Source organism: Chiloscyllium plagiosum, unplaced genomic scaffold (assembly GCF_037043375.1).
Source record: "Chiloscyllium plagiosum isolate Xiang-an unplaced genomic scaffold, Cpla_swu_hap1 HiC_scaffold_29, whole genome shotgun sequence".
Taxonomy (NCBI): domain Eukaryota; kingdom Metazoa; phylum Chordata; class Chondrichthyes; order Orectolobiformes; family Hemiscylliidae; genus Chiloscyllium; species Chiloscyllium plagiosum.
Genome location: NW_028270167.1, coordinates 7,917,824 through 7,987,598, shown reverse-complemented (window position 1 = coordinate 7,987,598; position 69,775 = coordinate 7,917,824). Strand labels below are relative to the sequence as shown.

Here is a 69,775-nt window from a genome sequence, read left to right as displayed (position 1 = left end):
ACGTTTGGTCTTGTTCCTTTTGGCTTGCAACAAAGCTGCCTGAGGGATGGCTTTGTTTGAACAGGAGAGTACATCTGCACGTGTGCTGGTATCTGGCCACTGGGCAGCCAGAACAATCTCCATTAAGCTTTACAACAAAATATTCAATCAAAAAGAAGGTAGTATGTTCTGAAATGTAATAATTATCATTAAGCAACAAACACAACAGCCATTTTGAGTGCAATAAGTTTCCACAAAGCATGATCTTTAATGAGTGATTGAAAGTGCTGGTAGACAGGCTGTGAATCTTGTTAATTAATTCATGTGGGTATCATTGGTTGGGTCAGCATTTGTTGCCTGTCCCTATTTAGAGTGTAACAAAGTCATAATGGTGTACAAGACGGAAACAGACCCTTCGGTCCAACTCGTTCATGCCAACCAGACACCCTAATTTAATCTAGCATTTGTCAGCATTTGGCCCATATCCCTCTTAACCCTTCCTATTCATATACCCATCCAGTTGCCTTTTAAATGTTGTAATTGTACCAGCCTCCACCACTTCCTCTGGCAGGCGAAAGTGAGTACTGCAAATGCTGGAGATTAGAGTCAAGAGTGTGGTGCTGGAAAAGCACAGCAGGTCAGGCAGCATCCAAGGAGCAGGAAAATCGACGTTTCAGGCAAAAGCCCTTCATCCTGATGAAGGGCTTTTGCCCAAAAAGTCAATTTTCCTACTCCTTCGATGCTGCCTGACCTGCTGTGCTTTTCCAGCACTGCACTCCTGACCCATTTCCTCTGGCAGTTTATTCCATGCACACACTACCCTCTGCATAAAAAAGTTGCCCCTTAGGTCCCTTTTAAATCTTTTCCCTTTCACCTTAAACCTATGCCGTCTAATATTGGATTTCCCTACCAGAGGGAAAATACCTGACTATACACCCTATCCATGCCCCTCATGATGTTATAAACCTCCATAAGGTCATCCCCTGCCTCCAACACTCCAGGGAAAATAACCTCAGCCTGTTCAGCCTCTCCCTATAGCTCAAACCCTCCAACCTGGCAACATCCTTTTCTGAACCCTTTCAAGTTTAACAAATTTGACATATCCTCAGGAAGTTGGTGGTCAGCTGTCTGCTTGAACCATTACAGTACATATGCTGTAAGTAAACCCATAATGTCAACAAGGAGGGAGTTCCAGGATATTGATGCAATAATAGTGAAGGAACGGTGATATATTTCCAAGTCAGAATGGTGGTGTTCCCATGTATCTGATGTCTTTGTCCTTTTAGATAGAAATGGTCATGAGTTTGGAAAGTGCTGTCTAAAGAGCCTTGGTGATTTTATTTTGCAGTGCATTTTGTAGTTGGAGACACTGCTGCGACTGAGCATCACACTATCACTTTAAGATTATCATTGGTCTTATACATAACAGTCATTTCATATTTTAATATAGTCAGTTCACTTGATTACTGGACAATAGCAACATGATTTATTTCTCGTAAACTAACGTTGCAAGTGCTTCAATCCTTCTCTATGTCAGTTGGCAAGTTTTATAAACAAACTCACTGTAATCCCTTGTGATCCCTTGTTTATGTTAAAAGAATGCAAAAATAAAAGCTGGGTATGTCGTGAATGCAGCATACTCCCACAAAAACAAGTGGCCTTGGGTTACAAGAAATTGAGATATGGTTCTCAAAGATCTCCATAATTGGGCTTCCTGTCCATGTCCATTGTAGATTAATTGATTAAGATTGATTGCTTAATTTGTCGATCCATTATTATTGCATCATGTGCTTGTCAAGCTGTTTGAAGAAATATTAAATATGCGCTTGATGAGAGACTCCTGTGGCATAGTGGTAGCATCCATACCTATGGACCAGGAGTCCTGGGTAAGTCCTAGTTGCTCCGGCAGTGTGAAATAACATCTCTGACCAGTTGATTAGAGATATCTAGACCCTGGATGGATTTTGATCCAGGAATTCCTTTAAACTATTGGTCACAGTGTACCTTATGCGTGGTGGATGAACATTTCTTACTGACCAATGAATGCCCAGACAGGAAAACCAGCAGCAAGGCAGTGTGTCTTTGTGAAAAGCGTAATAACAAACGAGCCCATGTTTTCTTGCTTTCTGGCTAACACTGCCCTTACTGATGTTGCACAGGTGGCAATAACAGTTGAAGGAAATTCAGTAAAGTCTCTGCCAGTTGAGTCTGTGGCAAAAGGTGATCAGCGATGATTCTTAATTCACAGTCATTTTACAATCATTCATTCATGGGATGTGAAAGGTAAGGGAAAGGACAACTTTGCATATTTTTGAGAGCTTACTTGGACATTTCTGAGGGAAGTTGTATTTGACCTTACATTCTTGAAGTACCTGGATAATTTACCAAACTGAATCCAAGTCAGTGAGTGAGACCAAAATGAAAATAGAGTTTATTAACTACTCAGTCTTACAACTCCTTACACACATCAGCCCCATCTCTTTCCCTCTGTTTTTTAAAATCAGTATGTTTGGCCATTGTATGCTCATGATCATCACATCCTGAGTTGGAACCTGAACCCAGATTGCTGGTCCAGAGGTAGGAATATTGTCAGTACACAACAAGACTCCTAAAAAGACATGTTGTTTTTGATTTATGTTTTTTAACCAGATCATCCAATTAACAAATAACAAATCACATAATGGGAAAAACAAGAGAGGAGGCTAAATAAAAATGGAGTAAGTGGGGTGGGGGAATAATTCACCCTGTGGTACCTACTGCCCTTAAAACCCCATCAAGGATCTGTTTCCCCTTTGTTTTCCCAAATCAATCTGTTCAGAAATGTTGTTACACACATCCAAAGCAGATGGGAATTGAATATATGCCTCCTGCCTCAGAGAGAGCACCACTACCACTGCATCACAAGAGCCACTCTAATCTCTATTTAATTTTGTATCCAGAAGTGGCCTTACAAACAACTGCAACCCATCACCGAACCACCCATGGTATTTTTTCCATCCATTAACCACCACCGGTAAAGTTTTCCAATTGAATAATTTACTCACAAAGGCCGCTAAGGACAATGCAGACCATCAAAGGTGAGGAAGAGATAGGGAAAGAGGGGACAACTATTCCTGTTTACATATGCGGAGTCATTTAATCAATTAACATCAACCATCTACCCTTGACCATTTGTTATAATGACTCAGTTCACCAGAAAACTGAATTCTCTGCTCCAAATCCAGATAAAAAGTGCAAGAGCGTGAGTCATGTGAGGAGCAAATAATGTCAGATACAGCCAGTTGTGAGAATGCATTAAATGTGTTTACATTTGCATGCTGTAGGTATTATAAACCCCAGGAGATTCATTCCCATTAAACCATTATCTTGTTAGCATCTCTCAGTCACAATAAAATGAAATTGCAATCTGTAGTCAGAAAACTGGGATCCAAGTTACAATCTTTTCAAGAAATCTCTCCTCGCTTTGGCTTCTTGCATCAAGGTACTGTCACGAATCATATTCTCACAGAAAGTAAGAGACAAATAATATTAACATTAAAACTTGGGATTAATTAACCAGGCTGCTATTTAAACCTCATGAAAGTTAGTCTGCCAGGATTGCTAAGTAATTTTCATCTGGTTTCAGTCTAGATAAAGCAACACTGATTTGGACCGAACTCTGACAGTGTGGAAATGGTCTCGCATCTTTTCCTCCTCTACCTGCTTTCAGGTAAGTTCTAATCACAATTACTTTTTGTCTATCTCTGAAGCTTATGCATTAAGTTGTGTACATGAAATAGATGCATTTAAAAATAATTTTTATAAAAATCTGCAACCAATTTACTTCCTTTAGTTGAACAGTCACACCACTGAAGAGTACAAAATGCTTCTGTTATAGCAATAAAGTGTTGTTTTTAATCTATAAGGTTATTGGTATTTTTTTGAGAAAAATGTACAAATGAAAAGATTTTGGCCCAAATATATTTGACACTATTAGCCCAAAATTCTTACATAAACCTCCTGATTATTAATGCTTTGAAATTAATAGGTGATTGCAATATTTGCATTGAAGACTTTGGTAAAACTTTCTGTCTGTGATTTTATTTCCAATTCTACATTAGAGAAATTTGAATTAAAACAGATGATGGCAAAGTCTTTAGACTTTCAGGTCTTCTTTGTGTTCTTGAGACTATGCAAAATTCAGACAAAGACCACATTTTAAAGGCAACAACTTTTATGTTTCTATCTAAATTGGTTCAATACCTGCAAATATTACAGGTATTTGAAAATATGAAAGTACTTCTCTGTCATTCTGTTCAATGAACTGAAATCTTCATTTCAAATTGTTCAAAATGTTGTTTGTATGATCATTATTATATTTCCAGTCATCACTTCTTTCTACAATCTCAAGGCATGTGAAACCCACACTTGGCCGCTTCACCAATTTTTGAATTCTCTTATCATCTTTCATATTCTTTTGAGACTTCGCCTTTCCCCAAGTTTCTCAGAAACAAGGATAATGAACTGTTTTAATAATGTGTTGATATTGTTTGGTTAACTTGTAATCTCCACATATTTGCAATGCTGTTGGATTTAAATATAATCGAGCTTAATTATAATAAAAAAAGAGAGTGTTGGAGGAACTCAGCAGGTCTATGAATCTTCTAATTGGACTTGAAATGTTACTTCTGTTTGTCTCTTCACAGAAGCTGCCAGACCTAATGAGTTTTTCCAAAATGGATTTCATTAGCACAGAGTTTCACTCTCAGGTTTTTCATGTTTTTCATTTTGTTTATGCCCAAAGAGAATTTAAGGTCATAAATTCTTTCTTGCCTGATAGACACTATAGAATATTTAAAACAGACAGAATATCACACAGACCATCCTTCCCCAGTTTAATAAAAAGTAATTCAAAGGTTAACACTACAAGGCAGAAAGAGACTTGCATTTAAGAAGATCTTGGCCTTCATGTTCTTTCTCCATTGGAAAATGTTACACAGTCCTGCAACCTCATGATCGAAGCATTAATTACCAAGTAGAAAATCTCTACAGTGATCATTTACACAGTAAGTGCCCTTTTTACAAACAGCCCTTCAGAGACATAATTACTTTGGAAATCAGGCCCTTAATACACAGCCATTAAGAAGCCATTGTGGTACGGGAATAAGGGCTGAGAATTGATTTTTGAAAGAGATAGGCCTTAAATGAGAATCTAAAACAAGGATAATGTCATAACCATCAACTGATATCATTAATATCATCGTAAATGAGGCCAGTATGATCACCTGAAGACTTGAAAGCAAAAATCAGTCTAGCAATTAAAAAAAGATCAGTCTCACCGCTCCCCACTATCTTCCATTGGTGGGCGGGTGTAAGAAAGGCTCTCTTGGTTAATTTATTACAGTTTGAGATAGGAAAAGCTATAAACCAGCACAGGTACCAGTTTATGATTTGAACAAAGAGAATTTTGTCTGAAACAGCTATTAAAATAATTCCCCTCTACTCTTCACTGCAAAATTTGTTTGCATATTCCATTGTGTTTTTGAAAGGTGCTGGAGAATGAGCTTGCAAACTAAAACTCTGGAGTCGTAAGCTTTGAAGCAGCAATGGGTGTCAGGGAAGTTTGAAGAGTTTTAATTCCTGCACTAGCAAGGCCCCTGCTCTAGCGTGAGGCTCACAATCATTTTCAAGCCTCAAAGTAAGTTGACGGTGTGAAAACGTTTGGGAAGCAATGTATTCTGACATCTGCTTCATTCTCGCTTTCAGGTGGTGCATCCCAGATCATAGCAACATGTGATTTTTTATTTGGTTAAAAAAAAACTCTCCATAATGTATGAGCATAAGTAGACCATTCAGCCCATCAAATCTACTCTGCCATTTAATAAGATCATGGCTGATCTGATAATCCTCAACTCCACTTTCCTGCCTTTTCCCCATAACCCTTGATTCCCACTGATTAAAAATCTGTCCACCTCTTGAATGTACTTCACAACCCAACCTCAACTGTCCTCTGTGGTAAAGAATTCTACAGATTCACTGCCCTCTGAGTGAAGACGTTCTTCTGCACCTTTATTGTAAATGTGCGACCCATTACTCTAGTTATGCCCTCTGGTCCTAGAATGTCCCATACGCAAATGACTTTTCTGTATCTACCCTGTCAATTCCCCTCAGAATCCTATTTGTTTCACTCAGGTTGCCTTCCAAACCCCAACCATTTCAATTTCAAAGGACAAAATATTTCCTTCAGTTATTAGTTCCATGGTAACTAATACTGATGGGCTTTAAAAGCATTTAAATCCCACCATATTTGCTGATAAAACTAAAGATTTTTTTTAACAGCCTTATCTATTTTCCCTGACAACTTCATAGTTCACTTTGTTCCTTCACTCTCTTGAAGACCAACTGTTTAGTTTGTATTGTCTCTCCTTACTTTTCCTTTGAAAACTGCATGACCATACTTCCCTGTATTAAGTTCTGCCTGTCATGTGTCTGTTCATTTCTTCAGTTTGGTTATCTCCACCTTAAGGTTACAACAGTCCTCCTCCTCATATATCTGAGGTTTGTGTCACCTGCAAACTTCACAATTATGCACTTTATAGCCAAGGCAAACTGATAAACACGTAACGAACAGAAAACAGTATACCTAGAACCAGTCCTGAGGAAAATCATTGAATACCCTCTTCCAATCTGAAAAAACAATCATTCCTCAATGATTTTCTGCCTCTTGTCCATCCCCCAGTTATTTTATTAATTCATGGGACATGGCAATGCTGGCTTGACCACCATTAGTTGCTGATCCATGCCTAGATGCTCTTGAAAAGGTGCCTTCTTGAGTTTATCCAGTCCATGTGTCATAAGTAGACCCACAATGCCATTAAAGACAGAATTCCAGGATTTTGACCCAGTAACAGTGAAGGAATGGTGATATATGTCCAAGTCAGGATAATGAGTGGCTTGGAAGGGAACAAGTGATTGTTTTCCTACCACTTGCCACCCTCGTCCTTTGAAATTGAAACGTTGGGATTTAGAAGATGCTGTTGAAGGAGTCTTGGTGAATTTCTGCAGTGTATCTTGTAGTGTGTACACACTGCTGATTCTGAGCAATGGTAGTGGAACGAATGGATGTTTAGAATCATAGAATCCCTACAGTATGGAATCAGACCTTTCAGCCCATCGAGTCCAAACTGACCCTCCAAAGAGCATCCCATGCAGGCCCATGTTCCATTCCCTTGTATTTCCCATGGTTAATTTATCTAACCAACATATCCCTTGACATAATGGGGCAATTTAGCATGACTAATCCACCTAATCTGCACATCTTTGGACTGTGGGAGGAAATCTGAGCACCCAGGGGGAACTCACACAGGCGCAGGGAGAATGTGCAAACCCACACAGACAGTTGCCCAAGGGTGGAATCAAACCAGGATCCCTGGCGCTGTGAGGCAGCAGTGCTAACCACTGAGCTACCATGCAATCGAGTTGGCTCCTTGGATGGTATCAAGTTTCTTAAGTGTAATTGGAGTTACACAGATCCAGGCAAGGGGTGTGTGTGTGTGTGGTATTCCATCACACTTCTGACTTGTTACTTGTAGATGGTGGACAGGTTCTGGGGAGTCAGAAGATGCGTTGCACAACTCCTAGCCTCTGACGTTCACTTGTAAGATCAGTATTAATCCAGTACAGTTTCTGGTCACAGCTTTTATTCCAATGGTCTTTAATTGGATCATAAAGATTTATTGGTATTTGGAACTGAAAGAAATTCCTTTCCATCCCTATGACTAGTGCTCCATTCATAAGTATCAATTAATGGTTAGGAAAGGGAGTACTCTATTGATCATTATCTGTTGGTTATTGGGACAGGAGCAACTCAATTAGTCAATGTATGTAGTGGTTATGTCACTCTGTTGGGGCAGTATTTGTGGTTGAAACAGAAGGAATTTTAAAGGTACATCAGATCATGCAGGAGGGGCACTACTGTGTAGGTGTTTAGTAAAGTGTTCACCTTTAAAGGTAACTGCACCTCAAGATGCATTCTTAGGTAAACTATATGTAAGGTAAGGTGTGGTATCACATTTTGTCAGTATTCAGCTCTATTCAAATTAAGCTGTTGGTAACGCTGCAGAAGAAATTCTGAGTCCATATCCTAATTGTAAAAGTTAATCAAATTCCACAAATTATTTGTGCCATAATTCAATATTTTCTCATGTCATTTGGGATCATAGATCTGTTACAATCACTACAGGGAGACTCTAAACCTAAATAGCCAATTTTACCAGCTTAGTCACAGTGAAGATATTATCAAGATTTCACTTAACTTTTAGTTTAGTATGAATTTGAATTCATGGTTATATATGATGATTAACAGAAAAATGATTCAAAGGTAGATTTCATTTTAAATAGTTGGTCCAACAAAGAGAGAACTTTTACAATTGCAAGCACTCCCCTTCATGTATGGCATCACATTCTATAAAGTGATGTTTTTCATTCTTACAGGGTAAGTCAGGGATCCTGTCCAACTGTAACCGTTTAGTCTTGCAGAACTTGGATATTTCACAGGGCAATGCCTTAATTAGAGTCAACTTGCATGGTTTAAATTTAAACAAAATTGGCAGCTAATTGTCATTCATTACCTAACTGGTCAATTCACCATGATAATGACTCTGTCAGTCATTGTCCACTTGCCACCCACTCAGCATTCTCTTCCATACACTATAAAATGCTTTTGCCCACTCGGGTGTTTCCTTTCTTCCTGGTGGTGGAAATTTGAATAAAGATTCATGCACCTTGTGTCTCTCACTGTGTCTCACACCTGCACACACACACCATGGGTGCTGGGGAAAATATAAGCACTACCACAATTAGGCGGTAGTGTGGGAGAAAGAAAAAAAGAAGAAAAGGAAAAAAAAATGCTCTTGCTGTTTACATCTGTATTCTTGCAAATACTCGAATAAGTGTAAGACAAAACCTTTGACAAAATGGGTCTTTTTTTTCAGCAATACTCAATAGCTTTAAGCTTCATGTTTCACAGGTCTGAATATCATCAGCAGGGCACATGGTCTGTCCTTCAGGTCACAATTATCATGATGGTATAGCTTTCTAACATTCTTTTTCAAGTCATGAACCAATAACACTCTGGTTCATGGTTTAGCCATTTCTAGGAAAACAGACAACTCTTTACCTCTGACCTAATCACACAGTTTTCCAGGTTTAAGACCATTTTAACCGGCTGGTCCATAGCCTCCAAGTAAAGCCATATGCTTTCTGGGAGTGATTTGTGTCTGATCCACACAAAGACTCTCTGTGTTGCACCTTCTGTCTCTGTCTGCTTTCTCATCATGTTAGTAGCTGTAGCTCCACCCTTCAACTCTCCTCCTGCTGTCTCTGAAAAGTTTGTCTGCTGCACTCCTTTGTCCCTGCTCAACACCGCCTCCTTTTATATTGGCATTGCTTCCAGGCCAATGATCATCAAATCATATGGTCCAGTATTTCTTAATATCCAAGAAAATCACAATTGATCAGTGGACAATTGATACATTGTCTTAAAAGGCAGGCACTTCAAAACAGCTACAAATGTTCCTTATTGTACTGCTTCTAAATCAGGGTCATCACAAATTGTGAAATAAATAGTGTATAAATTCAGCATATCATGCTGCTGTCAGCTCTTTGAAAGAGTTAAATAATTAGTCCCCCTACCACCTTTCTTCCCAAAAGCCAAAAGTATTTTTAGCTTTTCAAATATTAACTTATTCTCCTTTGAACCTTAGTATTGTACCTGCTGCCTCTACACTTTTCACTTTGTGTATTCAGGATCCTAATGACTCTCTGCATAAAACATATTTTCCTCATTTGTCCTGTCATTCTTTTGCCAATCACTTTATCATGTTGCATATTTTCAGGAGGGTTTGCTTATACTGCATCCCTTCAAAACTCAACACTACTACGGCTGATGGAGAAACTACTGACAAACTATAACAAGGGAGTCCGACCAGTCAAAAACTGGACACAACCTACAACCATATACATTGACTTCATCCTTCATGCTGTGCTGGAAGTGGTAAGTGTTCATCTTTAAAAATAACTATACTCAAGATGTGAGTTTTGTTAAGATTTGTAGCTCAGGTTGAGGTTTGCTCACTGAGCTGGAAGGTTCACTTCCAGACGTTTCGTCACCATACTAGGTAACATCTTCGGGTGAGATGCATTCTTATATATGTGAGGTAAGGTGTAGTTATTTTGCTTACAAAGAACATCTCCATTTTCTTGAAGTCCTCACATCAAAGCCTTGAGATGTCCCAAAATGTTTTACAGCCAATAAAATAGTGTAGAAGTGTATTTAATGGGTATAACAAATGACACAAGGCAGCTAATTTGATCTTCATGAGCAGCCAAGTGATAATTACCAGATGATTTGTTTTTGTAATGTTGACCGAGGTGTTTGTCCTGGCCTGGACACCAGGCAGAACACCTTCTTTGAAATAATCTCATGGGAATATTTTGAAGGGGCAGATAGGGCTCTCAGGTTAATGGCCTGTGTGCACAGGTCTCTGGAAATAGGCTTGAACCCAGATTCTTCTGGCGCAAAGGCAAGACCCATTGAACCTTGGCTGGCATTAAAGAGTCCATGATGAAGACACTACTATAATCCAATCACATCAAACTCTGTCAATGCCAGGTTAGATTAGGTTAGATTACTTACAGTGTGGAAACAGGCCCTTCAGCCCAACAAGTCCACACTGACCCTCCAAAGAGCAACCCACCCAGACCCATTCCCCTACACCTAACACTACGGACAATTTAGCATGGCCAATTCACCTAACCTGCACATTTTTTTGGACTGTTATTGGATTTTGACTGGTAAGGTTAAAAAAAAATTGATTGATTTTCTCACAGAATCTCATTAAACATATGCAGAAATATTGATCTGAATAAATTTCTCTGCTCTTAACAAAAACCTGTTTATTTGCTATTTCAAATAGGATGGCCAGAACCAAAAGCTGAGGACAAATATCTGGTACCAGCAGGTATGTACAGCATCAGGCATTCAATATGAATCGAGAGATCTCTATCAGACCCATAAAATACATAATGTAATAAGCTAAATGTTCCTGCAGTGCTCCTCATGCTTGAAGCTTTATATTCCTGGAGCAGCAGAGGGCTGAGAATGACAGATGCCAGCATTAATGATAGGATTACTTTCTCTCAGTAAAGCTCCTGATATTTCCAATTTCATCTTTAAGAAACAAAAGGTCCTGCAAAGAAATGGATGTGAGCTGACAAGCAAATTCTTAGGGCTGACTGTTCAAAGGAGAGGGCTTCTCAGCGGACAGATGCTAATTATAAAACTGAGTACCCACTCCTCTCTCCTTGTGCACTGGAATCCATTGCTAATGAACAGTGGGTGTCAGTAGCACTGTTCAGCTATCCTATGTTGCAATTATGTGTTTCTGCCTCATTTTCATTTAGGTTACATCTTTAATAAACAGTCCTAAACTGGATCGTCAATATCAGGAACAAAATGTGTGCATTGCACACAAATAAGCCTCAAGTCTCCAGTCTGGTCAATAATATTAGGCCCTCAAAACCATAGTATTATGGACACTCGGCATCTTCATGATTTCTCATTTATATCTCTTTTTCCTAACCACTTCTCCTCCTCAAATATAACATTACTACATGATAGTGGGATAGATTTGAGTTGTACAAAGTCTTTCAGAGTCTCGGGATGTCTCAAAGTATCTTACAGTCCAAATTGAAGTGCAGCTATTAATATTAAGTAGGAAACATGGCTGCTGATTTGCATAGAGATAGCTCTGACAAATAAGAATGTGATAATGACCAGATAATCTGTTTTGTGACATTGGTAGAATGATAAACATTAGTCAGGGGAAAGTAAACAGCTCAACTTCTTTGAAAAAATGTGCCTGGATCTGAGAGGGCAGACAAGACCTCAAGTTAACATTCCATCCATAAGACAATGTCTCCAATGTGAAAGTTAAAGCACATGGAATTGAGGGAAACTTGGCAAGATTGATCAGAAACTGGCTTAATAATCGGACAAAGGGTTAGTGGTAGAAGCCAATGTTCAGTAGTGTACCACAAGGATAAGCCCTGGGACCCTTATTTTTTTTTTACAAATATGATATCGATGAAAATGTGGGGTGGATGTTAAGCAGATTTTCAGATGACACCAAGATTGGTAGAATGATTAATAGTGAAGAAGATGTAGCAGATGATATTTAAACCTGATAAGTGTGAAGTGATGCACTGTGGAAGAAGAAACAAGATAAGGGAGTACTTAACGAATGGCAGGACTCTGGGTAACTCAGAGGAACAGAGGGGTCTTGAGGTAATTATTCACAGATTCCTGAAGTTGGCAGAGCACATGAATAGAATAGTTATGAAAGCATATGGGACACTTACTTTTAATGGTTGTGGCATAGAATATAAGAGCAAAGAGGTAATGTAGGAGTTGTACAGAGTGGTTTGGCCACAGCTGGAGTACTGTGTGCAGTTCTGGTCACCTCATGACAGCAAGGATGTGAAAGCATCAGAAGGGGTAGAGAGGAGGTTCACCAGAATGGTGCCTGAGATGGAGAAATTGAGCAAGAAGGCGAGACTAGATGGGTTTGTATTGTTTTCCTTAGAGCAAAGAGGACTGAAGGGGGGGCATGATTGAGGTGTATAATATTATGAGGGGTATGGTTAGGATGAGAAGTGAGTAGCTGTTCCCCTGGTGGAGGGGTCAATCACAAGAGGGCATAGTTTAGGATAAGGGACTTGGGAGATTTGGGAAAAAGCCTTTTAGGTGGGCATCTGGAATGCATTGCCTGGGAAGGTAGTGGTGGTTGAAAACCTTACAAACTTTAAAAAAAAAATTTGGATGAGCACTTCAGATATCATAGCATTCAAGAATATGGGACAAGTACAGGAAATTGGGATTAACACACTTTTGTGGTAGACTCAATGGGCCAAAGGGCCTTTTCTGTACTGCCTGAATTTATGAATGGTGCAGTGTTCCTTCAGTACTGAACCTTAGTGACAATCTACATGTGCTGAGGTCTCTGAGCCACAGAATTTTCAGTGTATGGTGATCAAGATCACGAACTCAAGGTCAATTGTCACCCTATGCCCTGAAAGATGAAATAATAGAGAACATGAGCCAGGAATTGCATTGGAAACCTTTGAAATCCAGACTAACACATGGGGCTATTGATATCTCCAACACAATGCCCTGCAGTTTCTGCTCTTCATTAGTTTATTGGAAAGAAAGATTTCATAGCTTCCTCTCATGGGTTCCTTGATTTCTGCAACAGATATGGATGGATGAGTTCCTCAAGTGGAATCCTACAAGTTTTGATGGCATCAATGAAATCTCTCTGCCCATTGAATCTATTTGGATCCCTGATGTATTAATCCAGGAATTGTGAGTAACAGTTTATAATGCATAACAGATAAGAAGTTCATCCCTAATTATTTATTATTGAATAGTGCTTTTTTTTCTTTTGAACAAGTTAATCAAAAAGGAAGATGTGTAATTACATAGCACCTTTCACGACATCCCAGCGCACTTGGTGGTCAGCTTTAATGCACGGTCAGTGTTGTAAAGTAGGAACCTCAGGCAGGATCTGACACCAGCAGCTGCATGAAGAGAGGCAGACCCTTTCCACAAAGTACGGCCTGTAGCAGGAGCATTCATGAGGGTTTAGAGGAGATGAGAGGAAAAGGTTTTTCAACCAGAGCATAGTGGGAATCTGGAACTCACTGACTGTAAGGGTGGTGGAGGCATAAACCCTCCCCACATTTAACATGTATTTAGACGTGCTGTTAAAGTACCAAGGCATATAAGGTTGGGGGCCAAGTCCTGAGAAATGGGATTAGAATTAGTTAGGGACTGTTTTTGACCAGCACAGATTCAATGTGCTTAAAGGGCTTTTTCTTTGGTGCTGTAGACCTTCAGGACTCCATGAATCTTTTTACCACAGGGAGGCTGCTGCACCTGTACAGTTCTGAGTTGCCAGGAAACAGAAGGATTTACCAAGCTCATGGTCAACCTGTTTTGTCATGTTATTAAACACCTTCTGCAGCGATCACATCCTGGAGTGGGGTTGGAACCCACAGTGTATCTGTCTACAAGGCAGAGAACTACCATGGTGCCACAAGACCTCCCTCAGCATTTGAATGATAAGTAGCAAGGTCCCACAAATGGTACCGTGATAATGACCAGACAAACTATCCTTCTGATGCCAGTTGCATTGACCAGGACACCAGGGAGAATGCATTTGACTATTTCAAGAAGTACTGTTGGATCTTTCCCCTCAACTTCAATATTTTACTCAGGTTCCGGGAAGGGGACTTGAACCCTCAACCTCTGACTCATCATTAAGAGCTCCAACCACTGAGCCAAAAATATAGTTTTCCTAATTGTCAATCATCAATACACTAGGATCCTTGCTTACTATCTCTACGTTTATTGTGCCTGCCACTTACATTTTGAGTGACAGATTATAAACTTCATTAGGGCAAAGTTTGATCCATCACAATTCAAGGGGATGACCTAATAATGTTATTGCTAGATTATTAATCCAGAGACCCAGATAATGTTGCGGAATCTTGCCGTGGCAAATGGTGAAATTCAAATTCAATTAAGATCTGGAATGAAGAATCTAAAGCTGACCATAAAACCCATTTGGTTCATTAACATCATTTATGGAAAGTAACCATCATCCTCATCCAGTCTGGTCTACACATAACTCCAGGCCATAGCAATGAGGTGACTCTGCTGACCTGGCCAGTGTCAACCACATCCCCTAAATGATTTTTTTTTTAATTCCTTCTCAACAGTTGTTCTTATGGCCTCTTGATTTGCTTCACCTTCATGCGTTGTTTCTCTATTTGTAACTGTTTCTCATACCCTGATTTTCTGTCGGCATTCATTAGTAAGCCGGATATGCATTGACCCAATCCTGTTCTTTTCCTCACACAGTATTGATGTGGGAAGATCACCTTACATGCCCTACGTGTATGTGAATTCCTCGGGGCATATTAAGAACTACAAACCAATACAAGTCGTCTCCGCCTGCAGACTGGAGATATATGCATTCCCATTTGACAAACAGAACTGCACCTTCACATTCTGTAGCTGGCTGCATACAGGTGAGCAGAGAGGAAAAAATAATCAACAGCAACTTGCATTTACATTGTGTCTTTAACATAGCTAAACATGACAGGAGCATTATCAGACAAGATTTAATGCTGAGCTGACCAGAAACTCAATCAAAGATAATTTTTAAGGTGCAACTTAAGAGTGGGAACTGAGATGGAGAGGTTTTGGAAGGGAATTCCAGAGTTTCAGCATTCTTTTATCATATAATCTCTCACAGCTGTGCTTCAAGCCTTGTTCCCTCACACTCTCAAGGAAATGCATGTGGTTAATCAGTACCTTTCCAAACCCTCCATTTCTGAAGGACTTGTTATTTTACCGAGCAACAACAGCGTGTACCTTTTGGTCAAAAGTAAATAAGAAATTAAGACTGTGTGAAATTGGAAGTTGATAATGCAGAGTTGTTTGAAGCCTTTAATCAATTGTCATTGGGCAGAGGCAAATAGTAGATCCTCAAACCAGCCTATAGTTGGATCAGCAATGTCACATTGTTGTAAAGATTTCTATCGAAGTCCAATCGGGACTTTAAATTGAATTTGGAATTGCTACATCTTTTTAGAAAGTAATGTGGGGTTTAGATTGAGTCGACAGGGAGAAACTGCTTTCACTAGCAGGTGGATCAATAACCAGATTTAAAATACATAGAACATAGTACAGCACAGGAGCAGGCCATTTGGCCCACCATGCCTGTGCTGACCATGATGCTGTTCTGACCTAATCCCATTTACCTGTACATCGTCCATCACCCTCTATTCTCTGCATATTCATGTTTCTGTCAAAATATGCCTTAAACATGTAGACATTTATATGCTTCTACCACCTCCTCGGGCAACACATTTCAGGCACCTATCACCCTCCGCATTTAAAAAAAACTGCCTCACACATTTCCATTAAACTTTCTCCCTCTCACCTTAAACCTGTGCCCCCTAATAATTGACATTTCCAACCTGGGAAAGAGACTCTGACTATCCACCCTATCCATGCCTCTCATAATTTCATATACTTCTATCAGCACTTATGAGGAATACAGACTTTTTTTAAAAAATGCCACAACTTATTCCTGTCAGACCTTTATGATTGAGAGAAAGGACAACTATTCCGTGACAAATGAATGATGAAAAGCCCATCTAGATTTTAATGAGAGAACATTGCTACTATATATAGATTAGATTAGATTACTTACAGTGTGGAAACAGGCCCTTCGGCCCAACAAGTCCACACCGACCCGCCGAAGCGCAACCCACCCATTCCCCTACATTTACCCCTTTACCTAACACTACGGGCAATTTAGCATGGCCAATTCACCTGACCTGCACATCTTTGTGACTGTGGGAGGAAACCGGAGCACCCGGAGGAAACCCACACAGACACGGGGAGAACGTGCAAACTCCACACAGTCAGTCGCCTGAGTCGGGAATTGAACCCGGGTCTCTGGCGCTGTGAGGCAGCAGTGCTAACCACTGTGCCACCGTGCCGCCCAAAACGGAGTGGCGATGAAATCAGAACGGAGTGATTATTCATAATGTCTAAAGTGGCAGGTAGGGCCCCAAGAGGTCAGCTGACCAGCACAGGACAGGCCTCAGTGAGGATCTGCACATGGGGCGGTGACATCACAGCTTTCTGTGTGCAAAGAACAGAAGCAGGCCACTCAGCCTTTCCAGTCTGCTCTGCCATTCAATACGATCATGGCTGATTTCATCGCCACTTCACCTCCACTCTCCGGCCTGTTCTCTATAACTATTCAACTCATTAGTTGAAAATATGTCTCTCTCCTCCTTCAAATTTACTCAGTGTGTCACTATCCATCACACTCTGCGATAGTGAGTTCCACCGATTCACGACCCTTTGAGAGAAGTAACTCGCACTCATCTCAATTTTAAGTTGCCTGTGGAGAGGTGATGGCCTAGTTGTATTAGCACTGGACTGTTAATCCAAAGACCCCAGGTAATGTTCTGTGGGCCCAAGTTCAAATCCTGCCATGACAGATGGTGGAATTTGAATTCAATAAAAACAATCTGGCATGAAGAGTCTAACATGACCACGAAAGCAATTATCTGGTTCACTAATGTCCTTTAGGGAAGGAAACTGCCATCTTTACCTGGTCTGGCCTACATATGACTCCAGACTCACAGCTATGTGGTTGATACTTAACTTGATAGTTAGGGATTTGCAATAAATGCTACTAAGAGGACAATAGAGTTTTCATAAGATGAATACTGACACATTAATTGACCATTTGAACTAACCTTGAACTAATACATGGCATGACAATTTACATAAATCAGATATCCTTCTTAAAGAAAATACCATTGGATTAGCCTGTCTTCAATCATATCACCATATTATAGTTGATTGGACTTTTTTGTAATTAAGAACCCTTTCCCAGTAAACATCATTGGATTAACTTGCTGTAAATCATGTCACCTTATTATATGTGATTGGTCTTTCTTGTGATTAAGGTTGTACTATTACTAAAGAAACATATAAATAATGTGTAATTTTCAAATATAATTGCACAACTTCACCAAGGAACACAGAAGGTTCAATCTCTGTGTTGCTGGATAGAATTGCGTCACGATACCTTAATTCAATAAACTAATGACCCTTGCTAACTTGAATAAACCGCATTTGTCGATTCTTTTGACCGATCTCAAACCAAGAAGCCACTCTTGAGGGGTCCTAGATCTTCAAATGCCAGCAACACCCACATCCCATGAATGAATCAATAAATAAACAAACTATGACGTCTCATTCTCGCTTGCCACATTTGGCAAAACATCCTCTCTACATCTACATTGCTAATTCCCTTCAGCATCTTATGTATCTCAATTAGATCTCCTGTCATTCTTCCAAACCCCTGAGAGTGTAGGGCTAAACTGCTCCATCTCTCTTCATAAGACAAATCTCCCATCTCTGGAACCAATCTAGTGAACCTGATCTGACCTACCTCCAAAGCAACTACATCCCTCTTCAAGTAAGGTGAGTCAGAACTGTCCACAATATTCCAGATGCAGTCTCCCTAATGCTTTGCGCAGTTGCAGCAACAATACCCTGTAAGTTTACTTTCGCGATAAATGCCGAGAGTTACCAGCAGCAAATACACCGCCAATGAGGAAGTTCAGGCAGAGGCTGGGGTCCCAACAGGAGTAAGACAAAAGTTGGACCAGAAGAAAGGGCCACCCATGTACCGGGAATGGGTGCTGGTATTCACTGGGAACCAGCATCCCTTTTTTCCTGGGAGTGACGGGAAGATTAGAGAAAGATTGGGAGGCTGATTGGAAAGTGAGAAAGAGAGAGAGAGGGATGCTATAAGGAAGAGACCAACTTCACATTAAATAACCATTTTTTAAAAAAAATTGTTGCATAGAGTATTTTGTTTTGCATCCTGCAGCACCATCTTTCGAAAGACAGCTGCTTCCTATTGCTTAAGAATGATATCGGATTTATTTCTGCTCCTTTCAACAACCAGAAGCAGTGAACATAGGATACTCTGCTGACTCAGAAAGAGACATTAAACCATTTCTTTAAAGGTTTCATGTCCAGGAATGTCTTCACAGGGGTTTCTTTTCATTAGAAGTCTTGACTCTGGTTATTTTGCTCCCTCAAGAAAACACTTAGATTATGCAACAGTCATTCTCGTCACTGTGCAAACTCAGTTCAGTTATAGATTCACGGAACGTTTACGGTACAGACGGAGGTCATTCGGCCCATTGCGCCTGTAATGGCTCTCTAAAAGAGTAATCCGTCTGGTGCCACTTCCCTGTAGCCCTGACAATATTTCCTCATAGGATATTCACTCAGCTGCCACCTCTCTCTCCTTTTGTTTTGCAGTAAATGACATCAATCTCAAGCTTTGGAGAAGCCATGAAGAGATTGAGAATAACACCAGTGCGTTTGTAGATGACGGTGAATGGGAACTCCTCTCTGTACCATCCAAATATGAGACGTTGTATAATGAAGGGAGGGAATATGCTCAAATTCAGTTTAATGTAAGTGAATGTGAGCGTTCATGGTCACGCTGTGTGCAGAAAAACTGGAGACACTACTTAGTTATTATTCTGAACTTAATGCATTCACCTTGAACAATTTCAAAATCTCCCATTAATACGGGGGTTGCTGGGGAGTTGGGGGGTGGAGAGCGGGGAAGCTATAGAAGTCCTTGGCCATGAGATGGTGTAACTGAGCCACTACAACAAGAATTTATACCATTCCAACAGGATTTTACTTCATTTTCATCTTTGAGCTGACAGTGGATGGCTGAGGGAGAGACATGGGCAATAGTCAACCCATATGCACAGACACACACATATGCATATGTACTATCACACACAGGGACATGCACACACGTATACATACGCACATACAGATATGCGTGTGGACACATGTGCACGTACACACCTGCAGGCATGTACACACACATGCTCACACACCTACCTACTTAGGGACTGCTTTAGAGTGGAAAGGATGTTCTCCCAAACCTTCCCCAGGGAACCCTTTCCTTTATCCCCTTGAAGCCTCCATGGAGTCCTGGCTTGAGTCTTCTTTCAGAACGTCTAAAAGTCTCCAAATATTTTACCAGTTAAATAATTAACCCAGGTGAGGATAAGTGTGGAGTTGATGATGGCTTAATGGTGTTGCCACTGGACTAGTAATCTAGCAAACCTGGGTCATGGGTTCTCATCTCAGCCTGGTAGCACATGGACCTTAAATTCAACTAATTAAATCTGGAATTGACTAGTCTCAGTAATGGTGACTATTAAATAATTGTTGTACACACCCATTTGGTTCACTCATGCCCCTTTTAGGGAAGGGACATTTGCCTTCCTTACCTGGCCTGGCCTACTGCAACTGCAGTAATGTGATTGGCTCTTAACTGCCCTTCAAATGGCTGAGCAAACTGCTGAGTTCAAGGCAATTAGGGACTGGCTATAAAATGCTGGCCTTACCAGCATTCTGTGACAGAATTAAAAGCAAATAGCTGTGTATTTTTGAAGAATATTTGATTCTTTGATCCACTGAATGGGCCCTCATCCAAATTGCAATGACAGGTTGGGATCAGGAGGTCATTTCCACAGGGCCCTGGGGCTACCTCTGCAAATCTTCCCTCCTCCCTTTGTTAAAGAGGGTGGCAAAAATTACAACTACTCAGCACCCTTTGCATTGCAGGTCATAATAAGACGAAGGCCATTGCTTTACGTGGTCAGCCTGCTGCTGCCCAGCATATTTCTGATGTTGGTAGACGTGACCAGCTACTTCCTGCCTCCGAACAGCAGTGGGCGAATAACGTTCAAATCCAGCATCCTGCTTGGATACACGGTGTTCCGGATGAACCTGAGTGATGACCTCCCTGCTACTGCAATGTCTACGCCCCTCATTGGTAATTATGCTCTTGTCTTTTCCACACATTAATGATTTGGAGGAGCCGGTGTTGGACTGGGGCGGACAAAGTTAAAAATCACACAACTACCTGATGAAGAAACAGTGCTCCGAAAACTAGTGCCTCCAAATAAACCTGTTGCACTGGTGTTGTGTGATTTTTAACTTTGTCCACGCCATTCTTTAAAATGAAAAGGCAGATAGAAAGGAGCACTCTACATCCACATTCAGATACATTAAGGACTTTGGGACATGGAAGCAAGTCACCTCTTAGCGTTTCACCTCCCAGATTCCTCCTCAAATTCAATCCAAATATTCAGATGAAATGAGAATGGAAAACCATAGTTGGCAGACAGGTCGCCATAGTACAGGGGTTCCCCAATTTCCATTTCCTTAATTCATACATGGGATGTGAGTATCGCTGGCTAGCCATCTATTATTTCCCACCCGTAGCTACCCTCCTCAGATACCAAAGCAGCCCAAGTTCAAATGCAACAAGATCTGGATAATATCCAGGCTTGGGCTGAAAAGTGGCAAGTAACATTTGTGTCACACAAATGCAAGAAAATGGCCATCTCCAAAAAAAGACAATCTTACCACTGCCCCTTGATATTCAATGGTGTTACATCACTGAATCCTTGATTTATCAACATCCCGAGGGTCACCATTGCCCAGAAGCTCATCCTGGGGTCACCATGTAAACACAATGGCTACAAGAGCAGGTCAGAGACTGGGAATACTGTGGCGAGTAACTCACCTCCTGACTCCCCAAAGCCTGTCCAACACCTATAAGCACAAGTCAGGAGAGAGAGAGATGAAATACTCCCCACTTGCCTGGATAGAGGCAGCTCCAACAACATTCAAGAACCTTGTCACCATCTTGGACAAAGCAGCTCGCTTGATTGGTAGTACATCCACAAGCATCCACTCCTTCCACCACCGACGCTCAGTACCAGTAGTGTGTACAACCTATACGATTCACTCACCAAGAATCCTTGCACAAGCCCTTCCAAACGCATGACCACTTCCAGGGTGCAGGACAAAGGCAGCAGATACATGGGAACACCACCACCTGCAGGTATCCCCTCCAGCCACTCAGCATTCTGACTCAGATATATATATCACCGTTCCTTCTCTGTCACTGGGTCAAAATCCTGGAATCTCCTCCCTCAGGGCATTGTGGGTCAATCAGTCAATAGCACTTGGACTGCAGCTCACCACCACATTCTCAAGGACAACTAGGGACGAGCAATAAATGCTAACCCAGCCAATGATGCCCACATTCCCATGAATGAATAAGTAAGGACTCATACTTACAAATATGATCCCATACAGGGAAGTAATATTGAAGACCCGACATACAAACATCTCCTGTACTTATAAACAGCTGCTTTACATTGTTCTGCATAATATTCTGTTTTGCGTACAAATCAAATTGCGAGCAGACTCCAGAACAGAACTCGTTCACAATCTGAGGACTGCATAGACTGCTAGGGTGTTGGTCAGTCAGTGAAGGGAGGTTGTGTAACTCCATTTTTGCGTGATTTTAATTTGTAGCTGATGATAGCCCAGGCTCGTAGGCCTCAGGAAAAACAGGTGGAAGAAACTTTGTAGATCTTTCATATGAATCTCTTTACAGCAGAGTCAAAAAGCACAAGTCAGTCAGGCAGCACTCGAGATGTAGGAGAGTCAATGTTTCCAGCATAACTTCTTCATCAGGAATGATGAAGGGCTTATGCTTAAAACATCGACTCTCCTGATCCTCAGATGCTACTTGACCGGCTTAGCTTTTCCAGCACCTCTGATCTCCAGCTTCTGCAGTCCTCACTTCCTCCTTGTGGTCCAAGCATACCTGGAGACACTGTGGTATCTTCCTCTGCTGTAACCACACATACTTACCTGACCACCACCTTGCTCCCTTTATAATCTCTCCTTCGGTTCCCTAGACTCATCTTCACCAGACAGCAGTCTCTCCCAAACTCCTTCTGACTGTCAGGAAGGAGGGTCACTGAAATGAATTTAAAGTTAAAACCTACATCTGCATATCCATGAGGTAACAGGAAATAAAAATGCCAAATTATGAGCATGTATATTCCTATACTTGTTTAAACCCAAACATCTGCCTTTGATCTCCCATTCTCAGGTGTGTTCTTTGCTGTCTGTATGGCCCTTCTTGTGATCAGCTTGATTGAATCGATTCTAATTACCAAGCTCCTGAGCATGAATGAGGAAGCTGAACCCATGACTGCTGTCTCCAAGTGTTGTGTCTCGAAGCTGATTTCTTCAAATCGGAGCACCACAGACAGTTTCTGCACTTCACTTAAGACCCAAGAGGGCATCTGTGATGACAGTGGTGAGAACTCTTATACTGTTTCAACAATTTGTCTTTTACTTTGCTCCTAGTTTCCACACAAGTTCCCAACTTATCCACTTTTGTCCCTATTCTTGTCTTCTTCCTGAGCTATGTGGCACACTTATTCTTTACGACTGCCCACAAGTGACTACTATCACTCATTGAGTCATACAGCACGGAGACAGGCCCTTTGGCCCAAACTGGTCCATGCTGACTACAATATTCATCCACTCCAACTCCATTTCCCTGCACTTGACCCATATCCTTCTAAACCTTTTCCATCCACATATTTATCCAAATACCTTCCAAATGTTGTTAATGTACCCATCTCAACCACTTCCGCTGGCAGCTCATACCATCCATCCTCTCTGTACCCTTGGGTGGGTCAACTGGCTATTGTTTTGTTATAGTCATCACAAATACAATCCAAGTTCCGATCTAACTAGGGACATAAGCATCACTGGCTATGCCCATCCTAGTTGCCCTTGAGAATGTAATGAGTCTATATGCTATAGGTAGGTCACCAATGCTTTTAGGGTTTTGACCCAATGACACTGAAGGAACGACAATATATTTCAAATGTCAGGATGGTGCATGACTTGGATAGGAACTTGCGGCTGGTTTCCCATTTATCTGCTGCCCTTGTCTTTCTAGATTATAATGGTCATTGATTTGGAAGGTGCTGCCCAGGAACCTTGGTGAACTTCTGCAATGCATCTTATAGATAGTCTATCTGCTGCCATTGAGTATCATCAGTGGAACTGAATGTTTATGGATGTTGTATCAATCAAGTGAGAAGCTTTGTCCCTCTTGAGTGCTGTCAAGTCTTCTAATACACTCCAGATCTGTGCCTTGTAGATGGTAAATAGGTTTGGGGCTTCAGGAGGTGAGTTACTTGCTGCAGAATTCCCAGCTCTGGCCTGCTCTTGGAGCCACTGTGTTTATATGGCTTGTTAAATTCAGTTTCTGGTCAATGGTAAACCCCACAATGTTGATAGTGTAGCACTCAGCGATGGCAATGCCATTGAATATCAAGGGATGATGGTTCGATTTTCTTATTGGAGATGGTCATTACCCAGCATTTGTATGGTACGAATGTTACTTGCCACTTGTCAGCCCAAACCTGGATATTGTCCAGGTCTTGTTGCATTTGGCTATGGACAGCTTCAATAGCTGAGGAATTGCAAATAGCACTGAACGTTGTGCAGTCATCAGTGAAAATCCCCAATTCCGACTTCATAGAGTCATAGTCATAGTCATGATCATACAAATGTACAGCACGGACACAGACCCTTCGGTCCAACTAGTCCGAAGGAAGATTATTTAGGTCATTTCCCAGAAGTACTCCTGTAGTGATGTCCTGGACCCGAGATAACTGACCTCCAACAACCACAATCCTCCTCCTATGTGCCAAATCTGACTCTAACCACCAGAAAGTTTTCCCATGATAGCCATTGATTCTGATTTTGCTAGGGCTCCTTGACCGCACACTCAGTTAAATGTGTCCTTGATGTCATGGGACTGTCACTCTCACCTCCCTCTTGAATTCAGCTCTTTTATTCAATTTTTGAGCCAAGGCTGTAATGAGGTCAGGAGCTTAGTGGTCCTAGCAGAACGCATACTGGACATCAGTGGGCGGGTTGTTACTAAACATGTGCTGCTTGATAGCGCTATTGGCAACAATTTCCATCACTTGCCTGATAATCGAGAGTAAACAGATGGAGCAGTAATTGGCAGGATTGGATATTACTATCAGGGCTGTTTGGATTGGAATTAGGAGCAGGAATCTTGCCTGATATTTAACTCTCTTTAACCCCGTAGGATAATGGTGGCAGAGCTGAGAAGGAAAATGGGAATGGGGGAGTTGGTTCAGATGGGGGAAGAGCTTGGACAGCTTGTCAAACTTCCACTACTGCTCATTTTGAGAGCTAAATTACCAGAGACCAATGTTCTCCTAGAACTTGAAGCAACTCTGGAAAATCTCTGAAACAATTACTTCCCAGAGGGTGTGAGAATGAAAACAGGTGTCAGATTTGTCATGACATGTGTACTCTCAAAAGGTAGTCCCAGTGGCAGTTTACATCCAAAGCCAAGACATTCCAGGGAATTGTCTTTGAGGAAGCTGTGCAAGAGATTGAATCATTCCTAAAGCTGGGTGGAGCTGGGTTCTTGGGACTATCTTGCCAAGTCAAAGGACATCTCATTTCTTTATCTTCGCACTTTCCCTCTTAGAGTTGCAATGAAAGGATTCACAAGCGGATGAATAAACTGAGAGGTCATGAAATATTCTCTCTTTCCATTGTCATCTTCATACCTGCCAGCAGAAAGGTTGGACAGGCACAGCTTTATAGTTAAAAGATGAGCTCTCCTCCACTCTTCAAAATGAGAAGACTACAATGGCAACCCAGAATTCAGAGCCTGATCATTATTGAATAAATAATTGCTCAAGGAGATTTCTTTCGGAGATTTAGTCTCCCTGTCATTTGATTATCCTGGCGTTTGCTTGTACCAGGGCCCTGGAAAACAATCTCTGCACAATCCTGGAAGATTAGTAACCACTGGTTGAATAAATATTTGGAACTTTACTTCCACCTAGTTTGAGTGTCAAAAAAGCAGACATTTTCAAAAAGTATTTGCATTTATATAGCCACTTCCACATCCTCATAATTTCCTAGAGGCCTTTAGGACAACAAAGTAATTTTGAAGTAATGTAGGGAAATGTAACTGTGACCCTGCACATGTCAACCTCCCACAAACAAATTGTGACAAATGATCTGCTGAGCTATTTTATCAAATGTTAAGTGAAGGATAGATGGTGACCAGGACTCTAGGGAAGGTTTTCCTGTACCTCATCAAAGTACATGGGAAAACCTCTTCAAAATGTCTACCTGGAAGGGCAGTCAGGACATCCACTTAATGTTTAGACTAAAGGCTAGCACCTCTGACAGTGTGCAGCAAGCCCTCTATACTGCAAAACAGTGTAACCAAGATTTTGTGCTAAGTACAGGCAGTCCGCAGATTGGCAATGGGTTCCATTCCAGAGTCCATTCACAGGTCGATTTGTGTGCACTTGGAGAATGCAGAATGATGTAAAGTAGCTATTCGTAAGCACAGGAAATGTTTACATGTTGAGCCTTTAAAATCTGTGTGAGATCATGTTCATTAGAACAGGCATTCTATAAATCAGGCTCTCTGTAGTGGAAATGGGATTTGAACTCATAACCTTCTAGCTCACAGAAGAAATGCTACCAATAGAACCATACTTGACATTCAGCACTGGTACTGATCTGGTTGAAGCACTGGTAAATGGAATTTACATTGCTGAGGAAGCTTTGGCCCAACAGCCTGAAGCCTATCTCTCATTTGTCTACTTCATTAGCTCATGAAATTTCAGAAGATGTCAAAAGAGTCATAAAAGCAATGCCTTTAAATAGGCACATACCCATAATTAAATATTAGAATAAACTAAGAGAAAAGATTTCTTGTGATGGATTGGGGGTCCCAAACAAAGAGGCAAAAGATTAGTGGGCGGCACGGTGGCACAGTGGTTAGCACTGCTGCCTCACAGCGCCAGAGACCCGGGTTCAATTCCCGCCTCAGGCGACTGACTGTGTGGAGTTTGCACGTTCTCCCCGTGTCTGCGTGGGTTTCCTCCGGGTACTCCGGTTTCCTCCCACAGTCCAAAGATGTGCAGGGTCAGGTGAATTGGCCATGCTAAATTGCCTGTAGTGTTAGGTAAGGGGTAAATGTAGGGGTATGGGTGGGTTTCGTGTCGGTGTGGACTTGTTGGGCCGAAGGACCTGTTTCCACACTGTAATCTAATCTAATCTAATCTAATTAAAATTAAAGCAAAGTGGTAAGGTCAGGAAGCCCTTCCTCAAATAAGGAGTAGGTGAAAATCTCTCCTCCAGGAAGCTGTTATGGCCAGGAGTTAATTGAAAACTTCAAAATGAAGATTGATAACATTTGTAAAAACTCAAAGAACTGCGGATGTTGAAAACCAGAAACAAAAGCAGAATTTGCTGGAAAAGCTCAGCAGGTCTTAGAGCATATGTGGAGAGAAATAAGAGATAACCTTTCAGGTCGAGTGACCCTTTCTTAGAACTCTGAAGAAAGGTCACTCATCCCAAATGTTAACTCTGATTTCTCTGGATGTCATTTGTGTTTAGAAAATGTATGGAATGCTATGAAATCAATGCAGGTAAAGTGATGGAGATAGGCACAACAGGCATGACCTCAATGTCAAGCGGAAGCTATTCAAAGCCAGAAGTCACATGACACCAGGTTATAGTCCAAAAGATTCATTTGAAGTCACAGCGCACAGGTGCTTCCTTTCACTTCACTTCACAAAGGGGCAGTGCTCTGAAGGCTTGTGATTTCAAATAAACCTGTTGGACTATAACCTGGTGTCATGTAACTTCTGAATTTGTCCACCCCAGTCCAACACCAACACTTCCACTTGCATGATATTCAAGGGGGCGAGTGGTGCCCTTCTGTTTCTACAGAATCTAAAACGTGCTTAACTGTTCTTGTCTTTCCTCTATAACCAAGTTTCTGACAGCGATACCGAAACTCCTGGACAACATCAAGATAAAATTCTCAACCAAGAGGCCCAAGCTTTGCAGATCAAAGAGCTCCCTGTGAAAGAGATACTAAAGGAGATTTCTTCAATCAAATTCTACTTGTATCAGCTAGAAGATCCGACCAATCCTAAGAATGACTGGCTGACATTTTGTTACAGATTTGATACATTTCTTTTCCGTGTGTATTTGGTGATACTTGGAGTTTACACCATTACAATGAGTACCCTCTGGCTGATATGGAGTAACCCTTAGACCTGAAGTATTAAAGCTCAGAGACTGCAGGCTGAACCACCAAAACAGTCATTCTGCATTTGCCCCTTTCCAATGTTTCTTGTTCTGTTTGCTAAAATTTGGACTACCTGGGATTTTGGGAGGAAGCTAACTTGAAAGAGGAAGGGTCTGCTGCTGAGTGAAGAATGTGTTCAGTCCAAATAGTCCATTTGTGATTAGACCCCAAGATGATTTGAGAAGTTGGTTAGGCATTTGCACGTTTCTTTTTTCATCTCATTGGAGATCAGCCAGTATAACAATGACACCAAATAAGTCAATTTCTCCAGCACTTTTAATATCGTGAAACATCCCAAAGCATTTCACTGAAAGACAAGTGACTAAAATCCTGGTCAGAGACACTACTTTTAACAAGCATTTTAATGGACACGAGAAATATGAGGAAAATCATGGAGGTAATTCCAAAATTTAAAGTCAATTCAGCTAAAAGTGCTTACATTTATCTTGAAACCAATTTGCTTTGCTTTGCTTTGATTTTCTTTTCAGTCTCAAATTCTAGCTGTCACCTGTATCCTTGTGAGTGGTCAAAGATGATGTAACCAATAACATCACAAACCAATCATGTAGCTGCAGCACATCTCAGTGTAAGGGGAAGTACTAGGATGAAACACATTGTTGCTCTGGTGCATTGTGACTGCAGCAGGTAAAACACAGATGTGCCTGTGGCTACCTACCCACGCTATAATCTGGAAACCCAGCCAATTAAACAATACAACACAAGCCAACTTTTATTCAGTCTTGTACTTATCCACAAAGTGAAACATTCTAGCATATATCTCCTTACATGACATTTTAATGAGTGTCACTTCATATATGCCCATGTGAAACCCCAATTTATGCTTCCACCTGCATATAATTAAGTATAATAGATATTCAGTTAACAACATACACCATTAGTATGCAACAACAGCTTGCATTTATGTGGCAGCTTTGATACAGTAAAAATATCTTAAGGTGTTTCACAACGGAGTGTTATCATTAAGCATATTATGAAATATTAGGGCAAGTTACAAAACCTTTCGGTCAAAGAAATAAGTTTTAGATGACATCTTAAAAGAAAAAGATTGATATATGAGCTTGGAAGACTTATGGTGCTGGGGGTGTTTCTAGAGTCAGGAGATTAGATTCTAAGGTTTGCTCCCAATCAATTCTGTAAAGTAACCTTTTGCAACATAGTTGTATTTAAATACTTAATTTGTGGAATTTCCCATTTTTGACATTCAGCCTCAAGGGAAATTCAGTCACAAATTTTTTTTTTTCCAAATTCCAATTGAGATTTTGGTGTTTCAGTTTTCAGATCTGGAAATCTGAAATGATGAATTGGGATTTCTCCAGTCAGAGAATAGTCTGTCTGGGTGTTTATGTGAGGCATGTGATAAAACAAATATGAAATACCTTAAATATCTAGTCATCATTTTTTACTGTGAGGTGGAAACCAAATCAAAACTGAATCATATGCAGAGGTTTGGGAAGTAATCATTTCATTTAGAGTCAATTCATGCTAAGAAAAACATATATGTATCAAATGTTCATATCCCTCTGAGCAAATAACTCCTGTACTTTTGTACTTGAGTACATGTGACAATGTATCAAATCAAATCAAATTGTAAGAAGATCCCATATGACAATTGGAGAGAGCTTCAGTGTTGATGTGGGAGGAAAAGTGACTCTGGATTAGTCCTCTGTGCTCACTGCATCTGGCCAGATTGACCCCAATGTTGTTTCCACATCCGGCATGTTCTCATGTTCCTGTATTAAATGAGTACCCCTGCTTGCATGTACACTTCTAGCCTTTGTAAAGGAACTCTCATGTGTTAACTAAATATATGGGAAAAAAATAAACTTGTTCTAAATTAAATACAATCTTTTATCTGACTTGTCCATTGACAAACATCAGTATTGGGCTGACATCCTATTCGATGACAACAGTTTTCATTAGTTCATGGGATACAGGCATCACTGGGTAGGCCAGCATTTATTGTCCATCCCTATTTGCCCTGAAAAAAGTAGTAGTCTGCAGTCCAACTCTGAGGGTGAAAGGTATCAGAGAAGACACAAAATAAATCAGGAACTAGGGATTGGGGAGGGTGAAGTTTGAGTTTTAAAAGATTGAGGTTTGCTGGAGGAAGATTGAGGAAGATAAACAATTCTGCACGTCTGAGATCTTGTAAACAAAAACATTTTGTTTGAACTTGTATAAGATACTCACTCAACCTTAGCTGTGTTCATTTCTCGGAGGTCACACTTCAGGAAGAATGTGCAGGCGATTGGGGAGAGTGCAGAAGAAATTTACAAGAATGTTTCAGGAAAGGGTCACTTCAGTCAATGGAATGGAGACACATAGTATCGTGAGGGTGCAGGACAGAATAGACAGGAAAAAAAAATCCTCATTCCTGAAGAATGGATGATGAGAGAACACAGATTTAAAGTAACTGGAAAAAAAATTCAAAAGCAACATGAGAGAAAACATTTTCATGCAGAAAATAGTTTGGGCCGAGAACGGGCTGTCTGAGTATATCATGGAGTTAGTACCAATTGAGGCTTTCAAAATGAAATGAAATTATTATCGAAAAAGGTAGAATGTGCAAGGTTAAAGGGGAAAAGGCAAGAGAATGATGCAAAGGGAATGACGCTTTCAGAGAGCTGGTGTAAACACAATGGGCTGAACGGCCTCTTTCTGGGATGAATAATTTCAATTACAAAGTTGTTCAACTAAATTAGCCTTTGTTATTAAGGATATGAAAGAAAGAACTTGCATTTCTATAGCACCTTTCTTGACCTGAGGACATCCCATAGCACTTTAGTACTAATACTTTTGAAGTGTTTCTATATTATATGAAATCCTGCAGCCAATATGCACTTACCAAGCTCTGATACTCAGCAATGTATGATAGATGAACAGACACTGATTTTTGGAGGGGTACTACCATTGACCACGACATTAGGAGAGAACATATCATTTCTTTAAAACAGTGACATTGGATTTGTTTGAACATCTAACCAAGAAGACAGATGTGTTAATTTCTCAAATGAAAGACAGCACCTCCAACTGCATAACACCTGTTCAGTAGTGCATGCGAGTATCAGCCAGGATACTTGCATCTCTACAGTCGGACTTGATGACACAGCCTTGCTGAATCAAAGCCAAGGAACTGAGCCATGTTTAACAAAGAGAGCGATTTTGGTGATGGCTGCAATGAAGAGAACAAGAGTCACAAAACTGAAGGAGTCAAAACAGGGTAAAATTGGAGGGTAGTGGTGACGGAGATGTCTCCGAGAAACACCAGGTTTAGTCATGTACCTTGGTCTGGAAAGCAGGAGAAATTGTGGGCTAGTATTCCTGATATGGGATGAACAATAGTATAAGTTGATTTTGTTGCAGTGTTTTACTCCAGAAAAAAATATGGAATTATGCTTTCAGACAGCAGGTGCAAACATGATGGGCTAAATGGCTTCCTTCTGGGCTGAATAATTTGAATTACAAGGTGGTGCAACTAACTTGGCTTTTGTTTCAGAATAGTAAGGATATGAAAGAAAGAACTTGCATTTCTATAGCACCTTTCTTGACCTGAGGATGTCCAACTGCACTTTAATACCAATGCAATAAACATATAAAAAACTGATGTTATATGATTAAGCTAACATAAAAAGGGTTACCTGTATTTTCAAATAAAGGCCAGGGTGTCTTTATGACAGCTTAGAACTATTCCTAAATTTAACCGCAGAGTAAGTTGGATGAGTGTTAAATTCAATGATGCGCCAAAATATAGGGTTAAATGACATCAAATCCATTCATTATCAATGCTCAGCAAGGTGGGCATTTCTCTGTAGCCAGCAACTAGAGGGAGAAAACAACGGAACGATGTCATATGCTCCTCTTAAACATACACCTCCTGCTTCCTCAGCTGTTAAGTGTAAGGTGGCACAGAGGTAGTGACATAAATTCTCAAGAGTTCTTAAAATAAAGCTGCATTGGAAATTAAAAAGAAAACTTGGGAGCCAAAATGGCTAACTTTCTTTGAATAACTACAGCCATTCTGACTGGCAGCAGAGATAACGTAATTATACACGGGGAAATGTGTCTATCTTGCTGCATCCTGCCTTGGGATTGAAAAAAAATGTTTGCATTGACATGAGAGCGTCTGTGCACAATTAGTTAAATAGCGTAGGTCTCTAATCTATAAATGAAGGTTAACTGCATCTTGGATCCATTCAAATCCACTTCTTTCTGAACCTGAATGACACAGAGGGAAAAGGATGAATGAACAATCAACTACTTCACATGCAATTTCAAATGCAGTTCATGGCCATCATTAAACTTCAAAAAGATCATCATGACATTGGATAAACACACAGTTTACTTAAATTGTTCCACTTAAAAAAGGTCAGGATAGAAAATTATGATAATTTTTTGACCTTTTTAGAAGTGTCAATTTGAATTAGAGACAGTTTGAAGTAAATGTTATTTTTCTTCTGTCATTCCTTGCTGATTGTGCTTAGCTCTCACCTCTCCCTTTGACTCAGTTCCATGGCTGTATTCACAGAAGATGTGAATGAACTTGAACGGACGTACCTTTATTATTGACCAGACTTTGAAATGCAAAACTGCTTAGAAACAGGAAAAGCCAAATTAATTTTTGAAAAAAGGCTGTGCCTCTAGTAGGCAAGCATCAACGTCCAAAAGTAGTGAAGCCATGAAGGGTTGAGGCTCGCTTCATTCACTTTAGTGGTTTAAATGTGTTGCACTGTCACCTTGTGAGCACAAACAGTGTGGGTTCAAATCCCATTTCAGGCAGTTGTGTTACAAAAATTAGATTGACGCATCAAAGCATTAATAAGGGAGCATTTCACCTTTGGAACAAGAGGAGTAGGCCATTCAGCCCCTTCAGCATGCTCCACCATTCCAGATCATGGCTCATCATTTACCTCGATGCCGTATTCACATGGTATCCTCATATCCATTGATGTCAATTGTTACAAGAAACATGCCAAACAAAAGCAAATTACTGCAGATGCAGGAAATATGGAATGAAAACTGAAAGTGTTGGAGAAACTCAGCAGGTCTGGCAGCCAAAACTGTGGAGGAACTCCAAAACTAGAGGGCATAGGTTTAAAGTGAGAGGGAACGACGTTAAAGGGGCAACTTTTTCATGCAGAGGCTGGCGCATGTATGGAATGAGCTGCCAGAGGAGGTGGGTAAAATTACAACATTTGATAGGTATCTGAGTGGGCACATGAACAGGAAGAGATTAGAGGGATATGGGCCAAATGCTGACAAATGAGACAAGATTAATTTAGGATATCTAGTCAGCATGAACAAGTTGGACCGAAGGGTCTGTTTCCGTGCTGTACAGCTGTATGACTCCACAACTCTATATATAGAATTAATATTTTAAGTCTAGTATGACTCTTGTTTGGAACTGTTCTGAACTTCCAAAGAAGAGTTATACTAGATTCAAAATGTTAACTCAGTTTCTTTCTACATAAATCCTACTACATCAGTTTCTCCAGCACTTGCGATTTTTATTTAAGAATCTACTGATCTCCAGCTTGAATTTGCTCCATGACTGAGCTTCCACAGGGATTGAGAATTCAAAGGATTTGCCATTCTCTGAGTGAAGAAGTTCTTCCTCAAATTAATCCTAAAAGCCTTGCCTTTTATTCTGAGACTATGTCCCTTAATTCTAGACCCCACAGCCAGGAAAAGCATCCTTTCTGCATCTACTCTGTCTAACATTTAAGAATTTTCTAAGTTTCTATGAGATCACCTCTCATTCTCCTAAACTTCAGAGAGAATGGGTCCATTCTCTTCAATCTTTCATCATAGGACAATCCCACCACGCCTAGGAATCAATGTGGTGAACCTCCCTCTATGGCAACTAAATCCTTCCTTAGGCAAAGAGACCAGAACTTCTCAAAATACTCCAGGTGCAATCTCACCAGTCTTCTATATAACTGAAGCAAGATTTCTTTGTTCCATATTCAAATCCTTATGTGATAAATCCAAACATACTGTTTGCTTTTCAAATCGCTTCCAGTACCTGTATGCTAGTTTTCAGTCACTGATGAACAAGGACTCTTGCAACCCTTTCCAATTGTTCATTCACTATTTAAGAAAGACAATGGACTTCTGTTTCTTCTACTTACCACCACTACACTCTCTTGCCCATTTACTCAGCCTGTATAAATCCTCTTGAAGCCTTATTATATCTATCCCACAACTCACATTCTCTGCAAGTTTTGTATTATCTGCAAATTTGGAAATAATACAATTGGTGGCACCAAATCCAAATTATTGATATAGATAGTGAACAATTGGGGCCGAAGCATTGACCCTACTGTTCGCAGACTTTCAATGTGGGAATGAACCATTTATCTCTGATTTTTGCCTGTTAATCAATCTTTCTACCATTATCTTCAATCCTATGTGCTTTAATTTTGGTTACTAACTTCCTGTATGGGACTTTATTAAAAACTTTCTGAAAATCCAAATACACTGTACCCACTGGCTGATCCTTATCATGTCAGCAAGTAACACTCTCAGAAAAGTCTACCAGGTTTATCGCACATAGTTTCCCAGTTAAAAATCAATGTTGACTCTGTCCAAACAATAATTAATTTCTAAGTTTACAGGAATCATCTCCTTTATAATATATTTTAATATTTTCACTATTCTTGACCTTAGATGAACCATTATTTGTATGCTCTTTCCTTCCTTTCTTAAACAATAGGGTTACACTTGCAACTTTTTCATCTACAGTCACTATACCAAAATTAATAGAGTTATGAAAGATGATCACCAATGCATGTATTATCTCTATAACTATCTCTTTCAACTCCAAATCATGAAGGACATTGGGACGTAGGTATTTGACAACCTTCTGCCCAATTAATTTCTCCAATACTACTTGTTATAACTAATACTTCTTCCAGTTTCACATTCTTGCATTAACTGTGGATCTTATTAATGTCAGGAAAACCTTTTGTAGCTTGCTCAATAAAGGCAGACACAAATCATTTGCTTAGCTTCTCTACCATTTCTCTATTTCCTATTACAAATTCTCCTATCTCTGCATGTAATTTGCTTTATTTGTGTTTTTATAATCTTTACTTTTTTTTACATATCTATGGATGCTTTAACAACCTGTTTTTATATTTCTTGCTAGCTTACATTCATATTCTATTGTCTATAAATTTCTTGGACCTTCTTTGTTAAACTCTAAAATTCTCCCAATCCTCAGACTTAAAACTGTTTTGTGGGGCAGCATGGTGGCTCAGTGGTTAGCACTGCTGCCTCACAGCACCAGGGTCCCAGGTTTGATTCCAGCCTTGGGTGACTGTCTGTGTGAAGTTTGCACATTCTCCCCCTGTCTGCTTGGGTTTGCTCCGGGTGCTCCGGTTTCCTCCCACAGTCCAAAGATGTGCAGGTCAGGTGAATTGGCCATGCTAAATTGTCCATAGTTGTTAGGTGCATTAGTCAGAGGGAAACGTGTCTGCGTCGGTTACTCTTCGGAGGGTCGGTATGGACTTGTTGGGCCGAAGGGCCTGTTTCCACACTGTAGTGAATCGAATCAAATCTAATCTAAACTTTATAAGACTCCCCCTCTGATCTATTACTACTCTCACTTGTTGTTAACCATGATGTCCCCCATTTTTGTTGTTAACCATGATGTCCCCCATTTTTCCTGTTGGATGTTCTGGGACATGGTCTCTTGGAGCATTGTTAGATGAAGGTGGAGACATAAAAGATCCATTGGCGTTATTTTAGATAAGAGCATCTCGGTTAACTTTGATATCCTTGTTAATATTTAACCACTCAAGCAACATCATTAAACCAGATTATCTGGTCACTGCCACATTGTTACGATTACTGTGTGTAAATTAAATGCTGCGTTTATTACGTTACAAGAGAAACTGTATTTCACTTCTTCCTCCAGAAATGTATCTGAATGTACTTACAGATTACAGTGCCAATCTCAATGGGGGCAGCCTATGCAATGCTCTGATGAAGAGTCGAAACGGTAGCTTTCTCTCTCTCCATGGTTGCTGCCCGTCCCACTGTGATTTCCAGCATTTTTGTTTTCAGTACAGCTTCCAGCATCTGCAGTAATTTGCTCCTATAGGCTATGCCAGGCATGGACTTTCTCATCAAAATTACCAGACAATGCCAATCTTTTCCTATCACTGGGCAAAAGTGAAATTGACAAATTACATAGTAATTCATAAGACAAGCAAAACGTGGGCCACCACAGCCACTAAAAAGGTAACTTGGATAGTTAGAGAGAGAGAGTCAACAATGGATTTTAAACATAGAAGTGGCCAAATTGGCACTTAACCAGATTAGACAAGATGTGGAAGTGCCGATACAGTTCACTTTATAACTCATTCCTCAACTTTTTATGCTGTAAATGCCAAGCACTGAGCAACACATCTTCCACTATTTCCTCATTTGACTTTGATTCTAGCAGTTGGACCCTTCAATGTGATGAACATTTAAATTGGATCATCTTTGTCAATATCTTTCATGTGATTTTTGCAACTTTTCTTAGAGCACCCTGACGTAATGTCTTTTCCAACAGCAGATAAATTAAGACCTTGCTCAGAAAGGAATTTGTTCCATTTTGTGACTGTTAATGATTGGTATATTTACGGTGGAAGACAGGTGTAAAAACAGGATGTGGATTGAGGCTAGTTTCAGAAAGAGTCAGCAACATCAACACACCTGACATCAATGTGGGGCCGCACAGTTTATCAACAGCTCATTAATGGTTATTTTTTTGTGTGTTTGCTTTAACTGAGAGTTGATGTTAATGAATTGACCAAATTTTGAACTTAATGTGGTTGCCTCGATAAGTTACTAAACTACGTGTCCGAAAACTCTAGCTCATCCAGGACCCTGCAAATCACACTTTGAGGATTAGTTAGCTCCGTTAAGCGGACAGCTGGTTTTCAATGCAGACTGATGGCAATAGGGCAGTTCAACTTCCATAGTAGCTGAGGTCACTATAAAGATCCTACCTTCTCAATATTCCTCCTTCCTTAAGGTGCAGTGACCCTCAGGATGTATTTATCAACTGTTCCTTCTCTTTCTCTCTCTCTCTCTAATGAGAGAGCAGCCTTTGGGATCATGATGGCTTTTACCTATATCCTAACCATGTCCTCACTCACATTAACCTGTTTGCCTCCTCTCCCTGTGCTTGCTAACCTATATCCTTTCTGTGATGTGTTTCAGATTAGTTAACTAGGTTGAAGACAATACATCAATGCAGGTTGCTGTTCACACACTGGTAGGATAGTAGAGCAGACACGATGGGCTGAATGATCTCCTTCTGCACCATGATACCTCTGTGACTCTTTCTGACACAGGAAGGGTCCTGGATAAAATGAACTCATTCTAACTGGATCCCAACCATTTTATGGGGAGATGTGAGTTGGAGGATTGACTTAACATTTAAGTAAGGCTTTTAACATTTGTAATTTTTAAAAGTATGCAATATAATTCTGACCAGTCCTAGCAGGTATTAAGTCTCCCATCCCCTTACAGGATAGACAAGTGATCTGACAACTGAGCAAGGGAGACGGGAACTGATCTAATCAGGGCTAAACATATTAAAACCAATGAACAACTAAATTGGAGCAATTTGGATATCATTTTCCAATTGAATTGGCTGCATGGCAAATTTAAGACATGATTACCAACAGGCTTCAGGTAATTTGAAAGGCAACAGGTCAAATAACATTGAACATAAGAGGTAACAGGAGCCAAAGCTTTGAAGGTCAAAGGAATGTTCTGGCAGAAGCTAATTATGTTTATGAAGTGTGCTCCATCAGGGATTGAGTTAGGAAGAACAAAATCTCTTTTCCTTTGATTTTTCTTTTCCTTGTCATTTCCCATAGCTGTCAGACTGAGATTGTTATTCTAAACTGTGAAATAGAATGCTGATTGCAGGTGAGGGGATGGTGGACAGTGATGGAATATCATCTAGGAGAAAGTGAGGACTGCAGATGCTGGAGATCAGAGCTGATGCCCGAAACGTCGATTCTCCTGCTCCTTGGATGCTGCCTGACCTGCTGCGCTTTTCCAGCAAAACATTTTTCAGCGATGGAATATCATGTCAACATCAGGTGAGAAAATTTAGCAAGGGAAAGGGGAGCAGTTTAGTGGAGTTGGTTCTGCTCATTGAAGTGAAAGTGAGCATAAATGAGGAACGGAACACTTTCAGTTCCAAATCAAGTGTCACGGCAAACAATTACAGGTCAGGTATGGACCGGGCAAGTAATATCTGCACCACCAACAACCATTGGCTTCTCTCCAATACTAGGAAGAGCACCAAACCAGTGTCAGACTGTCTGAATGTTATTATTAATAAGTCTTATGAGGGATAGTTTGACACTTCACACAAATGCTTGGTGAAAGCTGGATTGAGACTGCCAAAATTAATTACACATAGGGCTTTTACAGACAACAGAGATTTTATTCCCAATATTCTCTGAGACTTCAGTATCCAAACACCTACCAAAATGGATGGATTTGAGGTCTAATGGAATTGAATAATATGCAAGTGGAGTTGAGGCAGACATTCAACTATGAGCATTTTGAGTGTAAGGCAAGACTGAAATGTTGACTGGTCTACTCTGCTTTTTTTAAACATTCTGTTAAAATAATTGTTTCAACTTTAGTTAGAATATAAGATCCAATTTTGAGCACCTCTACCTTAGGAAGCATGTCAAGGTCACAATGAGGCTAAAAGTAGGTTTATTGACTTAATGTTTCAGATGGGTGTTTTTAGTTATAGGCAAGTAAGCTTTAGTCCAGTAGCACACAGAAGATCAAGACAAACTGTGATAAAGGTGTTCAAACAAACTTTATTCATACACTATATTTAAAATACAAAGAAAGAAGGACTGGAATAATCTTACGCTATTGGAAAATTTAACAGAAGAATAGATTATTTAACTACTAGACACTAATTGTTCCAACATAGTACTATCCCAAAAACACACCCTTGCAAAGGCAAATTCAGCAAAATAGATTGTCTATTTTGGGAGCTTGACTCCACCTGTTCTTCTATTGTTCCAACTTTAAAAGAAAATGCAAGACCTTACAAACTGTTTACTTTATTGACTTGAAGCAGTCCGCTTGGACCTCTGTCTCAACCTCTTTTCATAAAACAAATCAGGACAAATACACATCTTAAAACCATAATATCATCACAGGTTCTAGCATCATCCTTGTATATCTTTACTGCACCATCTCATTGTCTGCGATTTTCCGGAAGAAGAAGACTTGGGAGAAAATGTCAAAAATGAAAAAGCACCTCAATGCATGTAAAATAAGACTAAAACAAAGGAAATTTTCCATGTACTCTTCCACTATAATTCCTGGATGAGAAAGTGTGCACTCCACGTCGAACACTGCCATCTTATTTATTGGAGTGTTTTCACATGAGAGTTTATTGTTGTAATGATCATCACTTTCAGCTGGAGAGCCTTATGACAAAGGTACATATGTCAAATGTTGTGTCTTCCTTATTCAGATGGAACACTGCTCCTCGCTTACCTGAGATCAGTGTCTTTCCACCGATGGGAATAGACTGTCCCTATCTGCACTGCTCCAATTGCTCATGACTTTGAACATCTCTACCGAACCTCCTTTCAACCATCTCGAAGGAGAACAGCCCCAGTTTTCTCCAATTCAGTTTCATAGCTGAGCACCTTCTTCACTTGAGGCATTGAAACAAAAGTGACACTTAAAAACGAAATGAGTTGGTATGTGTACGAATGGGCGAGTGTGCTCCATCTGACTATAACTTATTCTTGTGCTCAATCAAGAATTTCTTCTGATTTATGATTGGAAAAGGGCTGGTGGCACCAGTATCTGACTCTACCATTGGGACCTGAGAATTACAGAAAGAGTCCTATAACTATCCCAGAATCTGTCTATTCACTGTGTCACATGAGGCAGGATCTGTGGCAATAAGAGAGTGGCCAAAATGTGCATTCCTCAAAGCTTCACTTTTTGGTGGATCTTCAGGTGTCAATTGTGTAAGTGTCAGGTGAAAATTTACCCCTCCACATAATTCCTCATGATTTAGCTATGGAATGCAAAAGAGGGCATTTTATCAGATTTTCAGAAAAATGGAAATGGAAAAGCTTACTGCTGACAGTAGCTCTGTTTCAGTTCAGGAGTCAGAGGAGTTAAGATTTGACAGCAGACATTGAAAGAAAATGTTTTAATAACTCACTTAAATGATATTAAATCTCTGCTAATAGTATCACATTCTCCTGTGTGTTATTGATAATGAAAAATCTCACAATAATTTTGGATCAAATTTAATTAATATTGTTATTTTGTTTTTAAGAAAGTGCTCTTTTCTAAGTATATGAATCCCAGCATTGACAGTAATTCATGAAGAAACTGATCATACTTCTGGTCATTTTAATACGATTTGGTTACAGTTGATCTACTTTGTAAATTTGCTGTAAGTCATTTGACCTGATTATGAGTAGGCTCGATTGTTTCCAGGCTGGAAGGAAGAGATTCCTTTGGGAAAATATCAAGTGCAGAGCACAGACAGACAAACACACATCATTACATTTTCCCTCTCGGTATGAAATGTGATGCTAAGTGACTCTGTTTTATTACATTATTGAAAGAAGACAACTATGAAGATAGGCAGGCCGACCCATTAGCACCATTAGTAAACTGTTAGACAATTGGATTAAGTCTGTCTCTTGTTTCTTGCCTTCTCCCTGTCTCCGTAACAAACTATTCCCCTATACCTCCTTCCAGACGGCTTCTGAAGAACTGAGATGTAGTATGAATTATTTCCTTGTTGGAAAATTTATTGTGAAACATTGACAGAGAAGATGAATTTGGTTTAGTGTTGTCTGTGGAAGACTACAACACAGGCAAAGGGGAGAGACTCGTGGTCACCAATTAACAGTGATATGTTTAACCCCATGTATTAGATCCTACTTCTCCCCTCAGTGACAGCGTCTATAAAACTGGAAAGCATGTCATTATCATGAATCTTTGGTTCCTTTGTTTATGACCTAATCAATTGTTCAATAAAAAGATTCTACAAATTAATGAAATTTTCGACATTTTAAACCCTCTACTGTCGGGTCATAAGGAACTATTATCCACACAAATTATAATATTGATCCAATCATAGTCCATTAAATGTCATTGCTCTATCTTCGGCCCAGTTGTTTTTATGTCTGTCCGCTACCATTTATTTGAATGTGATTTCTATCTTGGTTGTTGCTCTGTGAGCTAGCTGTTGCTGCAGGAGTCAGTGGGGCTTTTAGGCAGTACAGAAGAGTCAGAGCACAGGAATGACATCAGCCAGCAGTATGGACTGAAACCCGATGCAGATCTGTCTTTCATATCTGATTACGTAGACAATTAATCATCCGAAGCTGCAAGACACAAGAGGAGGGCAGGCAAAAGAAAAATTGCCCACGGATTTGAGGATATGAGCTGAGCTTCATTTTAATGGAAAGAGAAGACCATAAGTCCCAGAGAGTTTTAGGTCCACCTGCCATCACTGCTGCACAGAGGCATCTGAGAAAGTCACTGGTTAACATTGCTTTGTGGAATTAGAAAGACAAAGATGAACTTCTACTCTTTCTGGGCATCTGTTCCCTTGATTTTCACAGCACTGTTGCTTTCTGAAGGTAGGTCCATCTTTACTATTCCTTTGAAATCAAATGTGTACAATTGCCCCTTTATATCCCATCCTTATCCAGCTGGATATACTGCTTGTTAAGTGTCCTGACAAATTTCTTCCATAGGGCCTGTTTAGATCTGAATATTTGTAATGCTCGTCCTTAAATTGGATAGTATAAATCAATTTTAACTGCCATGTAATGCGTTCAAATGCCACTTTGTGATCTAAAACTTAAATGGACTTTGCTGCCATGATTGGTCATTAGCAGATTTAGCTGAAAGGAGACATGCCAATATGAGATTACACATGGTCCACTGTGGTCCTCTTAATCCACCAAGAAAATCACAGCTTTTGGATAAATAAGCTGTCCAGCTAGTCTTGGCAAGTGGCCCATTCTGAGTCTTCAACTAGAAGATCTTTAAAATTGGAGCGCAGATGTTTGCACGTACTTCCAAAATAATGAATCACTTGTTTATATTTGATAGTTTTCACTAGCAATAGTGAAGTTGATAATCAACAATGCAAAATGAATGAATTATTCCATTGCATTTTCCAGACTGCTCTTAAACAACAGGATATAGGTAGGCTGGAGACATGGGCAGAGAAATGGCAAATGGAGTTTAATCTGGACAAATGGGAAGGGATGCATTTTTGGAAGATCTATTGCAAGAGGGAAATATACACTAAATGGCAGAACCCTTAGTAGTAATAACAAATAGAGAGATCTAAATATACAGGTCCACAGTTCACTGAAGGTGGCAAAAGAAGTGGATAAGGTTGTCAAAAAGACATTCAGGATGCTTGCCTTCATCAGTCAGGGCATAGAGTATAAAAATTGATAAGTCATGCTGCAGCTGTATAGAACTTTAGTTAGGCCACATTTGGAATATTGTGTACAGTTCTGGTCACCATGCTACCAGAAGGTTGGGAGGCCTTGGAGAGGGTAGAAATGGTTTACCAGGATGTCGCCTGGTTTGCAATGTATTAGCTTTGAGAAATAAGATAAACTCTGTTTGTTTACACTTTTCGCATCGAAGGATGAGAGCTGACCGGATAGAGGTTTACAGAATTATGAGAGGCATAGATAGAATGGATGGTCAGAGTCATTTTCCCAGTATAGAGCTGTCAATTACTAGGGGACATAAGTGTAAAGTAAAAGGGGGTAGGCAGGTTTTTTTTTATACAGAGGGTGATAAATACCTGGAATGTGCTGCCAGAGGAGGTGGTGGAGACAGGTACAATAGCAATATTTAAGATACATGATAGGCATTTTGGCAGATACATGATAGGCAGAGAATAGAAGGATACAGACTGCATAGAGGCAAAGGTTTTCAGTTTAGAAAGACATCATGTGTTGGTGTAGACTTTAGTAGGTAAGGACCTGCTCCTGTGCTAAATTGTTTCTTGTTCTTTATTCTTAACCATTAGTGCCAGAATAGAACAGAATAAAAATGAAATCATTGTGGACAAATATATGTGGAACAAGACTGACAAATGGATTTATTGGGAGGTCAGTTCTCCACTCTCTTCTCACAGTTAGAGTTAAAAATCAGAGCTGAAAAATGTGTTGCTGGAAAAGCGCAGCAGGTCAGGCAGCATCCAAGGAGCAGGAGAATCGACGTTTCGGGCATAAGCCCTTCTTCAGCCATGCGCTTTTCCAGCAACACATTTTTCAGCTCTGATCTCCAGCATCTGCAGTCCTCACTTTCTCCAGAGTTAAAAATCACACAACACCAGGCTATAGTCCAACAGGTTTATTTGGAAGCACTAGCTTTCAGGTAGTGAATGAAGGAGCAGTGCTCAGAAAGCTTGTGTTTCTAAATAAAGCTGTTGTACTATAACCTGGTGTTGTGTGATTTTTAACCTTGTCCACCCCAGTCCGACACCGGCACCTCCATGTCATGGCGCACAGTTAGAGGATATTATGTCAGTGAAGCAAGCTATAGATTGACACAACGGATGATTTCAGCCCATTGTTCCTTACACATGGATTCTCAATCTTTGTGTATTCTCCCAAGGTAGGAGCATCACCCTCCTGGTAACTCCAGAGCAACAACAATAACAATCTCGTAGCAATTGACCTACCCACCGAGAGACCAAGCACATTCATTGATAATTTGTCGAGCCAGTAAACTTGAATAACAAGTACACATCAGAACTAGCAAAGCTGTGTTAATTTCATTGCTATGGGATAATTATACATTTCCCGGTTTAATAAAATAATAATTGCAAACACATGCATTGTGGATCTGGTATGATTCTAAAAACGAGAGCCAATTTGCACAGAGCAAGTTCCCACAAATAACAGTGCAATCATGAATGGATTACCCGTTTTATGTTGAGCGGTAAATGTTGCCAGGGCACTGGAAAGAACTTCACTATGCTAGGGAATAGTGCTAAGGGATCTTTTACATCCACTTGACTAGACTGTTTAACATCTTACACAGAGACCTCACTTCCCTCAAAAACACAGTGGAGGGGTATCAGCCTACATTTTGTACTGAAGTTACTCAGGTGAGACTTGAGGCTACAACCTCCTGACCGAGACAACAGTGTTACCATCAAAGTCTTTGCTGACATTCGTCTGAAATGTTTAATACTTCCTGGAATGAGGAACTTCAGTTGCGAAGAAAGTTGAGACTATTCTCTGTGGAGAGGACAAGCCAAAGAGTATATTTGAAAGAAGTTTTCAAAATCACAAAGGGCCCAGACTGAATAAATTGGGAGAAACTGTTCCCATTTTTAAATAAGAAGGCAGAGAAATAAGATCATTTGCAAAACAATTAAACGTAGTGTGAGAGAAAAGTCTTAACATACTGAGTAATCAGGATCTGGAACACATTGTCTGGAAATGTGTGGGAGGCAGATTCATTTGATGCCTTCGGGAGACTGTTAGATGCTTATTTAAATAGAATCAATATTCAGGTTTATGGGGAAAAGGCAGGAGATGACTTTAAAGCAACACGCTGATTCAAGAAGCTGGTCCAAACTCATAATGCTAAATGGCTTCTTCTGCACAGTCACAACTATATGGTTCTGTGATACACTTCAATCACACTCTGTATGCAGAATAACGATCGATTTCTAGGCAACAGATAAATAAAAGATTGGCGAGAAGTGTTGGAATCCTTGGTGTAATTAAACTACTTGAGCTTTATGTGAAATTTTAGTTTTAGAGTTTGTTCAGCAGAGATTGTTACCGAAGATGGTAACCAATACATGCGGCTCAACAATCCATGATAAAATTAGATTTGACCATTTGCAGAGGTTAAAGTCACCAACTAATGGTGATTGGTAAAATAGCAGTCATTTTACTTTGAGCTGGTCCACAACATTCACCTTGATTATAACATGGTTTTTCTGCTCACTTCCCTCTTGAGATATAAATATGGATCCACTTTAACAAAGAAAAGTGACAGTCAACCCTGCTGTACAGGTATTTCAATCAACCTGCTGAAATAAACCTCCTGAGCAGCTGGGACTTGAACCTGGAACTTCTGTCCCTGAGGGAGGGACACTACCAGTGCATCACAAGATGCACTTCATCTGTGATGTATGTTTGGCAATTTACTGCAATATTGTATGTTGATACAAGGTAGCAGTCTAAATTGAACTCCAATTGCATTTATTTTCCCTCTGGAGTTTAATATGCCAGGAATGGTTCCAGCAGCTATCAATTTATTGGCAGTTTCTCTCTTCCAAACACTGTTGGTGGATTTGGTACATGAACATTACTGCAAAATCACTTCAATAACAATAAATATGTAACAAGGAAGGTAATCCAATTAATCCAACTACCAAAGGCTCTATGTTGATCAGTGTGCGATGGAAGATCAAGATTCATTCATTTTCCGTGCTGGATTAGCTGTTATCGGCTGAGGCTGACTATCCCTGGGCTAGATAGAGAAAAATTGACCAATTCTCACACTGTTACACATTGATCCCAATATTGCACAGGGTTGACAGGAGAAGGCTGTTTATGTGGCTGTAGGCCAGTGTCCAGTTACATACCACAGGGATCAGTGCTGGGTCCGTTATTGTTCATGATAAATATAAATGACATTGCAGAGAATATGGGGATAAATAAGTTTTCAGCTGATACAGAAAATGATCAAGTGGTTAATAGTGAGGAAGAAGTTCTTAACTTACAGAAAGATACAGACAGGTAGATGGGTAGATAGCATTTAACCCTGAAAAGTGTGAGGTGATGCATTTTGGAAGATGTAACAAACCAAAGGAGTACTCGAATAATGGCAAAAAAACTAGAAGCTCCAAGGAGCAGAAAAACCTTGGGGTTCTTGTCCACAGATCCCTGAAGGTGGCTGTAGTTAAGAAGGTATACAGGACACTTGTCTTTATCAGTCATGGTATAGATTATAAGAGCAGGGAGGTTATGTTGGAACAGTGCAGAACTTTGCAGGGATTTGAGGAAACATTTTTCACTTGGTGGGTGGTGGGAATGCATTGCCTGGGAGGGTAGCAGAAGGCAGGAAATCTCACAATCTTTAAAGAGTACTTGGATGAGCATTTCACAACATTCAAGGATATGGGCCAACTGCTGGATATGTTTGCACAGACTTGATGGGCCAAAGGGCCTCTACTGTGCTGTATGACTGCAGTATTGATGGAGCTGGACACAGCCCAGATTAGACAGAATGGACTCCTTGTTTCCTTGGGAGCTGATCATCAGCTTCATGACCTTATGCACACAGCTCTCTGACAGACTGCCAAACCCACATTGGTGGGTAGGTGGAGGCTAAAGAAAGGGTGACATTGGTCATCAATGATGGTGAACTAACAGTCCACCTTCAAACCTGAGCAAAGTAGTAGTGTCCCTACCTCACGGCCAAAAGATCCAGGTTCAAGTTCCACCTGTCCAGAAGGCATTGGATAAACATTAGGTAAACAAATGGATGAAAATGGAATAGTGTAGGACAGATATGCTTCAGATTGGTTCCACAGGGTGGTGGAACATCAAGGGCCAAAGGGCCTGTAATGCGCTGTAATGTTCTATGTTCTAGAAGGCTTGTCGTAATACGTCTGACCAAGTTGATTGAAGTACTCATGCTACAGAAGTTGCAGTTAACTGTCACTTTTTATTGGTGTAGTTAGTAGATGAAAAAAGACCATGGGTCATTTGGTGATGGGGAAACAAAAATATTCAGTTGTGTGTAAGAGCACTTCTGAATATATTAAAAACCTGAGTAACTATCTATCTAATTGACTTCAAAGAGAAAGAAAATTTCAAGACTGGATTGATACCAATTCTCTATCATCCATTTCTTGACGAGTATCCTCACCAGAGTAATTTTGACAGTGTGAAATGAAATGTGGAATTTGCTAAGTATTAAAGAGGCCTGACTGGGTAAAGATGGCAAATTATGTTCCACACAAGACTTAGTGAACCTGGTGGATTTTTTAATGGCAATCCATGCACATCACTGGTACCCACTTTTTATATTTTCTTATCAACCTGTTCAGGGATGTTATTACACACACCTGGAGCAGGTTGGATTTGAACCTGGGCCTCTCCTGGCTCAAACAAGGGACATTACCACTGCACCACAAGAACTCTAATATCTAACTTCTTTCCAGAATCATTTCATGAACAGTATTTAAATTCCTCAGATTCCTTGGGGAGAACTGGTTCAGTCCTCTGGACTACTGGTCCAGAAACATGATCACTATGCCACCTATTAATGAAAATTCTCTTTTGATAGTTTCTCAGTCCATGCTTTCGAAAGACTTTTCTTTGCTGGCTGATTGAGTGGAAGGAAGACTTTATTAACTTATAATGTTTTATGAAGTACCTGGTTTCTACTGCATATTTACAACTCCATTTGGAATACAACTTCTGCTAGTACTGTAGGCACTTGTTCCAATATTATAGGATCTTTTATTTCCTGTGATTTAAGTTATCGCGAGGCAAAAATAATGTGTGGAGTTTGATGGACCTGCAGAGATCCATTGCATTTTTGCTGACTGTTTTTAAACAATAAAATATAAATAGACACCCCAATGATTTATGATGGACAATTATCTAACTTCAACAGGTTTATCTCTGGCACTCTTGGTTTTAATTGTTGGCGACTGGTGAACTGGCAAATTTCAAAGTATTGTTACTTTTTCCATCAACTCAACCTCAGGCACTCAATATTAATTACGTTAAACACTCCCAAAAATATTATCCAAACAAACAGCATTAAAACAGCACATATGACTGATCCAGAGTGATTTTCCCAGAGACCGTTAGCAGTGAGATTACAAAACAGCAGAAATGTAGGTTTTTAGATTACATTACTTACAGTGTGGAAACAGGCCCTTCGGACCAACAAGTCCACACTGATCCTCCGAAGAGCAACCCACCCAGACCCATTCCCCTACATCTAACACTACGGGCAATTTAGCATGGCCAATTCACCTAACCTGCACATTTTTGGACTGTGGGAGGAAACCAGAGCACCCAGAAGAAACCCACATAGACACGAGGAGAAGGTGTAAACTCCACACAGTCAGTCGCCTGAGGCAGGAATTGAACCCGGGTCTCTGAGGCAGCAGTGCTAACCACTGTGCCACCGTGCCACCCACAGATTGTGACAGAGATTGTGGCTAATAATCACACAATAATATTATTCAATAGAGTCAGAAAATGTGAAGATCCCTCTACATGTGTTTTACCATTCCACAGAGTACTCCATTTTTGAGCATGTTTAGAGTTATATTTCTAAATTCATTTAATTAGTTATCCCTGAGCCAAACAGATTACCTCGCCATTATCTCATTGCTGCTGTGGGAGATTTACCGTGTTTCCTCTGTATTTAATAGTAACTGCTTCAAATAGTATTTAAAAAGCTGTAAAGCATTTCAAGGCACCCTGAAGTCAGGAATGTTATTGAATAAATCACAGAATAACACAACAGTACAGCACGGAAAGAAGCCATTCAGCCCTTCAAGGTCTGTGCTGGATCTTTTGAACTGCAGTGCAGTTCATTTCACACTCCAGCTCTTCCCCCAAAACTGTGTATTTTTCTCTTCCCCTCTGTAAGTTCTCTCTTTTTCTTAATGATACACCTACAATTCAGAGTTTTGCTTTGTCAGGACGGAGAAGTGGAAACCGAACAGCAGGTTCAAGACCAAGTTTACTCCAGCTTTCGAACTATCTCATGACCAACTATTCCAAGGGAGTCCGCCCTGTACGAGATTGGAGGAAAACAACGACAGTGGCCATTGACGTCATGGTTTATGCGATCCTGAATGTGGTATGTACTCCCAACCTCTCTGAACTCTGCAACATGAATTCCTCTGTATTTAATAGCAGCTACATCAACATGTATTTCAAAGGCTGTAAAGTATTTCAAGGCATCCTGAGGTCAGGGATGTTATTGTATAAATCACAGAATAACATAACAGTACAGCACAGTAAGAGGCCATTCAGCCCCTCAAAGCACAATGGCTCAGTGGTCAGCACTGCTGCTTCAGAGCACTAGGGATCCAGGTTCAATTCTGGCCTCGGGTGACTGTCTGTGTAAAGTTTGCACATTCTCCTTGTATCTGCATGGGTTTCCTCCGGTGCTTTGGCTCCCTCCCATAGTCCAAAGGTGTGCAGGTAATAGGCCAGCGTGGGGTGTCTAGCAGAGCACTTTAGGGAACATCTCCAGGATACCCGCACCAATCAACCACGCCACCCCATGGCCCAACATTTCAACTCCCCCTCCCACTCTGCCGAGGATATGGAGGTCCTGGGCCTCCTTCACCGCCGCTCTCTCACCACCAGACACCTGGAGGAAGCACGCCTCATCTTCCGCCTCAGAATACTTCAACCCCAGGGCATCAATGTGGACTTCAACAGTTTCCTCATTTCCCCTTCCCCCACCTCACCCTCGTTCCAAACTTCCAGCTCAGCACTGTCCCCATGACTTGTCCTACCTGCCTATCTCCTTTTCCACCTATCCACTCCACCCTCTCCTCCTTGACCTATCACCTTAATCCCCTCCCCCACTCACCCATTGTGCTCTATGCTACTTTCTCCCCACCCCCACCCTCCTCTAGCTTATCTCTCCACGCTTCAGGCTCTCTGCCTTTATTCCTGATGAAGGGCTTTTGCCCGAAACGTCGATTTCGCTGCTCCTTGGATGCTGCCTGAACTGCTGTGCTCTTCCAGCACCACTGATCCAGAAAAAGAAGAAAGTTGGGCCAAATGGCCTGTTTCCACACTGGAGGGATTCTATAAAACAAAATGGTGCTTCCTAAAATGACTGAAATTTTTCAATTGGCTTTTGATGAGTCTCCAAAGTGGTCTCTCATGATTAACTATTTCTGCTTCAACGTTTCCCTGGCTGACATGAAAGGGTATAGTATTGAAGTGATTCAGTTATTGAACTAGTAACCTGGAGAGTGCAAATTCTAATCTCCACCATATGAATTGGAATTCAGTGTTAAAAATCCAGAATTAAAAAGGCAAAACAGTCTTTTTTTAGAAAAGAAACACTAACCATAAGCTTGCATGCACTCACCTGGATCGCGGATGTACCTTAGGCATGGAAGCTTTGCATGCTTACACAGTCTGGCCTGCATGTGACTCCAATCCCAAACCAACAACTGCCCTTGTGATATGATATAGCAAACTGTTTAGTTCTAACCAGGGTTGGGTAAAAGCTGGCAGGTTGTGCTTGCAATATCTTACATACTTCTAAGAATGAAAACGTAGTCACAATGACATTTCCTGCTCTGTTCCCGGCTACTCAGAGGTTCCCAATCATGAGCCAACCCCCCCCGCCGAAAGGTTCCGGGAACTTAAAACCAAACCTTAACTAGCTCTCGGGAAACTACACTTAACTAGCTCTCAGGAAACTACACTTTTGCCGCCTGCCCAATTCAGTTGCTCCCCCCCCCCACCCCCTCCCAACTCTTCTAAACGTTCCAGGTAGGTGCGAAGATTCCACCCTAAAGATCACTCCTTCCTCACTCATAACTTTGGTTAATTATGTCATTTGTTTAATTTCAGGATGAGAAAAATCAAGTTCTAACCACTTATATCTGGTACCGACAGGTAAGAATGTGCAACTAACTTGTGATTGGGGCATTTTTGTTCAGTTTAATATGTAGAGATAAGGTAGATAGAAATTTACTTTAAGTCAGGAGTTCCATGTTTCATTCTGCCTGTTCCTCAATATTATGCTGTTCCTTTGCTTGCACATTTCACATCAACCTGATACAATTTGCCACATTCGGGAACTGTTTCAACTCCACGGTGGCACAGTGGTTAGCACTGCTGCCTCACAGCGCCAGAGACCCGGGTTCAATTCCCGACTCAGGCGACTGACTGTGTGGAGTTTGCACGTTCTCCCCGTGTCTGCGTGGGTTTCCTCCGGGTGCTCCGGTTTCCTCCCACAGTCCAAAGATGTGCACGTCAGGTGAATTGGCCATGCTAAATTGCCCGTAGTGTTAGGTAAAGGGGTAAATGTACGGGAATGGGTGGGTTACGCTTTGGCGGGTCGGTGTGGACTTGTTGGGCCGAAGGGCCTGTTTCCACACTGTAAGTAATCTAAAATCAACATCTACCACACCTGGTTCAACGTTTATGTTGACTTAATGATGAATCCGCTGTTGAAGCTGTAAAAGCCCATCTGTTTCATTCCTTTAGAGAGGAAATCTACCATTCTTACTGGGTCTGGTCTACATGTGACTCCAGATCCATAGTAATGCCACTGACTCCTAACTGCTCTTCGGTCAACTAGGGATGGGCAATTAAGGCTGGTCTAGCCAGTGACACCCACACCCCATGAAAGGAATTTAAAAATTAATACCTGTCACCAGGTATGAGATTTACCAAGCATCAGTTAAGTTACCCAAATGTACCCCAACAAAGTTGAATTCCCACATAGTCGGGATGCATACTCGAATTATCTGAATATTGAGTTCTATATCTTGTTAATCCAGCCCTTTACCTAAATAGTAGGTAGAATATTTGCATGGAACAGTGCAAAGCCTCAGTCTAACAGATTCTGCAACCTCTTTTAGATTTGGACAGATGAATTCTTGATGTGGAATCCCAAGGACTTTGATGACATCAAACAGATATCAATTCCCACTGCAAACGTATGGATGCCAGACATTTTAATAAATGAATTGTAAGTAATCTTACCTTTAATAAAAACAGAGTGGGGGAAAGAGAAAGCTTGTATCTAGTGTCAAAGATACTTTTGACTCAGACGGGTATTTTTGAATCCTGTCTCTCGAGGTTTCTAAGCTCTATTTTACTAAAGAAAGTTTGATCGCTTTTATTCGTTCAATTTCAATTTTTTTTCATCTTATGCTCAGAGAATATTTGTTAATGATTAAAGATTTTGTGACATTAAGATCTCAAAACTTGCACTATGATTTCACATTCCTTTCTTCCCACAAGATTTGGAGACAACTTTACCAATATTGAGGAGCAAGGTAGTTCTTAGAATATCTCAATTATCTTCAGCATGTTGATTTGATTTGACTTACTTTATTATTGTCACATTTACCTAGGTACAGGGAAAAGTTTTGTTTTGCGTGCAGTACTGGCAGATCATATCATACAAAGTGCATTAGGGTAATAGAACAGAGAGAGGAATACAATGTTACAACCGCAGTGCAGGTGCACAAAGAACAAGATCAACATTAAATATCAAATTTGAGAGGTCCATTCAGAAGTCTGATAACAGCAGGGAGGAAGCTGTACTTGAATGCATTGGTACGTGTGCTTAAGTTTTTGTATCTCTTGCCTGACGGAAGAGGTTGGAAGAGATTATAACCAGGTTGGGAGGGATCTTTGAGTAAGGTAAAAACAATGACTGCAGATGCTGGAAACCAGATTCTGGATCAGTGGTGTTGGAAGAGCACAGCAATTCAGGCAGCATCCGAGGACAGGCAAAATTGACGTTTCAGGCAAAAGCCCTTCATCAGGAATCGGCTTTTGCCCGAAACGTCGATTTTGCCTGTCCTCGGATGCTGCCTGAATTGCTGGGATCTTTGAGTAAGTTGACTGCATTCCCGAGGCAGTGAGATGTGTAGATGGGGGTCATTGGATGGAAGCTTGGTTTATGTGATGGTCTGGATTGTGTTCACAACTCTCTGTAGTTTCTCACAGTTGCAGAACAGTTGCCGTACCAAGTCATGATGCATCCGGATAGGATGCTTAGCAGGCAGGCTGCTCAATATAAGCACTGGGACTCAGGAACACCTTCTCTGACACCTTCTCCAGCTCGTTCATGAACTCTATAATTATCCCACTCGGGATTCTTGTACAATTTCACAATTTCCTGCTTTCACAATTGAATTTTATTTAATCAATGTGTTCAAAGATGTTATGGTACACAGGCCTTCAAGCTCGGTGGTATGGACACTACCCTGCACTACAAGAGCCCTCCTACTATCATTGTTCCACAAGTAGTGACAAAGCCTTTCTAGTTCTGAAATTCCCTCACTTGAGCTCTTCACTCAGCCCCTCCTCCAACACCTGCATTCTTCCTCCTCCTTTAAGGTGTTTCCTGAAGCATCTTTTTGACTCAGCCCACCTGTCCTACCTTGTCCTAGGAAGCACGTTTGGGCATTTTGCTGCATTATAGAAATGCTCTGAGTGGTAAAGAATTCTCACCTGCAGCTGCTACGCATAGATGCATGGAACTGAAGAATGGAGTAAAACTGGTTGGCACATCTATTCAGGATTTTCCCATAAGCCTCCAGCAGCCAGCTACAAAGTTGAATTGAGCTGATAGCAATGCATCAAGAGCGCACAATCCAACCTCACATATGCCTCATCTTGCCTATTTCATTTCACTCTATCACCCAATCCTTCTATCCTCATCTTTCCTTAAATGCAGCAATGCACCTCAACTAGTCCTTGTGGCCATATATTGAAACATGTATTTTCATGTAGTGTTGATGTAGGTAAATCACCGGATATCCCGTACGTCTACGTTGACCACGAAGGGCGAGTGAAAAACTACAAACCCATCCAAGTAGTTACCGCCTGCAGCCTGGATATCTACAACTTCCCGTTTGATGTCCAGAACTGCACATTCACGTTCACAAGTTGGCTACACAACAGTAAGTAACAGATGATGTTAAAAATTGAATTGAATTTATTGTCACGTGTACCAAGGCACTGTGAAAAGCTTTGTCTTGTGAGCAGTACAGGCAGATCACAGAGTTAAGTAGCATCGATAAGTAAATAATAGGTAAACAGCAGCAAAAGCAAAAACACAGGTACAGGCAAATGTTAAGAGTTTGTGAGTCCAGTCAGTATTCTAACAACAGTAGGGTAGAAACTGTTACGAAACTGGCTGGTGCTTACAATAGTCTTTAATTGCTGTGATCTGTGAGAATTTAGAGAAAGGGACAAGAGAAACATTTTTGACTCAAACTGAAGTGAAATATGAAGAGATGAGTCAAGGAAAACATTTGCACTGCGTCAAAACCCTCATGTAAATGGATCATTCCTGTCTAGTGTTGCGTTGTTTCTCACAGCAGGTACATTATGTACCTTAAAGGGTCATGTGCATGATGGCATCACCATGTCCTGGCCCGTGATATAAGGTCTCAGTCACCATCTTCCTGAGCTCTGTCCTTTTGCAGTATGGCAAGCTAAGGAAAGCATGCTGCAGTTTGTATGAGTTGCCAGGCTTGAGTCCAGACACACAAGTCCCTGTGCTTCTATGTAAATAGCAGGTGCTATAATAAAAGTTCAAAATAGTTCCTCAGGGCTATGTGACCCACACCTCATTTGTATGTTACGGGAGTTAAACTAATTATCACCTCTTGATGGTGGAAAATTCTTAACAATCATGACATCTCACACCATCTAGAACAGACGGAAAACTATTTCAGTTAAAATTCCCAAGACCACAGAGCAGTTTGGTATGTCAATGAACCTATAGCTGGTATGTCAATGAACCTATAGCTGGAAATACAGTGGAAAATAGGCTGACAATAGAAACATGAGCAACATCAAGAAGCAGGAAATTCAGCACTTTGAAATGTATTCCTCATGCTGTTGATCACCAAGCCTACCATGCATTTTCTCTGCTACGTTATGACAAACATTTATTATATTCTAGTCTTACAGTTGACTTTAAGCTATTTATTTATCACCTTACAGATAAGGCATCATGTTTCTATTATAAATTTTAAACTTACTTTCATTTGTTTAATTTCCTCTCGTCTTACGAGCTTGTCTTACCTTTAGTAAGATTCTGGGGAAACAGCAAGAGATTTCACTAGTTAATAATGATGCTCACTTCACAAGCCATTGCAGGCACAATGGGCCAAATGGCCGCCTTTCTGTACCAAAATACTTCTGTGATTCTTTTCTCCACTATGTTAACACTTTATAGAGCTTGATCTAGTTCCTCTTTTAACTGCTTTTCTAGACCATAATGCTTAATCGCCTTTCATCGTTCATAATAGATCACTTTACTTCTGGCTAAGCAAAATTTTCAACCACTTTTGTGAACCATTCAGTGAATGGGCGAGGACAACTGACCTTCTTCATGAATTCCCTGCCCGAAGGCAGGCCTGACCCGGAGCTCTGTGACTTGCACTGGGGCAGGTTCGGAATCTCCCCAGCTAGAACAGGAATAGAACACTCCATCATTGCCACCAATTTCAACCCCCCATCAGCCAACAAGCCCACAAGGAAGTCTGAGTTACTGTAGCAACATTCACATCTGACATGTAAGTGTAAATAAACACTTACATCTGGAACTTACTTCCAGTCTGAAACTGTAGATAGTGATAGCAAGTCTCTCTAACACATGACTAATCAGGAATCCTTCTTGCACTTGCCAGCTGCTATTGGCACATGTTGGAACGTTTTGTAGGTGATGTTCAGCTTGTTTGATTTCATAGTGAATAGCCATCAAGTCCTGGAGTGGGAGTTTAACTTCAAACTTCTAGCTCATAGGCAGGGACATTGCCACTGCACCTCATCATAAGGATGAATAAGGATTTCAAATGTGTCTACTATTAAAAAAGAACAGAGAAAACATTACACCCATAGGTGTGACTAGTGTGTGTTATAAATAAGACACGAGCTGAAAATGTGTTGCTGGAACAGCGCAGCAGGTCAGGCAGCATCCAGGGAACAGGAGAATCGACGTTTAGGGCATAAGCCCGTCTTCAGGAATGAGGAAAGTGTGTCCAGCAGGCTAAGATAAAAGGTAGGGAGGAGGGACTTGGGGGAGGGGCGTTGGAAATGCGATAGGTGGAAAGAGGTCAAGGTGAGGGTGATAGGTCAGACTGGGGTGGGCGCGGAGAGGTCAGGAGGAAGATTGCAGGTTAGGAAGGCGGTGCTGAGTTCGATGGATTTGACTGAGACAAGGTGGGGGGAGGGGAAATGAGGAAACTGGTGAAATCGTAGTTCATCCCTTGTGGTTGGAGGGTTTCTAGGCAGAAGATGAGGCGCTCTTCCTCCAACCGTCGTGTTGTTGTGGTCTGGCGATGGAGGAGTCCAAAGACCTGCATATCCTTGGTGGACTGGGAGGGGGAGTTGAAGTGTTGAGCCACAGGGTGGTTGGGTTGGTTGGTCCGGGTGTCCCAGAGGTGTTCTCTGAAACGCTCCGCAAGTAGGCGGCCTGTCTCCCCAATATAGAGGAGGCCACATCGGGTGCAGAGGATGCAATAGATGATGTGTGAGGAGGTGCAGGTGAATTTGTGGCGGATATGGAAGTTTCCTTTGGGGCCTTGGAGGGAGGTGAGGGGGGAGGTGTGGGCGCAAGTCTTGCACCTCCTGCGGTTGCAGGGGAAGGTGCCGGGAGTGGAGGTTGGGTTGGTGGGGGGTGTGGATCTGACGAGGGAGTCACGGTGGGAGTGGTCTTTACGGAATGCTGATAGGGGAGGGGATGTACAGCGTATCATCCGCCGTCATTTCCGCCAACTCCAAACGGACCCCACCACCAAGGATATATTTCCCTCCCCTGCACCTCCTCACACATCATCTATTGCATCCTCTGCACCCGATGTGGCCTCCTCTATATTGGGGAGACAGGCCGCCTACTTGCGGAGCGTTTCAGAGAACACCTCTGGGACACCCGGACCAACCAACCCAACCACCCTGTGGCTCAACACTTCAACTCCCCCGCCCAGTCCACCAAGGATATGCAGGTCTTTGGACTCCTCCATCGCCAGACCACAACAACACGACGGTTGGAGGAAGAGCGCCTCATCTTCTGCCTAGAAACCCTCCAACCACAAGGGATGAACTCCGATTTCACCAGTTTCCTCATTTCCCCTCCCCCCACCTTGTCTCAGTCAAATCCATCGAACTCAGCACCGCCTTCCTAACCTGCAATCTTCCTCCTGACCTCTCCGCGCCCACCCCAGTCTGACCTATCACCCTCACCTTGACCTCTTTCCACCTATCGCATTTCCAACGCCCCTCCCCCAAGTCCCTCCTCCCTACCTTTTATCTTAGCCTGCTGGACACACTTTCCTCATTCCTGAAGACGGGCTTATGCCCAAAACGTCGATTCTCCTGTTCCCTGGATGCTGCCTGACCTGCTGCGCTGTTCCAGCAACACATTTTCAGCTCAGATCTCCAGCATCTGCAGACCTCACTTTCTCCTATAAATAAGACATAATGGCAAAGCTTTCTTGTGTGACCATTGTGGAAGAACACTTATATTTACTACACATGCTGCTGGTGATGTTATTAAATTATAGAGTCACATAGTCATACAATATGGAAGCAGACCGTTCAGTCCAACAGACCATGCCGATCATAATTCCAAACTAAACTACACCCATCTGCCTGCACTTGACCCATATCCCTCTAACATTTCTTATTCACGTACTTGTCTAAATTTCCTTTAAACATTGTAACTGTACCCGCATCCACCACTTCGTCTGGAAGTTTATTGCACATACGAACCACTCAGTGTGTAAAATATCTGCCACTCACATCTTTTTAAAATCTTTCCCCTCTCACCTTAAAAATAAGCCACCTAGTCGTGAAATCTCCATGCTCAGGAAAAGACACCTGCCATTCACCTATACCCGTCATTATTTTATAAACCTCTAAAAGGTCACCTCTTAACATCCTATGCTCTAGTGAAAAACATTCCAGCCTATTCAGCTCCCCCTCTCTTTTTAACTCAAAGTTGAACTTCAGGCAAACACTTAGTTAGCAACATTGGAAGAAAAAAAATCATTGGATGACATAGTTCAGATAGTTCAAAGCTGTGCAGGAGGGATAAGTAAATAAATGTCATTAAGAAGGGAAACTTTGCTCTTCATTGAAGGCACTTAAAACTCAGGTAATTAGGTTATTCAATATGTATTTGGTTATGTTGCAAAATAAAGTACAGAATGTTTAAGCCTATCCTTCAGATTTAGATTTAATTCAATGCCACAAATTAACTGCTTGCAGTTGAATGTGTGCAAGGGAAGAAATTTTATTATTTGATAATTTTAATTCTATTAAAATGTTACATAAATGGCCAACATTTATGCACCAACACAATAGTTGTGGAAAGCTTGACATTAATTTATTTTTCTAGAAAAGTTATGAAGTAATCCATGACAATGCTGATGGGATTTGCTTGTCATGCATATTCTGTTAATTATGTTATAATTTATTAATTATGTTATAGTCATTCTAGTACATTGACTAAATTAATTACGTACTGTAAATTTAATTAACTTTACTAGATTAGCTCATTTCAACCCCTAACTTGTTTTTGTTGGCAACAATCAGTTCTTTTTTCTGACTGTTTCTGACTCATAGAGTCACTCAACAGAAACACCAGGTTTGGAGAATTTTCTGTCAGAATGAAAAATTCAATAAGCCAGAAGAGAATTAGAGAACCTGCATTGGCATAGCGCCTTTCAAAACCTTTAAAGTAATTGAAGCACTTCTGAAGCAAAGGTGGCTGTCATAATTTAGGAAACACAGCAGTCAGTTTGTAAATAGGATTCATCATACTCAAGTCTAAAGATCATACGCACTCCTATTCATCGTGTTCTTCATCTCCTGATACATACTAATAAATAAACAGCAAGGTCCCAGTTGCACCTGTGGGATTGGTTAACAAATAGGTTAGCTCATCCATCAAGGAAATTAGTGGCAGTGTTACAAAATGGGAGAACTTGTCCGCATATCTGTTTGGTTCCTCACATCAGAAAGTCTCAATCTTATGATGCATAACCGCACCCACTTCAAGGTGTACCACAACACTGTTCACCAGTTACTAACTGTTCCTTGACCTAATTGACTCCAGGTCAATTCTTATCCTTTCATTAAACTTCTCCATTTCTCATCCTTTCCTATATCTGTGATTTTTTTTCCAGCCCTGCATCAGTCTAAGATCACTATATTCCTTCAGTTAAACCTCCCTGACTCTCAGCTGCTCATCCTTTCAGCAGTCTGGGCCCAATGCTCAGGAATCCCACCATAGACCTTTCCTCCTCTTCACCTTTCTCTTCTTCTTAATGATGCTTCTTAAAAGCTACCTCTTTGCCTGTGCTTTTGGCCAACTGCCCTTACATCTTATTTTGTGGCTTTGTTTATTATATAACACTTCTGTGAAATGTCTAAGCACCTTTTATTAATTGACACTCTATATAAATTTAAGTTATTGTAGTGTTATATTCTAAAATGAGTATGCAAGTTGCCCGACTGTTTTGCTTTAATATTTCCAGTCCAAGATATTAATATCTCCCTGTGGCGATCTGCTGAACTTGTGAAATACGACAGAAGTGTTTTCATGAATCAAGGTGAATGGGAGCTTCTTTATGTCGACACCCAGTTCAATGAGTTTAACCTTGAACGAGGATTGTCTGTGGGCTATGCAGAAATGCGCTTTTTTGTAAGTTCTTCTTGCTTAATACTTTATGATTAGCTTTTGGTCTTTATAAGGGAGGCAGGGGATAGTGGTAATGTCACTACAGCCAATAACCTCAGATTAAAGTTCTGGGGAGATAAGTTCACGTCCCACCATATTAGACAGTGAATTCAATTTTTTTTAAATCTTGAATGGAAAGCTAGCCTAAAGATAATGGTGCAATCACTGTTGATTGGTGTAAACATCTGGTCAGCACCTCTGTCTTAACCTCTCTTCATAAAAGAAACAGGAAAAAAAAACCTCTTAAAGTCATAGTATCATCACACAAGAAAGAGTTCGATGCAGTTCTGAGTGGTAAAGGCACCAAAGAGGGGACTAATGAGGAGAAAGAGAGAACAGGGGAGTGATGTTGGTTTATCACCCATGAGTGGATCAGGCTGAAAGGGCCAAATGACCTTCTCTGGCTCCTATTTTCTATGTCTTTATGTTTCATGGGGAAAAGAGGTTGAGATATCTTTGAAGTCAGGAACATAGGAACATGAGGTGATCACTTAGTCCCTGCAGCCAGTCCCATCATTTAATTAGATCATTCACCTATGATCTAATTCCACATTCCTGCCCTAACCCATTTGATTAACAAAAGAAAACCTGTTGATTTCAGATTAAAAAAATTAACTACTGATTTAACATCTATTTCCATTTGCAGATATCAAATTTACATCATATGTAAGTGCACCAAATCTTTATTCCAGTAAGATCCAGCTGTAATTTTTAAGTATGTCTATCCATCAATTCCCACTAATATCTGAAAACCTCAGTTAAATCAATCTTTGCCTTCCCAATTCCACCAATACTACCCTAGTTACTGTAGTCTTTTCTCATAACCTAACCCTTGAAGTCCAGTAATCATTCAGGTAATCATTAAGAGTAACAAGAAGATGGGGTACTGGGCTAATGGTCGGATACTTGGTAGTGTGGATGAGCAGAGGGATCTTGGTGTCCATGTACACAGATCTTTGAAAGTTGCCACCCAGGTAAATAGTGCGGTGAAGAAGGCATATGGTGTACTGGCTTTTATTGGTAGAGGAATTGAGTTCCGGAGTCCTGACGTCATGTTGCAGTTGCATAAGACTCTGGTGCGGCCACATCTGGAGTATTGTGTGCTGTTTTGGTCGCCATACTATAGGAAGGATGTGGAGGCACTGGAACGGGTGCAGAGGAGGTTTACCAGGATGTTGCCTGGTATGGTAGGAAGATTGTATGAGGAAAGGCTGAGGCACTTGGGGCTGTTTTCATTGGAGAAAAGAAGGTTTAGTGGTGACTTGATAAAGGTGTACAAGATGATTAGGGGTTTAGATAGGGTTGACCATGAGAACTTTTTTCCACGTATGGAGTCAGCTATTACGAGGGAGCATAGCTTTAAATTAAGGTATGTATAGGACAGATGTTAGGGGTAGATTCTTTACTCAGCGAGTCGTGAGTTCATGGAATGCCCTGCCAGTAGCAGTGGTAGACTCTCCCTCTTTATAGGCATTTAAACTGGCATTGGATAGGCATATGGAGGACAGTGGGCTAGTGTAGGTTAGATGGGCTTGGATCAGCGCAACATCGAGGGCCGAAGGGCCTGTATTGCACTGTATTTTTCAATGTTCTACGTTCTATGTTCTATGTAAAGTCAATGTCTTTCCTAATTCCAAATTCCTGTCCGGAAGAAGGGTCACTGAATTTGAAACGTTAACTCTGCTTTCTCTCCACAGATGCTGCCAGACCCGCTGACTTTTTCCAGCAATTTCTGTTTTTGTTTGCTTCATATATTTCCTAATGATTGGCACTGAGATCTGACCAGAGTTCAGCCGGTTTAACTAGAGTTTTGTGCAGCTTTCACATAACTTTAGCTCATGATATCTTCATGACAATCTTTCTCTCTTGCTCTACCTTAGCTCGTCATTCGAAGACGTCCTTTGTTCTATGCGGTTAGTTTGCTGTTACCCAGTATCTTCCTTATGGTCATGGACATCATTGGGTTTTATTTGCCTCCGGACAGTGGGGAGAGAGTGTCATTTAAAATTACTCTTCTTCTGGGGTATTCTGTTTTCCTTATCATCGTGTCTGACACTCTTCCGGCCACAGCTATCGGCACTCCACTGATAGGTAAGTAGGGACGTCTTCCACTTGTGACTTTGACTGTATTCTGTGTTTGGTTAAATACTGAATGTTGGACATGAAACCTTTTCAAGAGAAAACCGGCATTAGAAATTGTATCCTGGAAACAAAGACCTACTGATCATAGAGTTGTTATAGGTCAGAAGGAAGCTATTTGGCCCATCAAGACCATTCCATAACAAATCCCACAGCTAAGCAATCCCAAGAGGGAAAATGACAAATAAACAGAAATAGATTGATGAGGGAAGAGTTAATTAATAGTTAACACAAACAGGGAAGGTCATAGCTACTTAACTACGTTGTCTAATCATTGGTACAAGTACAGCCTACATAAAAACAGCAAAGAGGAGTCCTGAAGAAGAGTAATATTAGACTCGAAAGGTTGTCATGGTTACTCTCTCTCTACAGATGCTGCCAGCTCTCGTGAGTTTCTCCAGCAATGTCTACCTTTATTTCATATTTCCAGAATCCCTCAGTGTCCTACATACAAACCCCATAGGTTTCTTTGAAGAGGTGACGAGACAGGTCGATGAAGGTCGAGCTGTGGATGTGGTGTATATGGACTTCAACAAAGCATTTGATAAGGTTCCCCATGGTAGGCTCATTCATAAAGTCAGGAGATATGGGATACAGGGAGATTTGGTTGTCTGGATTCAGAATTGGTTGGCTGACAGAAGGCAGAGAGAGGTTGTAGATGGAAAGTATTCTGCCTGGAGGTCAGTGGTGAGTGGTGTTCCTCAGGGCTCTGTTCTTGGGCCTCTGCTCTTTGTAGTTTTTATAAATGACTTGGATGAGGAGGTTGAGGGGTGGGTTAGTAAATTTGCCGAAGACACAAAGGTTGGAGGTGCCGTTGATAATATTGAGGGCTATTGCAGGCTGCAGTGCAACATAGACAGGATGCAGAGCTGGGCTGAGAGGTGGCAGATGGAGTTCAACCTGGATAAATGCAAAGTGATGCATTTAGGAAGGTTGAAGTTGAATGCTGAGTTTAGGATTAAAGACAGGATTCTTGGCAGTGTGGAGGAACAGAGGGATCTTGGTGTTAAGTGCATAGATCCCTCAAAGTTGCCACCCAAATGGATAGGGTTATTAAGAAAGCGTATGATGTTTTGGCTTTCATTAACAGGGGAATCGAGTTTAAGAGCTGCGAAGTTTTGCTGCAGCTCTACAAGACCCTGGTGAGGCGACACTTGGAATATTGTGTCCAATCCTGGTTGCCCTTTTATAGGAAAGATACGGAGGCTTTGGAGATGGCGCATAGAAGTTTTACCAGGATGTTGCCTAGACTCGAGAGCTCATCTTACAAAGAGAGGTTGATTAAGCTTGGACTTTTCTCTCTGGAGAGAAGGAAAAAAAGAGGTGACCTGATCGAGGTATACAAAGTAATGAGAGGCATGGATAGAGTCAATAGCCAGAGACTTTCTCCCAGGGCAGGATTGACTGGCACGATAGTTTTAAGATAGTAGGAGGAAGGTATAGAGGAGACGTCAGAGGTAGGTTCTTTACGCAGAGAGTTGTGAATACATGGTATGCGTTGCCAGCTGTGGTGGTGGAAGCAGAGCCACTAGGGACATTTAAGCGACTGGTGGACAAGCACATGGATAGCAGTGAGTTGAGGGGTGCGTAGGTTAGGTTATTTTATTTTAGATTAGGAATAATCCTTGGCATAACATTGTGGGCCAAAGGGTCTGTTCTGTGCTGTACTTTTCTATGTTCTATGTTCTATGTTTGGATTACAAATCTATATTTTGTCACCCATCTGCTTAATTTTGAGTGCCATGGAATTCTTCAGGAACCGTGTCTCTGTCTAGCCTCAGCCAATTTTAAAATGTGTGAGAGCCTTCTGATTTTCTGATTCAGAGTGGCTCCACTGATGTGGACATTTACCTTGAATGTTCAGTGGGAGAAGATGGACTTGTTCTGCTTAGAACAAAGGAGATTGAGGGGATATTTGATAGAGATATATAAGAATATGGCAGATTTAGATAAAAGACAAAGAAAAAAAATTCCCATTAATTGATGGAACAAAATCAAGGGTTCTCAGATTTAGGATTCTGCCGAAGGCATGCATGGGGAGGATGTGAAGAAGGATTTTTTTAAGCAATGAGTGGTAACAAACTGGGCCTCTCTGCCTGTGAGGATGGGAAGGTGGAGATGATGTATGAATTGAGGGAAATAAATCATCAGGACTATAGGGAGAGAGCAGGGGAATAGAACTCAACAATTTGCTTTCCAGACAGCCAGCATTGGCTTTATGGACCAAAAGTCTTCCTCCAGTGCCACAATGATCCTACGGCCCTTAAGGACTGAAAGAATTAGCCTGGTGCTGACACAGGCACATCTTTGTTTTCTCTTGCTCTCTAATCAAACCACAAAGGACTACATGATAAATTTAAAGCATATGAAACAAATCAGAAAATCAGAAGGCTCTCACACTACCATTTTAAAATTGGCTCCATCATTCATCATTAATACTAGTCAGAAATAAAATATTTGAGTATCCCTATTTTCTCACATTGGGGGCTCCATTGCAGTCAATGACTGCCTTTACTTACCTCATTTGTGCATCCTTCACACATAGCTAATGAAATTATCACTCTGCTTTCAGAGGGAGACATTGTTGAAGTTTCAGTCTTGAGTTTGGTTTGCTGCAGTCCATGTTTTAATGTGGACTATGCAGCCTATATATGCATAAAGCTGTTTAACTATAGTCCTTTCACTGTTTTTGATCTGAAAACATCAAATGCTGGAGGTCACAGCAGGTCAGGTAACATTCATGGAGACAGAGCAAGCTAATGTTTCGAGGCTCAAAGACACCTCATCAGAGTTGATGAAGTGTCATCTAGACTTGAAATGTTAGCTTGCTCTCTCTCCATGGATCATAGAATCCCGAAAGTGTGGAAATAGGCCATTTGGCCTCACAAGTCCACACCGACCCTCTGAAGAGTAACCCATCAGACCCATTCCCCTACCCTATTACTCTACACTTACCCTGACTATACACCTAACCTACACATCCATGAACACTATGGGCAATTTAGCATGGCCAATTCACCTGACCTACACATCTTTGGATTGTGGGAGGAAACCGGAGCACCGAAATGAAACCCACACAGACATGGGGAGAACATGCAAACTCCACACAGCCAGTCGCCCAAGGCTGGAATCGAACTCGGTTCCCTAGCTGTGAGGTAGCAGTGCTAACCACTCAGCCACCATGCCGCTGCCTGACCCGATGCGATCTCCAGCATTTGTTGTTTTTAGTACAGATTTCAGCGGCTGCAGTAAGTTGCTCCGACATTGTTTTGAGTTTTACCGGCAGCCACTTTCTGCCTCCAACTCATTGACACTGCTCAGAGTCAAAAAGTGTGGTGTTGGAAAAGCACAGTCGGTCAGGCCGCATCCGAGGAGCAGGAGTGTCGACGTTTCTAGCATAAACTCTTCATTAGGAATGTGAGCTTATGCTCGTAACATTGACTCTCCTGCTCCTCGGATGCTGCCTGACTGGCTGTGCTTTTCTAGCACCACACGTTTTGACTGTGATCTACAGCAACTGCAGTCCTCACTTTCTCCTGTCACTGCTCACAGGTTCACTTTCATGCTTAATGGTTTATTATATCAGTAACCAAATTCTATTCTTCTCTCCCCTTGCCCTCTCCCCATTCCAGGTGTATACTTTGTGGTTTGCATGGCTCTGCTGGTGATCAGCCTGACTGAGACCATTCTCATTGTGCGACTGGTCCACAAGCAGGACCTCCAGCCACACGTGCCAGAGTGGGTGAAGAGTCTGATTCTGGACAAAGCCACAGTCTTGCTCTGTCTCCGCAACAAGACTCAGTTCCACTCCATGCATCGCCACAGTGGAACACCAGATAATGCCAGGGACAGAAAGGGCAGCACGGGTAGGTGAATGAATGCCAGGGCAAGCTGGGGTAAAGTTTAGCAGAAATGCCACAGAGGGGCACCTGGGCCTGTGAAATATGAAATTGATGGCCAGTGAAGACTAATTGATACATCAAGACTGACTCATGCATCCTGACAGCTAGTGCACCTTGGGGATGTCCTGAGTTATGGATGGTGTGATATAAATGGAAAGCCTTTGTTTAACTTTTGCAGGTCAGGGTCTCACATTATGTTTTAACACCTGAGCTACACGGATTGTGGGACACTTAAAGAGTCCCCCCAGCAGCAGTTGGCATTTGCACAGCACCTGTAACATCTGCTTCTCAGGCAGGTTATCGAGGAGAAAATTTGACTCTGGGCCCCATCAGGAATTGGTACTCCAAAACTTGGCCAAAGAGGTAGACTTCAAAGAGTGGCTTAAAGAAGGAGAGAAGGGTTTGGAGATTTAGGGAGAAAATTCCATCTTCAGGGCTTAGGTGGCTGAAGGCATGGCCACCAAGTGGAGGGATGATAAAAATTGGGAATGCTCTAGAGGCAAGCATTGGAAGAATGCTGATATCTCAGAGGGTTGTAGGGCCAGATTAGATTACAAAGTTAAGGAGGAGTTGTGGCCATAGATGGATTTCAAACAGAGAAACTGTGATTTATTTCTTTGTCTGTATCTTGACAGTGCAGCTGAATCACTTTGCCTGTGAGAATGGGACAGACTGCGAGAAACCAATTAGCTCCAGCTTACCTCAGGCAGACTCACTCCTCACTGTGGACAACATCCTGCACGAGATCTCAGCAATTCGCCAATTCCTAGAGAAGAGGGATGAGTGCAGAGATATCGCCAAGGAGTGGCTGCAGATTGGGTATGTTTTGGACGTACTCCTTTTCCGTGTATACCTAGTGGCTGTCCTGGCCTATGGGATCAGCCTGGGTACTCTGTGGTCCATTTGGCAGTACTCTTAAGTCAACAACACAACAGGCTGTACACCTGCTCCACCTGATGCAGTATAAATGCATAACTTGCTTTATCCCTGATGTAATGCTGAGTTTACACAACAGAAATATGCCATTGGAGCTCAACAGGCTCATTGCTAGCTCCACATAAACCAACTTGCACCCTCTTCATCCAGCCCTGTGAATGTCACCTTCTATTCCTCTCCCTATAACACACTTCCCCTTACGTACTCCTATGATTTGATTTTAAAAAATTCAAAATGTTTTCTGCAATCTCTCACACATGGATTCATATGCCTTTTCTGCATTAACAGGAAACATTTCTACTTATGCAACTCCAGCCCCCCACTCCCAACCACCCCCCCAACTCCGCTCCGCTCACCCCTCCCCCATTATGGCTATAGTGGAATTAAAGTATAATCTCAACACCGTCTATTAAATACAGGTTCATTTTAGGTCCCCACAGAAGATTCTAGTCAGCCCCTCTGAGGTCTCTGTCCTTGTTCTCCCTGTGTAATAATTTTTATTTCACATGTATTTCATGAATGTTGATGATATTATAAACTCTGTAGGAAGGTCTTGCCTCTTCCCAATCAGATGTCTTTCATATTCTAAGCAGCATAAAATGTACTTCCCTTAGCTCTTAATCATGATCATTCCTGCATAACATTTATACAGTTACTCTTTGAGGGGAAAGTGAGGTCTGCAGATGCTGGAGATCTGAGCTGAAAATGTGTTGCTGGAACAGCGCAGCAGGTCAGGCAGCATCCAGGGAACAGGAGAATCGACGTTTCAGGCATAAGCCCTTCTTCAGGAATGAGGAAAGTGTGTCCAGCAGGCTAAGATAAAAGGTAGGGAGGAGGGACTTGGGGGAGGGGCGTTGGAAATGCGATAGGTGGAAAGAGGTCAAGGTGAGGGTGATAGATCAGACTGGGGTGGGGGCGGAGAGGTCAGGAAGAAGATTGCAGGTTAGGAAGGCGGTGCTGAGTTCGATGGATTTGACTGAGACAAGGTGGGGGGAGGGGAAATGAAACTGGTGAAATCCGAGTTCATCCCTTGTGGTTGGAGGGTTCCTAGGCAGAAGATGAGGCGCTCTTCCTCCAACCGTCGTGTTGTTGTGGTCTGGCGATGGAGGAGTCCAAAGACCTGCATATCCTTGGTGGACTGGGAGGGGGAGTTGAAGTGTTGAGCCACAGGGTGGTTGGGTTGGTTGGTCCGGGTGTCCCAGAGGTATTCTCTGAAACGCTCCGCAAGTAGGCGGCCTGTCTCCCCAATATAGAGGAGGTCACATCAGGTGCAGAGGATGCAATAGATGATTGTGTGGAGGTGCAGATGAATTTGTGGCGGATATGGAAGTTTCCTTTGGGGCCTTGGAGGGAGATGAGGGGGGAGGTGTGGGCGCAAGTCTTGCACCTCCTGCGGTTGCAGGAGAAGGTGCCGTGAGTGGAGGTTGGGTTGGTGGGGGGTGTGGATTTGACAAGGGAGTCACGGAGGGAGTGGTCTTTACGGAATGCTGATAGGGGAGGGGAGGGAAATATATCCTTGGTGGTGGGGTCCGTTTAGAGGTGGCGGAAATGACGGCGGATGCTGCGCTGTACATGGAGATTGGTGGGGTGGTAGGTGAGGACCAGTGGGGTTCTGTCCTGGTGGCGGTTGGAGGGGCGGGGCTCAAGGGCGGAAGAGCGGGAAGTGGAAGAGATGCGGTGGAGGGCATCGTCGACCACGTTGGGGGGGAAAATTGCGGTCCTTGAAAAAGGAGGCCATCTGGGTTGTACATTTTTGGAACTGGTCCTCCTGGGCGCAGATGCGGCGGAGACGAAGGAATTGGGAGAATGGGATAGCGCTTTTACAGGTGGCAGGGTGGGAGGAGGTGTAGTCCAGGTAGCTGTGGGAGTCGGTCGGTTTGTAGTAGATATCCGTGTTGATTCGGTCGCCTGAGATAGAAATAGAAAGGTCGAGGAAGGGGAGGGAGGAATCTGAGACTGTCCAGGTGAATTTGAGGTCGGGGTAGAAGGTGTTGGTGAAGTGGATGAACTGTTCAACCTCCTCGTGGGAGCACGAGGCGGCGCCGATACAGTCATCGATGTAGCGGAGGAAAAGGTGGGGGGTGGGGCCAGTGTAGTTGCGGAAGATGGACTGTTCCACATATCCTACGAAGAGGCAGGCAGAGTTGGGGCCCATGCGGGTGCCCATGGCTACTCCTTTCGTTTGGAGTGGGAGGATTAGAAAGAGAAGTTGTTCAGGGTGAGGACCAGTTCAGTCAGTCGAAGGAGGGTGTCAGTAGAAGGGTACTTGTTGGTACGACGGGAAAGGAAGAAGCGGAGGGCTTTGAGTCCTTCATGATGGGGGATGGAGGTGTACAAGGACTGGATGTCCATGGTGAAGATAAGGCGTTCGGGACCGGGGAAGCGAAAATCATGGAGGAGGTGGAGGGCATGGGTGGTGTCCCGAACGTAGGTGGGGAGTTCTTGGACTTAGGGGGACAGGACCGTGGATCATCCAGCAATTCTATGGAGTTCACTAATGAACTGAATAATAGGTGAATCCAATTGTGTCAATTTTCCATTCAGACTATGTCTTTTAATATTCAATAATCCAGAAGATGGAACATAACTCCATTATTCATTCTACAAAAAGGTGAGACATTCCTTTTTGTCTCAGTGGTGATTTGCCCAAAGCTAATCTGATATGATTGAGTACACTGCCTCTCCTGAACTGATATCTTATTGAAGCCTCACAATTTTATCATGATTTGATCGACAGGATCAGTTAAAACAATTATCATGAATGTTGGTGATATTGGAAACACAATCTCTTCTCATTCAGATCTCTTCCATATTACAGGCAGCACAAAGTATACTTCCCATAGTTTCATGAGGTTTATTTGAAATCACAGCCCCTTCGTCACCTATTGACCTCTAACCTGGTGTCGTGTGATTTCTTTGTCCACCCCAGTCCAACACCAGCACCTCCACATCGTCATTAGCTCTTAATCATGATCATTCTCATCTGAGTTTTCTTTCCATGACCCTGGTACTATAATATAGGGGATGATATTAGCATAATGTCACTGGACTAGATCATAATATTATTAGTGGACAAGTCAGATTCCCCAGTCTGAAATCTGGCTTGCTAGATTTTCTTTACAAACTCTGGCCTACATGTGACTCCAGACTCACAGCAATGCTGTTGATTCTTAACTTTATCTGCAATAGCCGAGCAAGCCACTCAGTTCAGGCATGTTTACAGTTGAGCAGCAAATGCAAGCCTTGCTCGTAATGTCCACACCATGAAAGGTCTATTAAAAAATCTGACTGACTTCCTTGAATACACCCTAACTGTGCTGAAACTCAGAGTCATTTCTGTATCTCCTGCTTTAACTCTGGATCTTTCTCACCTCCCTCCAACAATCAGCAGCATCATGACTACCAAATGTATCCACAGTGTGGTCACAGTGAACTCATACATTGCATTTGGTGCTTCACCTTCAAAAACAACAGAAAAGTTTTAACTTGACACAAAATCTGCAGAGAACTTAATTCACAACTATTGCTGAAAGT

The 69,775-nt window shown here is 41.5% G+C and overlaps 2 protein-coding genes across 2 annotated transcripts; both read left to right on the top strand.

The window, feature by feature from the left end:
* The first annotated feature begins 9,894 nt into the window (after positions 1 to 9,894).
* htr3b (5-hydroxytryptamine (serotonin) receptor 3B) lies at positions 9,895 to 29,570 on the top strand. The gene is made up of 8 exons (XM_043676550.2): positions 9,895 to 10,012; positions 10,935 to 10,979; positions 13,272 to 13,381; positions 14,942 to 15,111; positions 18,950 to 19,107; positions 20,285 to 20,495; positions 22,638 to 22,847; positions 27,399 to 29,570. The coding sequence occupies exons 1-8, from the start codon at positions 9,905 to 9,907 to the stop codon at positions 27,680 to 27,682; spliced, it is 1,296 nt and encodes a 431-aa protein (XP_043532485.2). The 5' UTR covers positions 9,895 to 9,904; the 3' UTR covers positions 27,683 to 29,570.
* Positions 29,571 to 37,820: 8,250 nt separating this feature from the next.
* Positions 37,821 to 66,224, top strand: htr3a (5-hydroxytryptamine (serotonin) receptor 3A). The gene is made up of 11 exons (XM_087976559.1): positions 37,821 to 37,843; positions 42,823 to 42,904; positions 48,477 to 48,653; positions 50,399 to 50,443; positions 51,415 to 51,524; positions 53,303 to 53,472; positions 59,062 to 59,228; positions 61,145 to 61,355; positions 65,036 to 65,269; positions 65,545 to 65,558; positions 65,946 to 66,224. Exons 1-11 carry the CDS (start codon positions 37,821 to 37,823, stop codon positions 66,222 to 66,224), a joined length of 1,512 nt encoding a protein of 503 aa, XP_087832685.1.
* Positions 66,225 to 69,775: the final 3,551 nt, after the last annotated feature.

Excerpts from the sequence above, each read along its gene's own strand:
- htr3b (XM_043676550.2), top strand. The coding sequence starts at position 9,905 with ATGGAGAAACTACTGACAAACTATAACAAGGGAGTCCGACCAGTCAAA. Across the intron at positions 13,382-14,941 it reads GATGTATTAATCCAGGAATT|TATTGATGTGGGAAGATCAC; the intron begins GTGAGTAACAGT and ends TTCCTCACACAG. Across the intron at positions 20,496-22,637 it reads AATGTCTACGCCCCTCATTG|GTGTGTTCTTTGCTGTCTGT; the intron begins GTAATTATGCTC and ends TCCCATTCTCAG.
- htr3a (XM_087976559.1), top strand. The coding sequence starts at position 37,821 with ATGGAATATCATGTCAACATCAG. Across the intron at positions 37,844-42,822 it reads GAATATCATGTCAACATCAG|TGCCAGAATAGAACAGAATA; the intron begins GTGAGAAAATTT and ends CTTAACCATTAG. Across the intron at positions 59,229-61,144 it reads ATGCAGAAATGCGCTTTTTT|CTCGTCATTCGAAGACGTCC; the intron begins GTAAGTTCTTCT and ends GCTCTACCTTAG.